This window comes from Coregonus lavaretus (genome assembly GCF_964263955.1).
Source record: "Coregonus lavaretus genome assembly, chromosome: 15".
In the NCBI taxonomy this organism is placed as follows: Eukaryota; Metazoa; Chordata; class Actinopteri; order Salmoniformes; family Salmonidae; genus Coregonus; species Coregonus lavaretus.
In genome coordinates this window covers 33095737-33149865 of record NC_140002.1, presented here as the reverse complement: position 1 = coordinate 33149865, position 54129 = coordinate 33095737, and the positions used below count along the sequence as shown (strand labels likewise).

Genomic DNA, 54129 nt, shown 5'->3' with positions numbered 1-54129 from the left:
GTCTGTCACATCAGCCCTCCCAATGTTCAATGTCTTAGTGTCAGAATACCGGTATGTACCAAAATAACAACGTCAGTCCTAGAACAACAACCAAATCAATAACAAAATACAATTTACTTGTTATTTTGTTTGTGCACTTTAAATACACTAACAGAGGAAAAACGTTATAGCAAGTCTTGGTAATGTGATGAGGTGTGAATGAAGGAGTCAGGCGCAGGAGGTAAAACACCGAAGTCCAGAGTTTATTCCGTTTACATAAATAAAACGCACCAAGCGTCAAAACGAAAACATCACAAGGGAAATATTCCACCTTGGCAATAACAAATGGAAGAGTAGCTCAACCGAGCACCAGGTGTGTGTGATTGACAAGACAAGACATGACAAGTGGAGTGATGAGAATGGGATCGGCAGTAGCTAGTAAGCCGGTGACGACGAATGCCGAAACCTGCCCGAACAAGGAGGGGAGGCAGCCTCGGCGGAAGTCGTGACAGGTAATGCATTTTTCATGTAAATTCTACAAAAACCTTTTGACTTTGAAACATAAAACTGATTACAATAGGCTACTTGTAGGGGAAATTAAATAACTAGGGTTTTTTATTTAGATTAATTTAGTGAAGGAGACATCATGCTTTAATTTAGAATGCCTCTGCCTGATAAAAACAAAAACAAAACAACAACAACTAAAACTGCTCTGTTGGTCTAAGGCCAAATGATTTAGGGCTTAACATGATTGTAAAAAATACATACAGTGCCTTCAGAAAGTATTCACACCACTTGACTTCAACATTTTGTTGTGTTACAGCCTGCATTTAAAATGGATTCAATTGAGATTGTTTGTCACTGGCCTACACACAATACCCCATAATGTCAAAGTGGAATTATATTTTTATAAATTGTACAAATTAATTTAAAATGAAAAGCTGAAATGTCTTGAGTCAATAAGTATTCAACCCCTTTGTTGTGGTAAGCCTAAATAAGTTCAGGAGTAGAAATGTGCTTAACAAGTCACATAATAAGTTGCATGGACTTACTGTGTGCAATAATAGTGTTTAACATGATTTTTGAATGACTACCTAATCTCTGTACCACACACATACAATTACCTGTAAGGTCCCTCAGTCGAGCAGTGAATTTCAAACACAGATTCAACCACAAAGACCAGGGAGTTTTTCCAATGCCTCGCAAAGAAGGGCACCTATTGGTAGATGGGTAAAAAAACAAGCTAACATTAAATATCCCTTTCAGCATGGTGAAGTTATTAATTACATGTTGGATGGTGAATCAAAACATCCAGTCACTACAAAGATACAGGCGTCCTTCCTAACTCAATTGCCAGAGAGGAAGGAAACCGCTCAGGGATTTCACCATGAGGCCAATGGTGACTTTAAAACAGTTACGGAGTTTAATGGCTGTGATAGGAGAATACTGAGGATGGATCAACAACATTATAGTTACTCCACAATACTAACCTAATTTAGGGTGGCAGGTAGCCTAGCGGTTAGAGTGTTGGGCCAATAACAGAAAGGTTGCTAGTTCAAATCCTAGAGCTGAAAATTGGTTGATTTGCCCTTGAGCAAGGCACTTAACCTTAGTTGCTCTGGATAATAGCATCTGCTAAATGACTAAAATGTTAATTGACAGAGTGAAAAGAAGGAAGCCTGTGCAGAATAAAAATATTCCTGTTTGCAATAAGGCACTAAACTTTTAACTTTTTGTCCTGAATACAAAGTGTTATGTTTGGGGCAAATCCAATACAACACATTACTAAGTACCACTCTCCATATTTTCAAGCGTAATGGTGGCTGCATCATGTTATGGGTATGCTTGTAATCGTTAAGGACTGGGGAGTTTTTCAGGATAAAAAATAAACTGAATTGGGCTAAGCACAGGCAAAATCCTAGAGGAAAACCATTCCACCAGACATTGGGAGATCAATTCACCTTTCAGCAGGACAATAACCTAAAACACAAGGCTAAATCTACCCTGGAGTTGCTTACCAAGAAGACAGTGAATGTTACTGAGTGGCCGAATTACAGTTTGACTTAAATCTACTTGAAAATCTATGGCAAGACCTAAAAATGGTTGTCTAGCAATGATCATCAACCAATTTGACAGAGCTTGAAGAATTCTGAAAATAATAATACACAAATGTTGCACAATCAAGGTGTGGAAAGCTCTTAGAAACGTACCCAGAAAGACTCACAGCTGTAATCACTGCCAAAGGTGTTTCTACAAAATATTGACTCAGGGGTGTGAATACTTACATACATGTCTTTATTTCATTTTCAATAAATTTGCAAAAATGTCTAAAAACATGTTTTCACTTTGTCATTATGGGGTATTGTGTGTAGATGTATGATTTTTATTTTATTTTAATATATTTTGAATTCAGGCTGTAACACAACAAAATGTGGAAGTCAAAGGGTATGAATACTTTCTAAAGGTACAGTGCATTCGGAAAGTATTCAGACCCCTTGACTTTTCCCACATTTTGTTACATTACAGCCGTATTCTAAAATTGATTTTTGTTTTTATAATCCTTATTAATCTACACACAATACCCCATAATGACAAAGCGAAAACAGGTTATATTTTTTGTACAAATATATTAAAAATAAAAAACAGAAATACCTTTTTACATAAATATTCAACCTGTTGCTATGACACTCAAAATTGAGCTCAGGTGCATCCTGTTTCCATAGATGTTTTGTATTTTTGATTTATTTATCCTTTATTTAACCAGGTAAGCCAGTTAAGAACAAGTTCTCATTTACAACTGTGACCTGGCCAAGATAAAGCAAAGCAGTGCGATAAAAACAACAACACAGAGTTACATATGGGGTAAACAAAACATAAAGTAAAAAATACAACAGAAAATATATATACAGTGTGTGCGAATGTAGTAAATAATGGAGGTAAGGAAATAAATAGGCCATAGTGCAAAATAGTTACAATTTCGTATTAACACTGGAATGATAGATGTGCAAAAGATGATGTGCAAATAGAGATACTGGGGTGCAAATTAACGAAATAAATAACAATATGGGGATGAGGTAGTTGGATGTGCTAATTTCAGAATGGCTGTGTGCAGGTGCAGTGATCGGTAAGCTGCTCTGACAACTGACGCTTAAAGTTAGTGAGGGAGATAAGAGTCTCCAGCTTCAGAGATTTTCGCAGTTCGTTCCAGTCATTACGGGTGGGTGTTGCTATGGTGACCAGTGAGCTAAGATAAGACGGGGATTTGCCTAGAAGTGATTTATAGATGACCTGGAGCCAGTGGGTTTGGCGACGAATTTGTAGTGAGGGCCAGCCAACAAGAGCGTACAGGTCACAATGGTGGGTACTATATGGGGCTTTGGTGACAAAACGGATGGCACTGTGATAGACTGCATCCAATTTTCTGAGTAGAGTGTTGGAGGCTATTTTGTAGATGACATCGCCGAAGTCAAGGATCGGTAGGATAGTCAGTTTTACGAGGGCATGTTTAGCAGCATGAGTGAAGGAGGCTTTGTTGCGAAATAGGAAGCCGATTCTAGATCTAACTTTTGATTGGAGATGCTTAATGTGAGTCTGGAAGGAGAGTTTACAGTCTAACCAGACACCTAGGTATTTGTAGTTGTCCACATACTCTAGGTCAGACCCGCCAAGAGTGGTGATTCTAGTCGGGTGGGCGGGTACAAACAGCGTTCGGTTGAAGAGCATGCATTTAGTTTTACTAGTGTTTAAGAGCAGTTGGAGGCTACGGAAGGAGTGTTGTATGGCGTTGAAGCTCGTTTGGAGGTTTGTTAACACAGTGTCCAATGAAGGGCCAGATGTATACAAAATGGTGTCGTCCACATAGAGGTGGATCCGAGCGTCACCAGCAGCAAGAGCGACATCATTGATATACACAGAGAATAGAGTCGGCCTGAGAATTGAACCCTGTGGCACCCCCATAGAGACTACCAGAGGTCCAGACAACAGGCCCTCCGATTTGACACATTGAACTCTATCTGAGAAGTAGTTGGTGAACCAGGCGAGGCAGTCATTTGAGAAACCAAGGCTATTTAGTCTGCCAATAAGAATGCGGTGGTTGACAGAGTCAAAAGCCTTGGCCAGGTCGATGAAGACGGCTGCGCAGTACTGTCTTTTATCGATCACGGTTATAATATCGTTTAGGACCTCGAGCGTGGCTGAGGTGCACCCATGACCAGCTCGGAAACCGGATTGCATAGCGGAGAAGGTACGGTGGGATTCGAAATGCTCGGTGATCTGTTTGTTAACTTGGCTTTCAAAAACTTTCGAAAGGCAGGGCAGGATGGATATAGGTCTGTAACAGTTTGTATCTAGAGTGTCACCCCCTTTGAAGAGGGGGATGACCGCGGCAGCTTTCCAATCTCTGGGGATCTCAGACGTTACGAATGAGAGTTTGAACAGGCTAGTAATAGGGGTTGCGACAATTTCGGCAGCTAATTTTAGAAAGAAAGGGTCCAGATTGTCTAGCCCAGCTGATTTGTAGAGGTCCAGATTCTTCAGCTCTTTCAGAACATCAGCTGTCTGAATTTGTGTAAAGGAGAAGAGGGGGGGGGGGGGGGGGGGGGGCATGGGCAAGTTTCAGCGGAGGGTGCAGAGCTGGTGGCCGTGGTAGTGGTAGCCAGGTGGAAAGCATGGCCAGCCGTAGCAAAATGCTTGTTTAAATTTTCGATTATTGTAGATTTATCGGTGGTGACAGTGTTTCCTAGCCTCAGTGCAGTGGGCAGTTGGGAGGAGGTGCTCTTATTCTCCATGGACTTTACAGTGTCCCAAAACTTTTTGGAGTTAGTGCTACAGGATGCACATTTCTGTTTGAAAAAGCTAGCCTTTGCTTTCCTAACTGATTGTGTATATTGGTTCCTGACTTCCCTGAAAGTTGCATATCGCGGGGGCTGTTCGATGCTAATGCAGTGCGCCACAGGATGTTTTTGTGCTGGTCAAGGGCAGTCAAGTCTGAGGAGAACCAGGGGCTATATCAGTTCTTAGTTCTGAATTTTTTGAATGGGGCATGCTTATTTAAGATTGAGAGGAAAGCACTTTTAAAGAACAACCAGGCATCCTCTACTGACGGAATGAGGTCAATATCCATCCAGGATACTCGGGCCAGGTCAATTAGAAAGGCCTGCTCGCTAAAGTGTTTTAGGGAGCTTTTGACAGTGATGAGGGGTGGTCGTTTGACCGCGGACCCATTACGGACGCAGGCAATAAGGCAGTGATCGCTGAGATCCTGGTTGAAGACAGTGGAGGTATATTTAGAGGGTAAATTTGTCAGGATGATATCTGTGAGGGTGCCCATGTTTACAGATTTTGGGTTGTACCTGGTAGGTTCGTTGATAATTTGTGTGAGATTGAGGGCATCTAGTTTTAGATTTTAGGTTGGCCGGGGTGTTAAGCATATCCCAGTTTAGGTCACCAAGCAGTACGAACTCTGAGGATAGATGGGGGGCAATCAGTTCACATATGGTGTCCAGGGCACAGCTCGAGGCTGAGGGGGGTCTGTAGCAAGCGGCAACAGTGAGAGACTTATTTCTGGAAAGGTGGATTTTTAGAAGTAGAAGCTCAAACTGTTTGGGCACAGACCTGGATAGTATGATAGAGCTCTGGAGGCTATCTCTACAGTAGATTGCAACCCCACCCCCTTTGGCAGTTCTATCGAGATGGAAAAGGTTGTAGTTGGGGATGGACATTTCTGAATTTTTGTGGCCTTCCTAAGCCAGGATTCAGACACTGCTAGAACATCAGGGTTGGCGGAGTGTGCTAACGCAGTAAATAACTCAAACTTAGGGAGGAGGCTTCTGATGTTAACGTGCAAGAAACCAAGGCTTTTACGGTCACAGAAGTCAACAAATGATAACGCCTGGGGAGTAGGGACAAAGGAGCTGTCTAAGGCAGGTTGAGCTGGGCTGGGGGCTCTACAGTGAAATAGTACAATAAGAAATAACCGAAACAGCAATAAGCAAGGCTTATTGACATGGGAGAGAGGCATAAAGCAATCACAGGTGTTATTCGAGAGAGCTAAGACAACAGCTGGTAATGGCGACAAAGTTTGGGCTGAGGCTAAACATAAACAGGATGCGGTACTGTATAAAGGAACAGTCCAGCAGGCATCAGCTGTATAGCTGAGTTATCATAAGGTCCGGTGAACAGCAATAGGAGAGTTCGGAGGTAGTTCGGGGGCTGCTACAGCACTGGCGAGCAAGAGGCCCGGCTTGCGTGTGCTAGCGGGCCGGGGCTAGCAGATGGATCTTCATGGTCGACGTCGTAACGGGTAGCCTGTTGAAACCACATCAGACGATTTCGTTGGAAAACCAGTCGTGTTGGATCGGCGGGGCTCCGTGTCAACACTAGGAGGTCCCGTCCGGTTGACAGAGAGGTAGATAGCAGGGAGATGGGCCTGGCTTGAGGCTAGCTCAAGGCTAACTGGTGCTTGCTAAGGGGCAATGGTAATTAGCCAACAACAACAGCCATTTGGTTGCAGCTAGCTGGTTACGATGAACCGGCGCTAGGGTCCAGTGATTCTGGCAGAAAATCCGATATGCTCTGGGTCGATAGCACGCTGTGCAGACTGGCCGACAAATTGTCCAGGCTAGAGCTAGAGCTGGCTGGTGGGTAGTGCAGGCCACGGACAATGGTGAAGACGCTAACAGTGGCTAATAGCAAGTAGCTAGCTAGCTGGCTACCACAGCCATTTGGTTGCAGCTAGACTAGTTTCAGCTTAAGGTTCTTGATAAAAGTTATAAAGAAATAATAGAAACCTTTCCATGTTGGGTAAAGCGGGTTGCAGGAAATTATATTTAGTTAAAGAATGAAAAGTAAAATTGAGAAATATATACAAAATAGACAAAAAACTAAAAAACTGGCTATTTACACAAGGACACTACAGAAAACACGACCGCACTGCTACGCCATCTTGGAAATTCATAATCCTTGAGATGTTTCTACAACTTGATTGGAGTCCACCTGTGGTAAATTCAATTGATTGGACATGATTTGGAAAGGCACACACCTGTCTATATAAGGTCCCACAGTTGACAGTGCATGTCAGAGCAAAAACCAAGCCATGTGGTCGAAGGAATTGTCCGTAGAGCTCCGAGATAGGATTGTGTCCAGGCACAGATCTGGGGAAGGGTACCAAAAATGTCTGCAGCATTGAAGGTCCCCAAGAACACAGTGGCCTCTATCATTCTTAAATGGAAGAAGTTTGGAACCACCAAGACTCTTCCTAGAGCTGGCCTCCCGGCCAAACTGAGCAATCGGGGGAGAAGGGCCTTGGTCAGGGAGGTGACCAAGAACCGGATGGTCACTCTGACAGAGCTCCAGAGCTCCTCTGTGGAGATGGGAGAACCTTCCAGAAGGACAACCATCTCTGCAGCCCTCCACCAATCAGGCCTTTAGGGCAGAGTGGCCAGACGGAAGCCGATCCTCAGTAAAAGGCACATGACAGCCCGCTTGGAGTTTGCCAAAAGGCACCTAAAGATTCTCAGACCATGAGAAACAAGATTCTCTGGTCTGATGAAACCAAGATTGATCTCTTTGGCCTGAATACCAAGCATCACGTCTAGAGGAAACATGGCAGCATCCCTACGGTGAAGCATGGTGGTGGCAGTATCATGCTGTGGAGATGTTTTTCAGCGTCAGGGACTGGGAGACTAGTCAGGATCGAGGAAAAGATGAACAGAGCAAAGTACAGAGAGATCCTTGATGAAAACCTGCTCCAGAGCGCTCAGGACCTCAGACTGGGGCGAAGGTTCACCTTCCAACAGGACAACGACCCTAAGCACACAGCCAAGACAATTCAGGATTGGCTTCGGGACAAGTCTTTGAATGTCCTTGAGTGGCCCAGCCAGAGCCCAGACTTGAACCCTATCGAACATCTCTGGAGAGACCTGAAAAAAGCTGTGCAGCAACGCTCCCCATCCAACCTGACAGAGCTTAAGAGGATCTGCAGAGAAGAATGGGAGAAACTCCCCAAATACAGGTGTGCCAAGCTTCTAGCATCATACTCAAGAAGACTCGAGGCTGTAATCGCTGCCAAAGGTGCTTCAACAAAGTGCTGAGTAAAGGGTCTGAATGCTTATGTAAATGTGATATTTCAATTGTTTTTTCTTTATGAATTTGCAAAAGATTATAAAAACCTGTTTTTCTTTGACATTATGGGGTATTGTGTGTAGATTGATGATGGAAAATGTAATGTAATCCATTTTAGAAAATGTGGAAAAAGTCAAGGGGTCTGAATACTTTCAGGAATGCAATGGTCTAGCTTGCCTTTCTTCACAAGATACATGGCTGGTGAACGAGACAGTAAAGGCTTATCCCTGATTGCCATCTTGTGGTAGATACTGTATCTAGCAGGCCTAATTTCAACGAAATACAGCCTTAATTTAGAAGAATATGGTTTATAAACTGTATTGAGGATTAACTCTCTTATTTTACTTATTTAAAACAAAAACAAAAAAACTAAGACATTTTTCTCCATTTTTGAAACAATTTTATTTCCAAAAGATAGCCTACTTTATAAACAAATGATGTATAGCTCCAAATTATGTTGAAGTTATGTTGTTCTCATGGATTGTTATTCTTTGGGAATTAGAGGTGTTGTAGAAATCACCAAGTGCTGTGCATGTGAGCATTTTATGGGATGCACCATTGTTTTTGTTGATGCCCACTATTTTAAGATTTGCACACATTACAGAAAACAACAAATTGTGTTACTATCTCAATTATATTCATTTCCAGCGTTATGTTCATAATGTATAAATTATATCAATATTATTTAGACAATTCTAGTGGCATAAATTGTGTTATCGCGGTATTTCACTGCTGTAAACCCGCGAGATATTATGAAAGGGGCGTATTCTCTCATGTGCTTTCTATTTAATAGCTACGTAGAATCAGCGACATTAAGCAACATTAAGCGACATTAACGGGTCCCAAATCGCGCAAAAAGCTTCAAAACAAAGTAATGGGTTTACTTTAACACTATCACAAATTGTGGTATAGTTTGTTGTTTCAAGATGCGTTCTGTTTTTATGATCCTACCCTCATCTTTTCGTGCTATTTTAGTAGATATTAAGGCTTATGGTTAAGTTCTAGAGGTTATTTGTAAATACTCTGCCAAGGTTGGTAAAAAAAAAAAAAAGATTCAATCATTCTATTTTAATAAGGGGACATTGACATATTTATTAAACAACAATGTTACATGTAAATGAGTTGAAAACGAATTAATGATTGAAAGTTAAATATTCTAATAAGTGTGTTATTTTCATTCCACTTGATGGCACTGTCCCCCATTCTGCTCCACATCAGGGGTCTGAGGATTAAGGTAGTCAAACACATCTTTGCGTTGGTAGATGTGCTGTGCATTGTTATATTACACTGTTATTGACTGTTATAAACACATATTACATTATAAATTGTTATTACATTGTTAAAACAACAAACATACAATGTGAAGAGTGGGTGAAATCATAAACGGTTTGCATAAACACATGAGCTGAAGGGGGAGTTGTCCATATAAAACAGGAGAACCAAGAAATAAGCCACAGACAGTCAGACAGACAGGTAACCACTTATCTGAAGCTGATGAGGTTGTTGTAGATGAGACAGTGAGGTTCAAGTAACCAATAGGATTTGATATGCTGTATTTATGTAAATTTTTCTCAGTAGCCACTACTAATTCTGCTCTCACCCAGTTTTTCCCGCTACTCACATCCCCTCTCATATCCACCAAAGCTATCCCCTGCTCACTCAGCTCCTGAAACTGGTCACCCACCTTCCTACACCATCCACTGACACCTCCTCCTCCCTCAGGCCTACTGTGCATACTATGGGGTAAAGATCACTCCCTACATCGACGACTCCCAAACATTCCACTCACAGATTCTTGCCATCATACTAAATACCAGAGTGTGGTCCAAGACAGAATCATTCCCTGTGGCTACATTAATCCTGGTCCCTCAGCCATCATTCAGGCACACCAGCTCTTTCACTTCTATGAAGTGGCCCATGTGCCCCCACCAGAGTGTGTTGTGGGCATTAAAATCGCCACACCACATCTATCTTATATCCTCCCCAAATAGCTGTATTGTGCTATCATAGAGAACTTTGAAAATTTTAAAAATTGTCAGAGGTGGAAGTAGATTTCTGCTGAAAAAAATAGCCTAATGACACAAACTTTGATGGTATAACACTGGATCCTATTAGTAGTGTCTGAGGATTCCAAATCACCCCCTTTATTGGAGACAACTTGTATAGTTCCAATAGTACAGTAACAAATAGCTGTATAGTGCTGTAATGAAAATACGGTTTTGGTAACAGTTGACAGTAGGTTTTCCTCAAAGAAACTTTCGAATGACGCAAATCTAGCCGTGAAAATGATCAATACTTTGTAGTTATATACCTTTTGTAATGTTGTTTTATTTTCCCTTCTTTTTTTTCTCCGTCTGAGTGGCAGCCCACAGGTACAATGTATGAAATAATGAATTGAAAATATATGGAATATTAAATGATATTAATTGACATATTGTATGAAATAATGAATTGAAAATATATGGAATATGAAACGATATTAATTGACATATTGTACACCCCCCAACGAAGAAAAGGACGAAATATATATATTTTTTACATGTTTAAGTCACTTTAAACTGTAACCGTTGTGATTTTAAATCAGAAAAACGTACTGCAAGTTTGGTAAAAAAAAATCAGGGGGACTTTTATTATGGAATTTAGCCGTTTGATCATGTGACCTTAATATCGCTAGGTTCACAATGCTCTATCTAATGACGTACAAAGCCTATTTGCTGTATAATAACTTACACAGTCTGGTCTAAAAACTCATGATAAAAACAAAGTCCACAGAATGTCAGATGAAGAGATTCCTTCAACTTCCAGTGAGCCTTTACCCGAGGATGAAGAGGTGAGCATTTGAAAGCTGACATTTTATTTTCTAGAAATATGAGATAGAGTGTTAGTAGCTAGCTAGAAGTTTGCAGTATTGTTGATTTGGGGGGGAACATGGCGGGAAGGAGGCTTGCACATCTGCATAGCTCTCTACAGATGTTAGCTAGCTAGCTAGCTAGCTACCAAGATACCACCAGGTCAAACGCTGGCCAGAAAACATTAGCTACAATGCTGGTCGTCGTGCAGTTCAGAGAAATGTAGCCAATATTCCCGTAGACTTTTAAATGCTGCCAATTTCAGCCTGACAAGCCTTGGAGTCCCAGAGCAACCCAACTGACTGTATCTGTAGCTTGTTGTCTGTTTCACTTATCCCAGGCAGCCCACAACACGGAACAGTCGCATGCAGCCTAGAGCAAATCAGCTGTCTCCTTTCAACACTAGCTGCTGGGGACTGTCAAGTTTGGCTACAGTAGCTAGCAATTTAATGTATACGAAGAACAGGCGTGGTGAGGTGTACCTAACTGCTTGAACTTGAACTTCAGTTCAATTGAAGGCATAACTTTTTGCACATTTTATAATCAATAATATGTGAACGTGCTCAAAATGTATTATAATTGATTGTGCAACAAGCATCACATGAAGCAAACTTTCTCGACCTCCAACCATAAATCTATATTGATTAAACATATATAATAATGTTGCATGAATTCAGAGGAAATTATAAATTAAATACACAACACATTCCCTGTATATGACCACTGAAATAGCCATATAAAATGGTTTTAAATTGCACATTACATTGATTGAATGTTACTGAATCATATGCCAAATAAAAATGTACAATTCATTGAGCATGTCATAAAGTAGTCTACTGTGTTTGTGCTCAGGCAAAAGACCCCCCATTTCAGCTGAAGCCACCTCCGAAGGCTTTGCCCAAGGCGGAGGGTGAGGTGGATCCAGAGTATGAAGAGAAAAGGGTGAGACAAATTGCTTTGTCACAAACTCTCTCTATGGATATCTAAATAGGATTCACTTTTTTTTAATGCAATTGCAAGTTTAAAGATTACAATAGGGAGTATCACATGACACAGAGTAGTCACAGCATTGGTTGAATTCTGTGCCAGATATTTGAGAAAAACATCTCATTTTTTCCCAACTTTTGCAATGAGCTCCCCGCTGTGGTAAATGTGGGGAATTGCAGTGTGTAGTGAGACTAGTGAGACTGCAGAGTTTAGTGAGACTGCAGGGTGTAGTGAGACTGCAGTGTGTAGTGAGACTGTAGTGAGAATGTGAATGGCAAAATTACAGTTAAGCATAACATTGATCTCATATCCTTACTAGTCAATAACAACTTGTTGGTGTATTTTTGTATTTTCCCCCTGTCTTTTTACGATAGAAAACAGATAGAGCAAACCGGTTTGAGTTTCTGCTCAAGCAAACAGAACTCTTTGCCCACTTCATCCAGCCTGCGTCTCAGAAGTCTCCTACTTCACCCCTGAAAGTGAAACTTGGACGACCTCGCGTTAAACAGGACGAGAAACAAAATCTCCTCTCTGTTGGCGAGTATGTGGCTGCTGACTTGTTTTAAGAGTCTTGCCTTTATTTACAATTTTCTAAATGACAGGTCTATGTTATTGTAAATAAACAAGCTATATTGGTGAATAAACCATGAATAATAAACAATACAATCTGTTTACCATTGTAGCAAGACATACTATTTGTCTGCCACCTGTGTTTTACAGTAACCGCCACCGACGCACAGAACAAGAAGAAGATGAGGAGTTGTTATCTGAGAGCAGGAAGGCAGCTAACGTCTTGGTTCGCTTTGAAGAGTCCCCATCCTGTACGATGTTTTCATATAGCGTTTAAATGCTCATTTTAATGCTCAGCCCTCCATGTAAATTAACTGTAGCAGGTGTAACTCAGTGTTGTATTCTAGCAGGTGTATACCTTAAATCCTAATTAGCTCCCATTTGAGAACTGCTGACGATTGATAAGAGTATAATTTTAAAAAATTCTCCATTAATTACAAAACGTTTTTTCTTTTACAGATGTAAAAAATGGAGAGCTGAGAGATTATCAAATCAGAGGTCTCAACTGGATGATCTCCCTTTATGAAAACGGCATTAATGGAATCTTGGCTGATGAAATGGTAATAATGACTGTACCTTAAACATAAAATTAACAATAGTTGCTGTTTACTTGCCTACATTAAGTGCCAGAGCCTTATATTGATATCCAAGTGTAAAGGGCCATCCACACCAAGGACGATAATGATCAACTATACATAACTATAAAACGTTGGCAAGCATCCACACTAGAGGAAGGTTTATCATTCTGCAGCAGGGGATGGCAAACTTTATGGCTTGAGGGCCACATCGGGATTTTGAAATTCAACGGAGGGCCAGAAAAAGCAGTTATTTGAAAATATATAGGTCCACTATAATTTCTACATACTTTCTATCTAGTTTTAGATGTTCAAGTGTGGCCTGGAGTTTATTTTTTACCCAAAATAATAATTTCCCAACTCATCATTTTTACTCAAACCTCCCGCCCGCGGGCCGTAGTTTGCCCACCCCGTTCTACAGTCTAGGCTACACCTGTCAATCAACTGATCAATGCATCCTACTGCACGCCGTAGGCTTATTAATAAGGTGGTAACACAGACCATTCATTGCTTTCAGGGTGTGTTCATTTTCATAGTGACAACTGCAATTAATACTTTAATGTAGATAATAATATAGAAACACATATTTAAATGTAGCAATTCAACAACAAACGCTGTTTAGCTTGTGGACCTTCATGTCATGCTTGCCTCGTTGCTCTAGTGGTTTGCAATTGATTTCCATTTTTCTAATAGTTGCCAATTCATTTGGATCTTCTTTTTCACTGTGCTCATCTGTCTGTCCTGTGCACCATTTGCAATGCATCAATGCAACAATGTTATCATCACCAGCTAAAGTAATCACACCAACACTCTTTCTCCTCAACTTTTTTTACATTCAGCAATTAGCAAGAGCAAGCCTGCTTCTCTCCTCGAATAGGCTGTTAGGCCTACTATAAAAAATGCAAAAAATAAATGTCATATAGGTTTTGTAGCCTATAGCTTTTCCTGGGATTGCGCACGGTAACAGCTGGAAGAGAGAGGCTAGTAGAGATGTGTCAAATCAAATCAAATCAAATTGTATTTGTCACATGCACCGAATACAGCCAGTGTAGACCTTACCGTGAAATGCTTACTTACAAGCCCTTACTTACAATGCAGATTTTTTTGTTGTTGAAGTAAGTAAGAAGATATTTGATATTTTTTTAAATTAAAATAAACTAAAGTAAGAAAAAAAGTAACACAATAAAATAACAATAACAAGGCTTTATAGAACGGGTGGGTCTAATCCTGAATGCTGATTGGTTAAAACCGCAGTCCAGCCGGTGTCTATTCCACAAGTTACCACCGGCTAAATCTATGACGTTAAAATGTCTATTTACTCTGTTCCACCTGACTGCGCAATCCATTGTCTCATCAGCCCAGCCAGGTAATTTATAAACTTGATCTCCACTATAAAAAGCATCTAGACATTATCTCACATTTCTTTTAGACTAAATAAATAAACCTTGCTGTCTGTCTCTCCGACATTTGCAACATTGTTTCAAAATTCAAATTCGATCTCCAGCTGTCCCATAGTAATGAACGTGTTGGGACGAGACAGACAGGCAGCGTTTCTCAGCCAGTCTAAATCATGAATCAGCTGGCATAATTTTTATGGACATATACAAAGCAATGTCAATTGAAAAAAGGTCAAATGAAACGAAGTGCAGCTAGTTTGCAGTCTTTCCAGCTTCAGTTCGAAGTGATTGTGTTAGATCTGTTGTTGGCTAGCTCCTCTGAATAACAGTGTCCTGACGAGAGAGCACATTTTCTATGCCAGGCGAAATCACGCCTCATTGTTATGGATGTATCCAAATAAATGTCACTAGAAAACAGCTTAAACAAATGCACATGCAGCTACTGTTGTTATTCTGGCTGCACGGTTTGACATGACTGTAAATTCGCTGTAGGGATAAGAACGTTGCCAGCCAGTATAGCAATGGAACATTTAGAATGAACGACTGGGTCGCGTCCATCGATACAGAACAAAAAGACTGGGTTGCGTCTCTGGCAACCGAACCGATAGAACAAACGACCAGCCGGCTTGGGTAGCAACCCTAGATTTGTGTCGGGGCTATATCTTGTGGAATGATGAGATAGTATTAATAAATTCATCAAAATAATGTTTTTAATGAAAATATTAAAAATAATTATTTGAAAATGTTGGTAACCCGTTCTATAAAAGTGATAATGTCTCGGGCCTAACAACAGCCGTGCCGATATATCCTCCAAACACCGGCTTCTTGGGCATTATCACTTAAATATACAGGGGGTACCGGTACCGAGTCAGTGTGCGGGGTACAGGTTAATCGAGGTAATTGAGGCTATATGTACATGTAGGTAGGAGTAAAGTGACTATGCATAGAAAATAAACAGCGAGTAGCAGCAGCGTAAAAAAGGGGGTCAATGCAAATACAGTAGGGGTAGCCATTTCATTAACTGTTTAGCAGTCTTATGGCTTGGGGGTAGAAGCTGTTAAGGAGCCTTTTGGACCTAGACTTGGCGTTCCGTTACCGCTTGCCGTGCGGTAGCAGAGAGAACAGTCGATGACTAGGGTGGCTGGAGTCTTTGACCATTTTTTGGGCCTTCCTCTGACATCGCCTGGTATAGAGGTCCTGGATGGCAGGGAGCTAGGCCCCGGTGATGTACTGGGCCGTATGCACTACCCTCTGTAGCTCCTTGCGGTCAGATGTGTAGCCGAAATAAGAGGCTAGATATTAGGCCATTCATTACAGGTGTAGGATCTTAATTTGAGCCAGTTTGCTACAGCAGTAAAATAATCCTGCAGAAACAGGAAATGTGGACTATAATGAATGGACATTTTTGTAGGGGTTGATGCATTATTTATAAGGGAAAATCAAGTCTGACATTTCAGAGTGGAAATTGCAAACTTCTGAAGCCTTTTTAAACTCAAATACACTAGAAGTTTTACATTTCGAAAGTTCTCCTGCAACAGGGTGATCAAATTAAGATCCTAAATCTTTAGAAAAATATTAGGGCTATAAATATGAATGCCTACCTGTCAAAGAGCAAGAAAAAAGTTTATAGATTATGAAATGGCAGATCTGTGCATTTCTCCAGGCTGCGCTCTGCAGTCCCTTGGCACGTAAAGCTCCATAATTGATTAGGCATACGTTTTTAGACAGGAAAGTTATTCTACCTAGGCTACAACAACACAGTACGATGAGGAATTTATTATTCTTATAAAGTGAGTACACTATTGTCTAGGCTGTAAACTGCAGTGATGTAGGCTAATTTGAATAACCGCTCAAACGTCCTATTTTGGGTGCATGTTTTATGCTGAAATAACTGCCCTAGGCCTGATTATGCAACCATTTGGATCAGTTATGGGTCTGTTCTCTACAGTTTACAAGGTCCAGAAAGGTAGCAGGCCATTTACAGTTGATGTCGGAAGCTTACATACACCTTAGCCAAATACATTTAAACTCAGTTTTTCACAATTCCTGACATTCAATCCTAGTAAAAAATTCCCTGTTTTAGGTCAGTTAGGATCACCACTTTATTTGAAATGTCAGAATAATAGTAGAGAGAATTTTTTATTTCAGCTATTATTTCTTTCATCACATTCCCAGTGGGTCAGAAGTTTACATACACTCAATTAGTATATGGTAGCATTGCCTTTAAATTGTTTAACTTGGGTCAAACGTTTCGGGTAGCCTTCCACAAGCTTCCCACAATAAGTTGGGTGAATTTTGGCCCATTCCTCCTGACAGAGCTGGTGTAACTGGGTCAGGTTTGTAGGCCTCCTTGCTCGCACACATTTTTCAGTTCTGCCCACCAATTTTCTATAGGATTGAGGTCAGGGCTTTGTGATGGCCACTCCAATACCTTGACTTTGTTGTCCTTAAGCCATTTTGCCACAACTTTGGAAGTATGCTTGGGGTCATTGTCCATTTGGAAGACCCATTTGCGACCAAGCTTTAACTTCCTGACTGATGTCTTGAGATGTTGCTTCAATATATCCACATAATTTTCCTTCCTCATGATGCCATCTATTTTGTGAAGTGCACCAGTCCCTCCTGCAGCAAAGCACCCCCACAGCATGATGCTGCCACCCCGTGCTTCATGGTTGGGATGGTGTTCTTCGGCTTGCAAGCCCCCCTTTTTCCTCCAAACATAACGATGGTCATTATGGCCAAACAGTTCTATTTTTGTTTCATCAGACCAGAGGACATTTCTCCAAAAAGTACGATCTTTGTCCCCATGTGCAGTTGCAAACCGTAGTCAGGCTTTTTTATGGCGGTTTTGGAGCAGTGGCTTCTTCCTTGCTGAGCGGCCTTTCAGGTTAGGTCGATATAGGACTCGTTTTACTGTGGATATAGATACTTTTGTACCTGTTTCCTACAGCATCTTCACATGGTCCTTTGCTGTTATTCTGTAAATTGATTTGCACTTTTCGCACCAAAGTACGTTCATCTCTAGGAGACAGAACGAGTCTCCTTCCTGAGCGGTATGACGGCTGCGTGGTCCCATGGTGTTTATACTTGTGTACTATTGTTTGTACAGATGAACGTGGTACCTTCAGGCGTTTGGAAATTGCTCCCAATGATGAACCAGACTTCAACTGTATATGGTGTATTTTGTCAGGCTGTAGGCCTATCGGCGTTAACAGATACACTACAGTATGTGAACACCTGCTCGTCTAAACGTCTCATTCCAAAATCATGGGCATTAATATGGATTTGGTCCCCCCTTTGCTGTTATAACAGCCTCCACTCTTCTGGGAAGACTTTCCACTAGATGTTGGAACATTGCTGCAGGGACTTGCTTACATTCAGCCACAAGAGCATTGGTTAAGTCGGGCACTGATGTTGGGCGATTAGGCCAGGCTTGCAGTCGGCGTTCCAATTCATCCCAAAGCTGTTCGATGGGGTTGAGGTCAGGGCTCTGTGCAGGCCAGTTAAGTTATTCTACATCGATCTCGACAAACCATTTCTGTATGGACCTCTCTTTGTGCATGGGGGCATTGTCATGTTGAAACAGGAAAGTGCCTTCCCCAAACTGTTGCCACAAAATTGGAAGCACAGAATCGTTTAAAATGTCATTGTATGCGGTAGCGTTAAGGTTTCCCTTCACTGGAACTAAGGTGCCTAGCCCGAACCATGAAAAACAGCCCCAGACCATTATTCCTCCTCCACCAAACTTTACAGTTGGCACTATGCATTGGGGCAGGTAGCGTTCTCCTGGCATCTGCCAAACCCAGATTCATCCGTCGGACTGCCAGATGGTGAATCGTGATTCAACACTCCAGAGAACACGGATCCACTGCTCCAGAGTCCAATGGCGGCAAGCTTTACACCACTCCAGCCGACACTTGGCATTGCGCATGGTGATCTTAGGCTTGTGTTCGGCTGCTCGGCCATGGAAACCCATTTCATAAAGCTCCCGACGAACAGTTCTTGTGCTGACGTTGCTTCAAGAGGCAGTTTGGAACTTGGTAGTGAGTGTTGCAACTGAGGACAGACGATTTGTACGTGCTTCAGCACTCAGCGGTTCCATTCTTTGCGCTTGTGTGGCCTACCACTTCACGGCTGAGCCGTTGTTGCTCTTAGACATTTCCACTTCACAATAACAGCACTTACAGTTGACCGGGGCAGCTCTAGCAGGACAGAAATTTGACAAACTGACTTGTTGGAAAGGTAGAATCCTATGCTCTTCATTAAGGCCATTCTACTGCCAGTGATTGCCTATGGAAATCTTATGGCTGTGCTCGATTTTATACACCTGTCAGCAACTGCTGTGGCTGAAATAGCCGAATCCACAAATTTGAAGGGGTGTCCACATACTTTTGTATATATAGTGTACATAGGAAAATATGGGCTTCTTCTGACACTGAGTTGCGCTGTCAGTCGTGTATCATCAGTCTTCCAAGTCTTCCTATAATTCATGTGGCCACCAATATGCTCACATGACCAGTTATTCAGGAAAGCTCACCGCACGCTCTGCCTCTTCGATCGGCTATTCCTTGCGCACCTAGAACGCTTCAATAGAACACATTTTGGATTGGTTTTTGACGTTGTACTGTTGGGGAGACAGGGATTAAATCGCTCAGAAAGTGATCCTGTCAGGTTCGAGCGTGGATGTGGTGTGGAATCAAGCGCAGGACAACAGAGGCTTCGTTCAACAGTCTTTAGTGAAGACACGAAAAACAAGACACAAGGCTAAATCCAAGCCGGAAGGCAAGCGAACATTACGCACACTGAGTACAGTTCAAAATACAAAACAAAATGCGCACACTGTGCGAACACTCTCTCCAAACAAATCACGAGAGAGAGAAGTACTAGCAGCCCTTGCTGACATAAGAAACAATTACACACAACACATGACAAAACCCAAGAGAACTAATAGGACACATAATTAACACTAACAATGAACAGGTGTACAAAACAGACCAAACCAAGCAAACATCGAAACATAGAACGGTGGCAGCTAGTACTCCGGAGACGACGACCGCCGAAGCCTGCCCGAACAAGGAGGAGGAGCAGCCTCGGCCGAAACCGTGACAGTACCCCCCCCTTGACGTGCGGCTCCAGCCGTGCGCCGACCCCGGCCTCGAGGACGACCAGGAGGACGCGGAGCAGGGCGCGTGGGATGACCACGATGGAACTCGGTCAGAAGAGACGGGTCTAAGATGTCCCTCCTCGGCACCCAGCACCGCTCCTCCGGGCCGTACCCCTCCCACTCCACGAGATATTGGAGACCCCCCATCCGGCGTCTCAAATCCAGGATGGACCGAACAGTGTACGCCGGAGCCCCCTCGATGTCCAGCGCGGGCGGAGGAGTCTCTTCTATCTCATAGTCCTGGAGTGGACCAGCTACCACCGGCCTGAGGAGAGACACATGGAACGAGGGGTGAATATTCTTGTAATCAATAGGCAGTTGTAACCTGTAACACACCTCGTTCAACCTCCTCAGGACTTTAAAAGGCCCCACAAACCGCCGACCCAGCTTCCGGCAGGGCAGGCGGAGGGGCAGGTTTCTGGTCGAGAGCCAGACTCGATCTCCCGGTGCGTACACCGGCCCCTCACTGCGGTGGAGATCGGCGCTTGTCTTATGTCGACGGATGGCCCGCTGCAGATGGACGTGTGCAGCGTTCCACGTCTCCTCCGAGCGCCGCACCCACTCATCCACCGCAGGGGCCTCGATCTGGCTCTGATGCCAAGGTGCCAGAGCCGGCTGGTACCCTAACACACACTGGAAAGGAGTTAGTTTAGTGGAGGAGTGGCGGAGAGAGTTCTGTGCCATCTCGGCCCAGGGAACATACCTCGCCCACTCCTCCGGCCGGCCCTGGCAATACGACCTCAGAAACCTACCCACATCCTGGTTTACACGTTCGACCTGCCCATTGCTCTCCGGATGGTACCCCGAGGTAAGGCTCACCGAAACCCCCAAGCGCTCCATGAACGCTCTCCAGACTCTGGAGGTAAACTGGGGGCCTCGATCAGACACTATATCCTCGGGTACCCCGTAATGCCGGAAGACGTGGGTGAATAGTGCCTCAGCGGTCTGTAGGGCAGTAGGGAGACCCGGCATGGGAAGGAGACGACAGGCCTTCGAGAACCGATCCACAATGACCAGGATGGTGGTATTCCCCTGTGAGGGGGGAAGGTCTGTAACAAAATCCACCGAGAGGTGAGACCAGGGTCGTTGTGGAACGGGCAGGGGTTGTAACTTTGCCCTGGGCAAGTGTCTGGGCGCCTTACACTGGGCACACACCGAGCAGGAGGAGACATAAACCCTCACATCCCTGGCTAACGTTGGCCACCAGTACTTTGTGCTAAGGCAGTGCACTGTCCGGCCAATACCTGGATGTCCAGAGGAGGGTGACGTGTGAGCCCAATAAATGAGTCGATCCCGAACCTCGAGCGGAACGTACGTCCGACCCACAGGACACTGTGGAGGGCTAGGGTCGGTACGTAACGCCCGCTCGATTTCAGTATCGACCTCCCACACCACCGGTGCCACCAGACAAGACTTCGGTAGTATGGGAGTGGGCTCAACTGACCTCTCCTCTGTGTCATACCGCCGAGACAGGGCGTCTGCCTTTCCGTTCTGGGACCCAGGGATGTACGTGATCTTAAAGACGAACCGGGCTAGAAACATGGTCCACCGAGCCTGGCGAGGATTCAGTCTCCTAGCTGGCCGAATGTATTCCAGGTTACGGTGGTCAGTCAAAATGAGGAAAGGGTGTTGAGCCCCCTCAAGCCAATGCCTCCACACCTTTAGGGCCTGTACCACGGCTAACAGCTCCCTGTCCCCTACGTCATAATTTCGCTCCGCCGGACTGAGCTTCTTCGAGTAAACAGCACAGGGCGGAGTTTAGGTGGCGTGCCGGACCGTTGCGAGAGAACGGCCCCTCACTCCTCTTGAGACAAAGGATACACATGGCTCCGCGGGAGCGCAGCTCCTGCCTGGAGGTCTATCGCACAATCCCCCTGTCTATGAGGTGGCAATCGCGCCGCCCTCGCCTTGCTAAACACGAGTGCTAAATCCTCATACTCGGGGGGAACGTGCAGTGCGGGCACTTGGTTTGGACTCTCCACCGAGGTCGCCCCCACGGAAACACCCAGACATCGCCCCACACACCGGGCAGACCACTCCTTAAGAGCCCTCTCTCGCCACGAAATAGTGGGATCATGAGTAATCAACCAGGGAAGCCCCAGTACCACCGGATACGCAAGGAGAGTCGATCAGATATAGCTGAATCGTCTCCTCATGACCCCCCTGCGTCTCCATCCTAAGTGGCGCTGTGACCTCCCTAATCACCGATCCCAACGGACGGCTATCTAGGGCATGTACAGGGAAGGGATTTTTAACAGGAAGGAGAGGAATCCCTAACTCTATACAAAATTTTCGATCTACAAAATTCCCAGCTGCGCCTGAATCTACTAGCGCCTTATGCTGGGAACGAGGTGCAACCTGTGAAAAACAAACAGGTATGGTTAGGTGCACGACAGAGAGATCTGGGTAAGTGGGGCGCCTACTCACCAGTGGACTCCCCAGTGCGTGGCCTGCCGTCTCGTCCCCCTGGAGACCCTCCCCAGCACCTAGCCGCAGTGTGTCCTCCACGGCCACAGTTGGTGCAGGGGACGGCCCCCCTCGGACTCCTTCTCCTCCGTTCTCTAGCGCCAGCACCCCCGAGCTCCATAGGACTCGGCTCGGAGGTGCTGGAGGATGGAATGGGCGACCCCCACCCAGGACGTCCGCGGGTAGCCAGCAGGGTGTCTAGACGAATGGCCATGTCAACCAATTGGTCAAACGTGAGAGTGGTGTCCCTGCAAGCCAACTCTCTACGGACGTCCTCCCGGAGGCTGCAGCGGAAGTGGTCTATGAGGGCCCGCTCATTCCACCCTGCATCTGCCGCTAGAGTCCGGAACTCCAGTGCAAACTCTTGGGCGCTCCTCATCCCCTGCCGGAGGTAGAATAGACGCTCCCCCGTCTATTCTCCGCATATGTGATCGTTGCGGCGTCTATCCTCCTCCATTAGGCGTTGGCCCACTCCAACGCCTTGCCGGTGAGACAGGAGATGAGGGCGGAAACGCTCTCGTGTCCCGAGGGCACCGGGTGTACGGTGGCTAGGTAGAGTTCGACTTGTAAAAGGAAACCCTGACAGCGGTGCCATCATACGCCCTCGGGAGCGAGAATCCCACTGGGTTCCGGAGAGTGGACAGGTGGACTGACCAGAGGTGGTGTGGTAGGTGGAGGCGTGGGTACCCCGCTGGTCTCCCATCCACGGAGGGTATTCATCACTTCATCGAGAGCGTTCCCGATCCGGTTGATTCTGGCCTCCTGTCCACGAAGGCGCTCCTCGATTACCTCGGCGGGCGAGGCTGCTCCTGCTGATTCCATGGAATGGTGTGTAATTCTGTCAGGTTCGAGCGTGGATGTGGTGTGGAATCAAGCGCAGGACAACAGAGGCTTCGTTCAACAGTCTTTAGTGAAGACACGAAAAACAAGACACACGGCTAAATCCAAGCCGGAAGGCAAGCGAACATTACGCACACTGAGTACAGTTCAAAATACAAAACAAAATGCGCACACTGTGCGAACACTCTCTCCAAACAAATCACGAGAGAGAGAAGTACTAGCAGCCCTTGCTGACATAAGAAACAATTACACACAACACATGACAAAACCCAAGAGAACTTATAGGACACATAATTAACACTAACAATGAACAGGTGTACAAAACAGACCAAACCAAACAAACATCGAAACATAGAACGGTGGCAGCTAGTACTCCGGAGACGACGACCGCCGAAGCCTGCCCGAACAAGGAAGAGGAGCAGCCTCGGCCGAAACCGTGACAGATCCCATGATGGCTATTGTTATCGTTCTCCACTGTTTTTATAGTTATTGTTGTAGACGCTGTTGTTCACTTGAATTAGAACAACTTTTATTTTTGGATTGTTATAGTTATCGTCCTTGGTGTGGATTGCCCTTAAGATTCTGGTAAGTGCTACTAGTTGTGAGTCAAGCTTATGTGCTGTATGTATGACAAGTTGTTTATTTGTTTATTGACCACAGGGCTTGGGGAAGACCCTCCAAACCATTGCATTGCTGGGATACCTGAAGCATTACAGGAACATTCCTGGCCCCCACATGGTTCTGGTTCCCAAATCAACACTACACAACTGGATGAATGAGTTCAAACGCTGGGTACCAACCCTTAAGGCAGTCTGTCTCATCGGGGACAAGGATGCAAGAGTATGTCCTGTTTTTTCTCTTGATTGACACTGATTAAACATGCCCTTTCATAACACATGATCTGGTGGGGAGGTAGCCAAGACCTCTAATGACTCCTTTGACAAATGTTCTCCTTATTCACCAGGCGGCTTTCATCCGTGATGTCATGATGCCAGGGGAATGGGATGTTTGTGTCACATCCTATGAGATGGTCATCAGAGAGAAATCTGTCTTCAAGAAGTTCAACTGGAGATACCTTGTCATTGACGAAGCTCATAGGATCAAAAATGAGAAGTCCAAGGTATGAACTCAAATGAAAATAATTTAGGGCTAAAACAAGTTTTTCTTTCTACTTTTCAATTAAAGAAACTTGGCCTATACACAATTATTTTAAATTATTTTTATGTAATCTTTACATCAATCCTGTGTTGTCAGCTCTCAGAGATTGTCCGTGAGTTTAAAACCACCAACCGTCTCCTCCTGACTGGAACGCCTCTGCAGAACAACCTCCATGAGCTGTGGTCACTCCTCAACTTCCTGCTACCTGATGTCTTCAACTCTGCCAACGTGAGTCCTGCCTCTGTTTGTTCTCTCCATTTATTCCTCTTGTAGTGATATTCCTCTCCTTTAGATGAATGTGACTGGAATACCAAATCGAGGAAGAAAATACATTCATATATCGCTCCAGGCAAAATGAACTGCATTCTTTTGTTGTTTTGTATCAAAAGACCCTCCAGCAGTATCTTTATGTTTTTTGTTGTTCCATTTATATCACCTAGTTTCAATGCGCTTCAGTCAATCACTGAGCTCCTCAGCCCCACCTGACATGCTTCTTGTCTTTCCATGATGTGTCAGAGAGGGAAAGGTAGCCCCGAGCATAGGCTTCCCCCCTCAGGCACTGCTCTGTTCTGTTGTCAGTTCCTCCCAGTTTGTCTGGGATCCCTCTCCCCCACTCACCCCCAGAGGCTGTAACTGATCATATGTGTCCTTTTCTCTAACACAATCCCCTCTACAACTGAAGCCAAAGCAGAATAATCTTTACTGAAAAAAAATGTATTCTCTAAAATAACTTTTGTACTTTCATGGAAAATCTGTGTTAAAAACAAAAGGAACATTTTTCTTTCATTCTCAGGACTTTGATTCTTGGTTTGACACCAACAACTGTCTGGGGGACCAGAAGCTGGTGGAGCGTCTGCATGCGGTAAGCTGTGTTTCACACTTCCATTACGTTCAGAGTTCACTGCAGAATCCTTCTTATCTATATTTATTTTTATTATACATACTACATAATATACATTGAGTTTACAAAACATTAAGAACACCTTCCTAATATTGAGTGGCACCCCCTTTTGCCCTCAGAACAGCCTCAATTCGTCGGGGCATGGACTCTACAAGAAAGCGTTCCACAGGGATGCTGGCCCATGTTGACTCCAATTCTTCCCACAGTTGTGTCAAGTTGGCTGGATGACCTTTGGGTGGTGGACCATTCTTGATACACACGAGAAACTGTTGAGCGTGAAAAACCCAGCAGCGTTGCAGTTCTTGACACACTCAAACCAGTGTGCCTGGCACCTTCTACCATACCCTGTTCAAAGACGCTTAAATCTTTGGTCTTGCCCATTCACCCTCTGAATGGCACACATACATACACAATCCATGTCTCAATTGTCTCAAGGCTTAAAAATCCTTCTTTAACCGGTCTCCTCCCCTTCATCTACACTGATTTGAAGTGGATTTAGAAAGTGACATCAATAAGGGATCATAGCTTTCACCTGGATTCACCTGGTCAATCTATTTAATGTAAAGAGCAGGTGTTCTTAATGTTTTGTTCACTCAGTGTATGTAAAGAAATACATGTAATACATGGTTAAAAAAAATAGATTAATAAAAGCATTTGCCTTGTGTAATGTGCTGTTTGTTCAGGTGCTTAGACCTTTCCTTCTGCGTCGCATTAAAGCTGAAGTGGAGAAAAACCTGCCTCCCAAAAAAGAGGTGAAGATTTACCTTGGACTGAGTAAGATGCAGCGAGAATGGTATGTATTTGGTTCAAATACTTAGTCCTTCCCAGTGTTGGCCATAGCTTTTGTTGGTTTAATGTTTCTATCAATGAAATTCAAATGAAACAATGTTTTGTTGTTCTATTTTTGTTAGGTACACACGGATTCTGATGAAGGACATTGACATACTCAATTCTTCTGGAAAAACAGACAAGATGCGTCTGTTGAACATCCTGATGCAGCTGCGGAAGTGCTGCAACCACCCATACCTGTTTGACGGGGCCGAGCCTGGACCCCCCTACACCACCGACACTCACCTGGTAACCAACAGCGGCAAGATGGTGGCCCTGGACAAGCTGCTGCCCAAAGTCCAGGAGCAAGGTGCTACACTCTCTCTGATCATTCAATGCTTTTACTGTAGTTTATCCCAAAAAATAATAAGGGGGGTTAAACAAATAATATATTATTAATGTACATTTGATGTCTTAATCTCAAAGAGCTTTGATCTGTGGTTGTTACTGTACATTTGCAGTTGTAACAGACTATGCAATAAGTTGTCTATACAAACTCTGATCGATTGAAGTACATAATGGTCCTTTAAAAGTGCAAGGACAACCTCAGAGGATGCAGGCTCAAAGGTTTGCATTTTATTGAAGAATATCAGGATTCACATGTAGAATTTCAAATGTTCTCATGAAGCTTTCATGATGAGAAGTTAATTTGACAATCAAATCAGCCATGCTCATGTAGAATTAATCAAACCTTCCTGCCATGCAAGAAACCACATGAATCATTTTCTGCCATGTTTTTTCCCTTTGTGGAGATTGCATTTGAACTAGAGCAATGTGACTTGATAGTGAATGCTGTTCTGTTCCCTAATGGAATGACTGTGTTTTGTCTCATTGGTTGCCAGGGTCTAGAGTCCTCATCTTCAGCCAGATGACCAGGGTCCTTGACATTCTTGAGGACTACTGCATGTGGAGAGGTTATGAGTACTGCCGTCTAGATGGGAACACTCCACACGAAGCAAGACAGGTACGGGGCATGACTTCAGCTGATGAGGCCTCATTGACCACAATCACAGGCTCCCATGGAAACCATTAGGAACTGTAGTGGAACAGTTCAATCACAGTTCAATCAAACCTACCATGGTCGTGTTTTTGCAGTATCTTTACTTCAAGCCACTTTACTTTGCCTACTGTGCTCGTACTGACTGTGCTTGTAATATTTGTGTAAAGTGTATTTACTTTAACTACATGAAACAGAACTGATATTTTAAACATTGTCTAACTAATGCGTTAGCTTTATGGCCATGTTTCTAGGAAGCCATAGAGGCCTACAATGCTGAAAACAGCATCAAGTTCATTTTCATGTTGAGCACCAGAGCTGGAGGTCTGGGCATTAACCTGGCAACTGCAGACGTCGTTATCCTGTACGACTCCGACTGGAACCCTCAAGTGGACCTGCAAGCAATGGTTAGAAACATTTCAGTTGTGGCTTCCTTGGAAACGTACTTCTATATCTATATATACAGTTGAAGTCGGAAATGTACATACACTTAGGTTGGAGTCATTAAAACTCATTTTTCAACCACTCTACACATTTCTTGTTAACAAACTATACATTTGGCAAGTCGGTTAGGACAGCTACTTTGAGCATGACACAAGTCATTTTTCCAACAATTGTTTGCAGACATATTATTTAATTTATAATTCACTGTATCACAATTCCAGTGGGTCAGAAGTTTACATACACTAAGTTGACTGTGCCTTTAAACAGCTTGGAAAATTCCAGAAAAGTATGTCATGGCTTTAGAAGCTGACATCATTTGAGTCAGTTGGAGGTGTACCTGTGGATGTATTTCAAGGCCTACCTTCAAACTCAGTGCCTCTTTGCTTGACAACATGGGAAAATCAAAAGAAATCAGCCAACACCTCAGAAAAGAAATTGTAGACTTCCACAAGTCTGGTTCTTCCTTGGGAGCAATTTCCAAACGCCTGAAGGTACCACATTCATCTGTACAAACAATAGTACGCAAGTATAAACACCATGGGACCACGCAGCCGTCATACCGCTCAGGAAGGAGACGCGTTCTGTCTCATAGAGATTAACGTACTTTGGTGCGAAAAGTGCAAATCAATCCCAGAACAACAGCAAAGGACCTTGTGAAGATGCTGGAGGAAACAGGTACTAAAGTATCTATATCCACAGTAAAACAAGTCCTATAATCGACATAACCTGAAAGGCCGCTCAGCAAGGAAGAAGCCACTGCTCCAAAACCGCCATAGAAAAAGCCAGACTACGGTTTGCAACTGCACATGGGGACAAAGATCGTACTTTTTGGAGAAATGTCCTCTGGTCTGATGAAACAAAAATAGAACTGTTTGGCCATAATGACCATCGTTATGTTTGGAGGAAAAAGGGGGTCGCTTGCAAGCCGAAGAACACCATCCCAACCGTGAAGCACGGGGGTGGCAGCACCATGCTGTGAGGTGCTTTGCTGCAGGAGGGACTGGTGCACTTCACAAAATAGATGGCATCATGAGGAAGGAAAATGATGTGGATATATTGAAGCAACATCTCAAGACATCAGTCAGGAAGTTAAAGCTTGGTCGCAAATGGGTCTTCCAAAGTACGTTCATCTCTAGGAGACAGAACGTGTCTCCTTCCTGAGCGGTATGACGGCTGCGTGGTCCCATGGTGTTTATACTTGCGTACTATTGTTTGTACAGATGAACGTGGTACCTTCAGGCGTTTGGAAATTGCTCCCAAGGATGAACCAGACTTGTAGAGGTCTACAATCTTTTTTCTGAGGTCGGCTGATTTTCTTTTCATTTTCCCATGATGTCAAGCAGAGGCACTGAGTTTGAAGGTAGGCCTTGAAATACATCCACAGGTACACCTCCAATTGACTCAAATTATGTCAATTAGCCTATCAGAAGCTTCTAAAGCCATGACATAATTTTCTGGAATTTTCCAAGCTGTTTAAAGGTACAGTCAACTTAGTGTATGTAAACTTCTGACCCACTGGAATTGTGATACAGTGAATTATAAATTAAAAAATATGTCTGTAAACAATTGTTGGAAAAATGACTTGTGTCATGCTCAAAGTAGCTGTCCTAACCGACTTGCCAAATGTATAGTTTGTTAACAAGAAATTTGTGGAGTGAAAGAAAAACGAGTTTTAATGACTCCAACCTAAGTGTATGTAAACTTCCGACTTCAACTGTATATATATATATATATACAGTGAGGGAAAAAAGTATTTGATCCCCTGCTGATTTTGTACGTTTGCCCACTGACAAATAAATAATCAGTCTATAAATTTAATGGTAGGTTTATTTGAAAAGTGAGAGACAGAATAACAACAAAAAAATCCTAAAAAACGCATGTCAGAAATGTTATGAATTGATTTCCATTTTAATGAGGGAAATAAGTATTTGACCCCTCTGCAAAACATGACTTAGTACTTGGTGGCAAAACCCTTGTTGGCAATCACAGAGGTCAGACGTTTCTTGTAGTTGGCCACCAGGTTTGCACACATCTCAGGAGGGATTTTGTCCCACTCCTCTTTGCAGATCTTCTCCAAGTCATTAAGGTTTCGAGGCTGACGTTTGGCAACTCGAACTTTCAGCTCCCTCCACAGATTTAATGTGCTTCTTCTTGAGCCACTCCTTTGTTGCTTTGGCCATGTGTTTTGGGTCATTGTCATGCTGGAATACCCATCCACGACCCATTTTCAATGCCCTGGCTGAGGGAAGGAGGTTCTCACCCAAGATTTGACGGTACATGGCCCTGTCCATCGTCTCTTTGATGCGGTGAAGTTGTCCTGTCCCCTTAGCAGAAAAACACCCCCAAAGCATAATGTTACCACCTCCATGTTTGACGGTGGGGATGGTGTTCTTGGGGTCATAGGCAGCATTCCTCCTCCTCAAACATGGCGAGTTGAGTTGATGCCAAAGAGCTCCATTTTGGTCTCATCTGACCACAACACTTTCACCCAGTTCTCCTCTGAATCATTCAGATGTTCATTGGCAAACTTCAGACGGGCATGTATATGTGCTTTCTTGAGCAGGGGGACCTTGCGGGCGCTGCAGGATTTCAGTCCTTCACAGCGTAGTGTGTTACCAATTGTTTTCTTGGTGACTATGGTCCAAGCTGCCTTGAGATCATTGACAAGATCCTCCCGTGTAGTTCTGGGCTGATTCCTCACCGTTTTCATGATCATTGCAACTCCACGAGGTGAGATCTTGCATGGAGCCCCAGGCCGAGGGAGATTGACAGTTATTTTATGTTTCTTCCATTTGCGAATAATCGCACCAACTGTTGTCACCTTCTTACCAAGCTGCTTGGCGATGGTCTTGTAGCCCATTCCAGCCTTGTGTAGGTCTACAATCTTGTCCCTGGCATTCTTGGAAAGCTCTTTGGTCTTGGCCCTGATGGAGATTTTGGAATCTGATTGATTGATTGCTTCTGTGGACAGGTGTATTTTTATACAGGTAACAAGCTGAGATTAGGAGCACTCCCTTTAAGAGTGTGCTCCTAATCTCAGCTCGTTACCTGTATAAAAGACACCTGGGAGCCAGAAATCTTTCTGATTGAGAGGGGGTCAAATACTTATTTCCCTCATTAAAATGCAAATCAATTTATAACATTTTTGACATGCGTTTTTCTGGATATTTTTGTTGTTATTCTGTCTCTCACTGTTAAAATAAACCTACCATTAAAATTATAGACTGATCATTTCTTTGTCAGTGGACAAACGTAGAAAATCAGCAGGGGATCAAATACTTTTGTCCCTCACTATATATATATATATATATATATACACACACTGCTCAAAAAAATAAAGGGAACACTTAAACAACACAATGTAACTCCAAGTCAATCACACTTCTGTGAAATCAAGCTGTCCACTTAGGAAGCAACACTGATTGGCAATACATTTCACATGCTGTTGTGCAAATGGAATAGACAACAGGTGGAAATAATAGGCAATTAGCAAGACACCCCCAATAAAGAAGTGGTTCTGCAGGTGGTGACCACAGACCACTTCTCAGTTCCTATGCTTCCTGGCTGATGTTTTGGTCACTTTTGAATGCTGGCGGTGCTTTCACTCTAGTGGTAGCATGAGACGGAGTCTACAACCCACACAAGTGGCTCAGGTAGTGCAGCTCATCCAGGATGGCACATCAATGCGAGCTGTGGCAAGAAGGTTTGCTGTGTCTGTCAGCATAGTGTCCAGAGCATGGAGGCGCTACCAGGAGACAGGCCAGTACATCAGGAGACGTGGAGGAGGCCGTAGGAGGGCAACAACCCAGCAGCAGGACCGCTACCTCCGCCTTTGTGCAAGGAGGAGCAGGAGGAGCACTGCCAGAGCCCTGCAAAATGACCTCCAGCAGGCCACAAATGTGCATGTGTCTGCTCAAACGGTCAGAAACAGACTCCATGAGGGTGGTATGAGGGCCCGACGTCCACAGGTGGGGGTTGTGCTTACAGCCCAACACCGTGCAGGACGTTTGGCATTTGCCAGAGAACACCAAGATTGGCAAATTCGCCACTGGCGCCCTGTGCTCTTCACAGATGAAAGCAGGTTCACACTGAGCACATGTGACACACGTGACAGAGTCTGGAGACGCCGTGGAGAACGTTCTGCTGCCTGCAACATCCTCCAGCATGACCGGTTTGGCGGCGGGTCAGTCATGGTGTGGGGTGGCATTTCTTTGGGGGGCCGCACAGCCCTCTATGTGCTTGCCAGAGGTAGCCTGACTGCCATTAGGTACCGAGATGAGATCCTCAGACCCCTTGTGAGACCATATGCTGGTGCGGTTGGCCCTGGGTTCCTCCTAATGCAAGACAATGCTAGACCTCATGTGACTGGAGTGTGTCAGCAGTTCCTGCAAGAGGAAGGCATTGATGCTATGGACTGGCCTGCCCGTTCCCCAGACCTGAATCCAATTGAGCACATCTGGGACATCATGTCTCGCTCCATCCACCAACGCCACGTTGCACCACAGACTGTCCAGGAGTTGGCGGATGCTTTAGTCCAGGTCTGGGAGGAGATCCCTCAGGAGACCATCCGCCACCTCAGCAGAAGCATGCCCAGGCGTTGTAGGGAGGCCATACAGGCACGTGGAGGCCACACACACTACTGAGCCTCATTTTGACTTGTTTTAAGGACATTACATCAAAGTTGGATCAGCCTGTAGTGTGGTTTTCCACTTTAATTTTGAGGGTGACTCCAAATCCAGACCTCCATGGGTTGATACATTTGATTTCCATTGATAATTTTTGTGTGATTTTGTTGTCAGCACATTCAACTATGTAAAGAAAAAAGTATTTAATAAGATTATTTCATTCATTCAGATCTAGGATGTGTTGTTTAAGTGTTCCCTTAATTTTTTTGAGCAGTGTATATATATGTATATATATATATATATATATATACACAGTGCATTCGGAAAGTATTCACACCCCTTCACGTTATGTTACAGCCTTATTATAAAATTTATTAAAGACTTTTTTTTTGCTTGTCAATCTACACACAACACCCCATAAGAAATATTTGCAAATGTATTACAAATAAAAGTTTAAAATGATATTTACATTAGTATTCAGACCCTTTACTCAGTACTTTGTTGAAGCACCTTTGGCAGCGATTACAGCCTCAAGTCTTCTTGGGTATGACGCTACAAGCATGGCACACCTGTATTTGGGGAGTTTCTCCCATTCTTCTCTGCAGATCTTCTCAAGCTCTGTCAGGTTGAATGGGGAGCGTCGCTGCACAGCTATTTTCAGGTCTCTCCAGAGATGTTCGATCGGGTTCAAGTCCGGGCTCTGGCTGGGCCACTCAAGTACATTCAGAGAATTGTCCCGAAGCCATTCCTGCGTTGTCTTGGCTGTGTGCTTAGGGTTGTTGTCCTGTTGGAAGGTGAACCTTCGCCCCAGTCTGAGGTCCTGAGCGCTCTGGAGCAGGTTTTCATCAAAGATCTATCGGTAGTTTTATCTGGTGATCTTTCCCTCGATCCTGACTAGTCAGTCCCTGCCACTTAAAAACATCCCCACAGCATGATGCTGCCACCACCATGCTTCACTGTAAGGATGGTGCCAAGTTTCCTCCAGATGTGACGCTCGGCATTCAGGCCAAAGAGTTCAATCTTGGTTTCATCAGACCAGAGAATCTTGTTTCTCATTGTCTGAGAGTCCTTTGGGTGCCTTTTGGCAAACTCCAAGCGGGCTGTCATGTGCCTTTTACTGAGGAGTGGCTTCCGTCTGGCCACTCTACCATAACAGTCTGATTGGTGAAGTGCTGCAAAGATGGTTGTCCTTCTGGAAGGTTCTCCCATCTCCACAGAGGAACTCTGGAGCTCTGTCAGAGTGACCATCGGGTTCTTCGTCACCTCTTTGACCAAGGACCTTCTGCCCCGATTGCTCAGTTTGGCCGGCCGGCCAGCTCTAGGAAGTGTGTTGGTGGTTCCAAACTTCTTCCATTTAAGAATGATAGAGGCCAATGTGTTCTTGGGGACCTTCAATGCTGCAGAAATTTTTTGGTACCCTTCCCCAGATCTGTGCTTCGACACAATCCTGTCTCGGAGCTCTACGGACAATTCCTTCGACATCATGGCTTGGTTTTTGCTCTGACATGCACTGTCAACTGTGAGACCTTATATAGACAGGTGTGTGCCTTTCCAAATCATGTCCAATCAATTGAATTTACCACAGGTGAACTCCAATTAAGTTATAGAAACAGCTCAAGGATGATCAATGGAAACAGGATGCACCTCAGCTCAATTTCGAGTCTCATAGGAACGGGTCTGAATACTTATGTAAATAAGGTATTTCTGTTTTTTAGTTTTTATACATGGGGGATACAATCTTCCCAGCTCTGCAGATTTTGCTGCGAAGAGACAAAATCATTAGATCATTTGTTTTGGTACAGTTGAAAAATATATGGCAAATAGAAATCCAATATGGATGGTGTTACGAGATAGATGGGAGGTGTTGAATGGAGCTGAAGGATGGGACTAATAACAACAACTAATAACAACAAGATAACTAATGTAAAGCATACTGTGTCCATAATAAGTATATAGGTTATAGGTTTAGAGCTTTTGTGAAAGAGCACAGTTAGAAAAATATGGCATATAGAAGCAAACCAGATGGACATCATGAAAATGATTGGGGGAAGTTCAGGAGTAAAAACAAACAAATATAATTATTGTAGAATTTGACTGTGTCCATAAAATGTAAATAGTATGTATGGGCTGGAAGTAGAGGCCTAAGCGTTGTTGTTCACTAGTTTACTCCAATTGGGGAAGGGGTGGTGGGGTTGGAAAGTAATGAAGGGAAATATAATTTAAAAAAGGATATGTGTGTGTGTATGGATGTATGTATATATGTATGTATGTAAATAGATATGTGTGTGTGTGTGTGTGTGTGTGTGTGTGTGTGTGTGTGTGTATATATGTATGTATGTAAATAGATATGTGTGTGTGTGTGTGTGTGTGTGTGTGTGTGTGTGTGTATGTATATGTATATACAGTGGGGAGAACAAGTATTTGATACACTGCCGATTTTGCAGGTTTTCCTACTTACAAAGCATGTAGAGGTCTGTAATTTTTGTCATAGGTACACTTCAACTGTGAGAGACGGAATCTAAAACAAAAATCCAGAAAATCACATTGTATGATTTTTAAGTAATTAATTTGCATTTTATTGCATGACATAAGTATTTGATACATCAGAAAAGCAGAACTTAATATTTGGTACAGAAACCTTTGTTTGCAATTACAGAGATCATACGTTTCCTGTAGGTCTTGACCAGGTTTGCACACACTGCAGCAGGGATTTTGGCCCACTCCTCCATACAGACCTTATCCAGACCCTTCAGGTTTCGGGGCTGTCGCTGTGCAATACAGACTTTCAGCTCCATCCAAAGATGTTCTATTGGGTTCAGGTCTGGAGACTGGCTAGGCCACTCCAGGACCTTGAGATGCTTCTTACGGAGCCACTCCTTAGTTGCCCTGGCTGTGTGTTTCGGGTCGTTGTCATGCTGGAAGACCCAGCCACGACCCATCTTCAATGCTCTTACTGAGGGAAGGAGGTTGTTGGCCAAGATCTCGCGATACATGGCCCCATCCATCCTCCCCTCAATACGGTGCAGTCGTCCTGTCCCCTTTGCAGAAAAGCATCCCCAAAGAATGATGTTTCCACCTCCATGCTTCACGGTTGGGATGGTGTTCTTGGGGTTGTACTCATCCTTCTTCTTCCTCCAAACACGGCGAGTAGAGTTTAGACCAAAAAGCTCAATTTTTGTCTCATCAGACCACATGACCTTCTCCCATTCCTCCTCTGGATCATCCAGATGGTCATTGGCAAACTTCAGACGGGCCTGGACATGCGCTGGCTTAAGCAGGGGGACCATGCGTGCGCTGCAGGATTTTAATCCATGACGGCGTAGTGTGTTAGTAATGGTTTTCTTTGAGACTGTGGTCCCAGCTCTCTTCAGGTCATTGACCAGGTCCTGCCGTGCAGTTCTGGGCTGATCCCTCACCTTCCTCATGATCATTGATGCCCCACGAGGTGAGATCTTGCATGGAGCCCCAGACCGAGGGTGATTGACCGTCATCTTGAACTTCTTCCATTTTCTAATAATTGCGCCAACAGTTGTTGCCTTCTCACCAAGCTGCTTGCCTATTGTCCTGTAGCCCATCCCAGCCTTGTGCAGGTCTACAATTTTATCCCTGATGTTCTTACACAGCTCTCTGGTCTTGGCCATTGTGGAGAGGTTGGAGTCTGTTTGATTGAGTGTGTGGACAGGTGTCTTTTATACAGGTAACGAGTTCAAACAGGTGCAGTTAATACAGGCAATGAGTGGAGAACAGGAGGGCTTCTTAAAGAAAAACTAACAGGTCTGTGAGAGCCGGAATTCTTACTGGTTGGTAGGTGATCAAATACTTATGTCATGCAATAAAATGCAAATTAATTACTTAAAAATCATACAATGTGATTTTCTGGATTTTTGTTTTAGATTCCGTCTCTCACAGTTGAAGTGTACCTATGATAAAAATTACAGACCTCTACATGCTTTGTAAGTAGGAAAACCTGCAAAATCGGCAGTGTATCAAATACTTGTTCTCCCCACTGTATGTATGTGTGTGTATATATATATATATATATATATATATATATATATATATATATATATATATATATATATATATATATTTGCGAGAAGAAAAACATATGGGGGATTGGAATTGATGCAGACAATTACATTGATGGAAGTTACAATCTATCTGAAATATTAAAGCTGATCTACCCCCTAAAAAATAAAAAGGGTCTGAATACTTATGTAAATAAGGTATTTCTGTTTTTTTGTTTTTATACATTTTCAAAAATGTCCAAACTTATTTTTTCTTTGTCATTATGGGGTATTGTATGTAGATTGAGGATATATATATATATATTTTTATTCATTTTAGAATAAGGCTGTAACATAACAAAATGTGGAAAAAGGGAAGGGGTCTGAATACTTTTCAAAGGCACTTAGATGTCATGCATACAAAAATACTAGTAATGTTAGTTTACAACACTGGCTTGTATCTTGTCTTGTACTTATAAAAAGTGTCTTGTTTCAAAGAAATAGACACCTCAAACACTGAGGCAATCAGTGTGTTTTGTTTTTGCCTCTCTAGGACAGGGCTCATAGAATTGGTCAGAAGAAACCTGTGCGAGTGTTCCGCCTCATCACTGATAATACAGTCGAAGAGAGGATTGTAGAGAGAGCTGAGATGAAGTTGAGGCTAGACTCCATTGTTATACAACAAGGTATTCAGCATGGTTTTAATTTGCGACTTCGTGGTTTGTCATTACATGGCTTTCAAATCCATATAGATCATATTACATTACTAGAGGGGTTATGTCATAAACCCTCAAAGTTCCATAATGGTGCGAAAATGGCAGCCATCTTGGTCAGGGAGAAATTCAAAACCAGTCTAATTGGAATTAATGGCAGTAGAGGCATAGGTGATGCATTTCCTGCTTTTACTTACACAGGAAAATAAAAGTAAGGCATGTGATGTATCAGAAATTATGTAATGGAATTATAGTCAACCTAAAATATTGTCATATAATAAATACAGTATGGCTTTTATACACATTTTCTGAACAAACAGCATCTAAAATATATGTAAACAGACCATAAATGTCTCAGATTTTGTTTTCTTGGAAAGCTGGGTGCTATTATATGATACAATAGCAGTACTTGTTGCATTTATAACTTGTCCAAGTCCTATTCAGTGCCTTGGGTGTGAGAAAAGAGCTTTACAAATTAAATTAATTATTAATTATTATTATTATTATTATTATTATTATCATTAACTGATCTGAGCCAGTGTATGGCTGTGGATTGACTGCATTGTTTGAATGGAATGTTGGCATAGTGGCAGTTAATTCCTCTTAAACTGCCTGGCTAGCTAGCTAACACACATACAGTGCAGATTCATTCTTCACATTCATTGTTTTTACACAATATCTTATCACAGCACTGGCAAACTGTGGTTGACCAACTCCCTGACCAACATGACTGACCTTTGGACCATCATAAGAAGGTTCATGTCCATTCTAGCATTCTAATTCCTAATTCTATGTTCAAATCCCTTAAATGTGGCCTTACCTTTGTTTAAAAAAAAATTGGTCTGACTCATAGCAGACAGTAAATCAGACTTGAATTTGTAATGTGGCCCATATCATTAAAGTGTTGTTTAGCAATGGTCCTTGGGACAGGCAAGACAGACCTTGGTTAGGCTTGAGACAAAATTAGACCACACATATATGCTGTACATGCATGCATGTATACAGATACTTTAGTAGTTTATAGAATGATCTAGACCCTGAGACATGGCTGTAAGTGCCTGCTGCAGGGTCTTGTACATTCAGTCCCACACCCCAACTACTTCTCACATCTTTTCAACTTTCCAGGGAGGCTGATGGAGCAGTCCAACAAGCTGGGGAAAGATGAGATGCTGCAGATGATCAGGCATGGGGCCACTCACGTCTTCGCCTCCAAAGACAATGAGCTCACGGACGAAGACATCAACACCATCTTAGAGAGGGGGGCAAAGAAGGTGAGTGAGCACCATGTGAAGGATCAGTACACAGTGTTTGGTTGACAGACTGGCTGCTTGGTTCTCTGTGCTCACCTGTCCTTTTGACAGTGGTGGAAAAAGTACCCAATTGTCATACTTGAGTAAAAGTAAAGATACCTTAATAGAAAATGACTCAAGTGAAAGTCACCCAGTAAAATACAAAACATTTTTGGTTTAAAAATACTTAAGTATCAAAAGTAAATGTAATTGCGAAAATATACTTAAGTATCAAAAGCAAAAGTATAAATCATTTCACATTCCTTATTTTAAGCAAACCAGACGGCACGATTTTCTTGTTTTTTTAATTTACAGATAGCCAGGGGTACACTCCAACACTCAGACATAATTTACAAACTAAGCATTTGTGTTTAGGGAGTCCACCAGATCAGAGGTAGTAGGGATGACCAGGGATGTTCTCTTGATAAGTGCATGAATTGGACCATTTTCCTGTCTTGCTAAGCATTCGAAATGTAACGAGTACTTTTGGGTGTCAGGGAAAATGTATGGAAAAATAAGTACATTATTTCCTTTAGGAATGTAGTGGAGTAAAAGTAGTCAAATATATGTATGTATGTATGTATATATGCACATACATATATACAGTGGGGAGAACAAGTATTTGATACACTGCCGATTTTGCAGGTTTTCCTACTTACAAAGCATGTAGAGGTCTGTAATTTTTATCATAGGTACACTTCAACTGTGAGAGACAAAATCACATTGTATGATTTTTAAGTAATTAATTTGCATTTTATTGCATGACATAAGTATTTGATATATCAGAAAAGCAGAACTTAATATTTGGTACAGAAACCTTTATTATGTTTCCTGTAGGTCTTGACCAGGTTTGCACACACTGCAGCAGGGATTTTGACCCACTCCTCCATACAGACCTTCTCCAGATCCTTCAGGTTTCGGGGCTGTTGCTGGGCAATACGGACTTTCAGCTCCCTCCAAAGATTTTCTATTGGGTTCAGGTCTGGAGACTGGCTAGGCCACTCCAGGACCTTGAGATGCTTCTTACGGAGCCACTTCTTAGTTGCTCTGGCTGTGTGTTTCGGGTCGTTGTCATGCTGGAAGACCCAGCCACGACCCATCTTCAATGCTCTTACTGAGGGAAGGAGGTTGTTGGCCAAGATCTCGCAATACATGGCCCCATCCATCCTCCCCTCAATACAGTGCAGTCGTCCTGTCCCCTTTGCAGAAAAGCATCCCCAAAGAATGATGTTTCCACCTCCATGCTTCACGGTTGGGATGGTGTTCTTGGGGTTGTACTCATCCTTCTTCTTCCTCAAAAAAGCTATATTTTTGTCTCATCAGACCACATGACCTTCTCCCATTCCTCCTCTGGATCATCCAGATGGTCATTGGCAAACTTCAGACGGGCCTGGACATGCGCTGGCTTGAGCAGGGGGACCTTGCGTGCGCTGCAGGATTTTAATCCATGACGGCGTAGTGTGTTACTAATGGTTTTCTTTGAGACTGTGGTCCCAGCTCTCTTCAGGTCATTGACCAGGTCCTGCCGTGTAGTTCTGGGCTGATCCCTCACCTTCCTCATGATCATTGATGCCCCACGAGGTGAGATCTTGCATGGAGCCCCAGACCGAGGGTGATTGACCGTCATCTTGAACTTCTTCCATTTTCTAATAATTGCGCCAACAGTTGTTGCCTTCTCACCAAGCTGCTTGCCTATTGTCCTGTAGCCCATCCCTACAATTTTATCCCTGATGTCCTTACACAGCTCTCTGGTCTTGGCCATTGTGGAGAGGTTGGAGTCTGTTTGATTGAGTGTGTGGATAGGTGTCTTTTATACAGGTAACGAGTTCAAACAGGTGCAGTTAATACAGGTAATGAGTGGAGAACAGGAGGGCTTCTTAAAGAAAAACTAACAGGTCTGGTGAGAGCCGGAATTCTTACTGGTTGGTAGGTGATCAAATACTTATGTCATGCTATAAAATGCAAATTAATTACTTAAAAATCATACAATGTGATTTTCTGGATTTTTGTTTTAGATTCTGTCTCTCACAGTTGAAGTGTACCTATGATAAAAATTACAGACCTCTACATGCTTTGTATGTAGGAAAATCTGCAAAATCGGCAGTGTATCAAATACTTGCTCTCCCCACTGTGTGTGTGTGTGTGTATGTGTATATATATATATATATATATATATATATATATATATATATATATATATATATATATATATATATATATATATATATATATATATATATATAGTAAAGTACAGATACCCAAAAAAACTACTTAAGTAGTACTTTTACTTAAGTACTTTACACCACTGCCTTTTGACTTATCCTAGACGGCTGAGATGAACGAGCGCATGGAGGGTCTGGGAGAGAGCTCCCTCAGGAACTTCACTGTGGATACCGGAGGAGCAGAGACCAGCCTCTACAATTTTGAAGGGGAGGACTACAGAGAGAAGCAAAAGGTATCAAATTACTACATGCTTTGTCATAGCATCAAAGAGCATTTTGCATTGACATTTTATTCATTTAGCAGACTATCTTATCTAGAGCGACTTACAGTAGTGAGTGCATACTTTTTCGTTCTGGTCCACCGTGGGAATCGAACCCACAACCCTGGCATTGCAAGCGCCATGCTCAACCAACTGAGCAGCTTGATATGGTACTGTACTTTGATTAGCTAGTTCCCTTGTTGAATTTCATCTTAGTTATTGAACTTTGTGAATACTGTGTGATAGAGGTAGAGATGACATACAGAGTATACTATTCATAGATGCTTATGAAATAAACTTAATGAAACCACAGTAACCATGAAATGAGGTGTACATCATATACCGTATACTGAGTTGATTCACCTTGTGAGGGATGGACTGGTCTTTTTTTGTAGCTGAGTATGATGGAATGGATCGAGCCTCCTAAAAGAGAAAGGAAAGCCAACTATGCGGTGGATGCCTACTTCAGAGAGGCCCTGCGTGTCAGTGAACCTCGAGCCCCCAAGGTAACGCCCACTCACAGATCAATCACACAGAAACTTCAGGGGCTGCCACCTTGCTTTGCATCCCTGCTTATAAATTACATGCTTATTCAAGTGCTGTCCCCATCAAGGTTATTATACTAAACGAAAACTGAAACTAAAATAAAAACAAAATTGGAAAAACAATTTAGTAAACTGAAATAAAAATGTAACGAAAAACATTTGAAAAACTAAAACTATACTGAAGCTATTATATTTGACTACAAAACCAAAAATTGTTTATAATAATAACATCAAATTATGTTTAGTTTTTTTCTTCTAAACTTTGGACAAAAATGGGTCTTTCAAGCTTTATCTTCTAATGGGGTTTTCAAGCTTCTGAATCTAGCGGGTATATGCTGCTAGTCGATGCCGATGTTTCAAATAGGCCTAGCTTGTGCATCACTATCATGAACTATCACTAGCTAACAGGGAAGAAATCCAAAGGCGAGCACGGAGTATGACTGGGTCAAGCTAGAACTTCTTGTGAAGTTGCTGGAGCCGTTTACAACCTTCACCGACCAACTTCAAACTGACAGCCACTTGCTGTCTGATGTGGTGCCGTGCCTTCTCAACCTTAAGGCACACTTGCAGTTAACTACTGTTACAAAACAGTTGGCACAGGTCCTCCTGAAGTCACTGTGTGAGCGCTTCGCATGCATACTGAATCCTCTGGCAACCAACTTCGATCCAACCCCTGCAGCAGCTTGCCTGATGGACCGAAGTGTCTCTCTGGCACTTCGCTCCACAGAGATGGAGCCACTGATGAGTGAAGCAGAGTCTTTTGTACTTCAGCAAATCAGAGAGTACAGCCGTGGGGCAGGAGTACCCCATGAAGGTGCAAGCAAGTTAAATCCAGCAAGCATCTCAACCACAGTGCTTTCAGAAATATAGCTTCCTCGCATCAAGGATTGTGTCAGAGGTCACTGTCCAGCCGGAGAGTCAACCTGGCTGGGCATTAAGTGCCCCGTGTGAGCAAATACCTGGAAGAAGTGAAGGGGGGCATGTTTACAGAGTCACCTCTCCAGTTCTGGCAGGCAAAGATGGCTGTTTATCCAAAGCTGTACCCTGTGGCACTGGATCTGGTTTCTGCCCTGCATCCCAAGTGTTCGTGGAGAGAATATTCTCTGTCTGTGGAAGAGTTGCTAGTCAGTAGTCAACCATTTGTAGGGTTGCAAAGTAACTACCATAAATTTGGTAACGTTCAAACTTTGGTAACTTCCAAACTGGTGGCAGTTGTGAAAAAAAGTCAATACTTGGAAGAGTTGCGGAGTTAATTTAAAATAATTCCTTTGTTGATTAGATACTTTCAACATTAATTAGGCTATTTTCTCTTTAACCATATGGTCTATCCACTAGAAACTCATGGGCAATATGGACACAGATATAATAAATTAATATGAATACATTTTTTAATAAGTATTTAAAGTATAAATTATCTAAATTACATTAGATTGCCATAGATTACCTGTTCATTACCAAAATTATAGAAGATACTGGTAACTTTGGTATATTACCGGTAGCTTTGCAACCCTAATCATTCCTCTTGTTTCCCACATCTTCCAAATAATGATGGTCAAGAAGTCAGAATGATGTCCATGTAAGGGGTGTACATGTTAATCTTGCTCACAAGAACATGATTAATAATGATGAATGTATTTCAGGCCCCACGTCCCCCCAAACAGCCTAACATCCAGGACTTCCAGTTCTTTCCCCCTCGCCTGTTTGAGCTGCTAGAGATGGAGATCCTTTTCTACAGGAAGACAATAGGCTACAAGGTAAGACAGCTGTAGTTAAGTTCATTGTCTGATGGATAAATAAAGTGTGCCCATGTTGACATAGGTAGCTTTAAGCTTAGCCATTTATAGTCATGTATTCTTGTTTCCTGCACATGGTAGTGTGACTTGAATGTCCCTTCTGACTGGTTCTACTTTACTGAAACAATTTACAAAGTTGAATATTTAAAAACAATATTTTGGAATCTGTTAGCTTGGGCTTTCACAGAGCCAACATATTACTTGTGGGATGGGGAATAGAGCCCATAGAAGTGTGTCTCAACTCTGACATTTGTTAGCAGCATCCCAAGTGCTTAACTGTGCCAAGGCACTCGCTGCCAAGGCAGACTGCTGAAGTGAGACAGATTGGAGCTTTTACTCCTCCATGGTGCCAGAACCACAGAACACACACACACACACACACACACACACACACACATTCCCCCTATGCCACCTGATCCCAGGGTACATCTGCTCAGTTCTGCCCAGTTAGCCTGGTTCCCCAACAGGCCTGTCTATCGCTTCACCCAGCCTTAGGGGTCTCTCGCCCAGCCTCATAGCGAGAGACAGAGCCGTTCGGTGTTATGTCTCATCAGAGCTGTCTCTAATATGAGCTATGTCTGTCCTCTCCTTTGTGCTGCTGCAGGTGCCCAGGAGCCCTGACATTCCCAACTCTGCTCAGGTGCAGAAGGAGGAGCAGAGGAAGATCGACGAGGCGGGGCCCCTCAGTCCTGAGGAGACTGAGGAGAAGGAGAAGCTTCTTACACAGGTACTGGAGGGCGCTAGGCTAGACACAACTGTCTAGATTCCTAAATTATTTGAGTAAGATCCCTGTAGTGTTTGTCACAAAAGTGCCACATTATTAGACATTCTAAAGCTTGTAGTGCTGTGTTTATAGTGAATGTTGTTACTCAGGGGTTCACAAGTTGGAACAAGCGAGATTTCAATCAGTTCATTAAAGCCAATGAGAAATATGGCCGTGATGACATCGACAACATCGCTCGGGAAGTCGAGGGGAAAAACCCTGAAGAAGTCATTGAATATTCTGGTAAGATACCGGAGGTCCTCATCATCGTCATAATCATCCTCATCTATTATTCCATTACAGTTGTTTACTAGAGACCCTTTCTAGTATCTGTTTCAAATAACCATGGTTATTACAGTTTATTATTACTTTTTATATGCTCCACACTAGTCTTTTCATACTCTTTTTTTATTTTCAAGCCATTTTCTGGGAGCGGTGCAATGAACTCCAGGATATTGAGAAAATCATGGCCCAGATCGAGCGTGGTGAGGCCCGCATCCAGAGGAGGATCAGCATTAAGAAGGCACTGGATGCTAAGGTGAACTACTTTACAGAAGTTGTTTTGATTTTCTAAATAAGTGCTCAAGTGTGTTGGATAGTGGCTGATAAGTATTTTTGTATTGATCTTTAAAATGCAATGATTGCCTCTCTAAAACATATTTTCCCTTTTAAGCACTGTGGAAATTACATATTTGAATTTGCTAGTAGCAACCTTTATTTTGAGTATGCTCCAAGATAAATTATTATTTTCAAATTGACTAAATGGAAAATGTTGTTTTTGATTCATTTCAGATTGCGAGATACAAGGCCCCATTCCACCAGTTGAGGATTCAGTATGGCACCAATAAAGGGAAGAACTACACGGAGGAGGAGGACAGGTTCCTGATCTGTATGCTCCACAAGATGGGCTTTGACAAGGAGAATGTTTATGAGGAACTCCGACAGTGTGTCCGGAACGCCCCCCAGTTCAGATTTGACTGGTTCATCAAGTCCCGAACTGCCATGGTATAGTATGCCCTGAACAGTTTGACTATGTTATAGCTGTTAGAAGGTTTAGGTGAGCAAACATGGGGACACTTATTTGATATGACACCTGGACTGCCTCTGGGATAGTCAATAAACCCAGTTACAGTGTCTTAGTGTCCCTACTTCTTTACTTTCTCTGGATCCATCATAAAAACGTGTTTTATTACTTTTATTATAGACTATAGTACATTTCTAGTGAATTCAGAGACCATCTTGTTAGCTTTCCTCTCACATTTATAGTAGGTATGGCGGAATATAGAATTGAATTTGTTTCAATGTGTTCCTCCTTTACAAGTTGAGATGGATGAGAATTCATGGGACGAAAGGCTATCCTATAGATTCAGTTTCATGCATCACCAGTATACAGACACACTTACCTCTCTGGGGTTATATTCCATCACTTTGTGCATTTGACAAAGTGGTATGTAACATGAACGGTTTTGGTTATTGAAATGTCAATATTATGAACAAAAACTGTAATAACCACAAGAGGAGCATATTGAATGAATATAAAAAAAATTTTTTGCTTCAAACAGACTGGCTAACATAGATAGAACAGCAGACATCCATTGTACTATTGTTTTCTTGTTCTCTGCTAACAGCTGTCTCTTGTTCCCCCAGGAACTCCAGCGACGCTGTAACACTCTCATCTCTCTCATTGAAAAAGAAAATATGGAGATTGAGGAAAAGGAGCGTGCTGAAAAAAAGAAAAGGACCCCAAAAAGCCAGACGGTAATTGATCTTACGAATTATATATTTTGTGGGAAGAAATAGGCATATTGGTTGACCATCTTGAGAATTCTGAACCATGTTACCATGACAAATGGATCAATACTCATGTGTTAGAATATTCATATTTCATACGTACATTGTAACATTTACACATAGACATGCAATTGATTTGATTCTAATGTCATTTTTATTCTAAGACTCACAAAAGGAAGGCAGATGCATCATCAGAAGCCACAGGACGCAAAGAGAAGAAAGCGAGAGCCTGAAGATGTCATGTAATTAATGTAGCTCCCACCAGGCCCAATCCTAACTTGAAAGATAAGTAATTTGATCATTTGATTTACACACACAGTTCTCAAGTTAGGATTTGGCCCATCAACAACAAACAGCATTAATCACCCACACAAAAAATACAAACACAACCTTCAATAGCTGTAGTAGTTTCTGTGGAAGTGAGTTGCTTCTCATTTTTAAGACATTTTGTATTACTATTTTTTGCAATTATTTGATGCCCTTTGAAACTCAACATGCTATATGTATCTACGGATGTGTTTTGATTGTTGTTTCATGTCTTGTGTAGTTGGCATGGTGGTGAAATAACAACCTTTGTATGTTTGTTTTTCCTCCATTTTGTGCATGGCTGTTTTTGAAGCTATGTGTTTGACACATTGTTATTATGTTACATCAAGAGGTTCCCTGTATGCACCTTATATAACCCATTGCTTTGCACATATCCTAAGCTCTTTTTATATTGAGTTTAATTTCATTGATCCTTTTAAGCTATTTTAAGTGTTGGTATTTGAACAAAAAGTTACTGTTGTATTTAGCTTTTCCTGTTAATTTTTTTAAATGTATGAGTTCATTAAACAAAATCCAACCTTAGTTATACAGTACTTGACCTTTGTTGCGAGTAACTTTTATGTCACACAAAATCCTCATATACATTATATTAAACTCATCAAACTAAAGTAAAGAAAGCTGTGAACCCAACAGTAGCAGATAGTATTACATAAGATAAGGACCATGAGTATTAGGCACTAACTACTATATACAAAAGTATGTGGACACCCCTTCAAATGACTGGATTCGGCTATTTCAGCTGCAGCAGTTGCTGACAGGTGTATAAAATTGAGCACACAGTCATGCAATCTCCATAGACAAACATTGGCAGTAGAATGGCCTTACCAAAGAGCTCAGTGACTTTTTCAACGTGGCAACGTCATAGGATGCCACCTTTCCAACAAGACAGTTCGTCAAATTTCTGCACTGCTAGAGCTGCCCCAGTCAACTGTAAGTGCTGTTATTGTGAAGTGGAAACAGCTAGGCACAACAACGGCTCAGCCGCAAAGTTGTAGGCCTCACAAGCTCACAGAACGGGACCGCCGAGTGCTGAAGCATAAAAATCGTCAGTCCTCGGTTGCAACACAACACTCACTACCAAGTTCCAAACTGCCTCTGGATGCAACATCAGCACAAGAACTGTTCATCGGGAGCTTCATGAAATGGGTTTCCATGGCCGAGCAGCCACACACAAGCCAAGTGTCGGCTGGAGTGGTGTAAAGCTCGCCGCCATTGGACGCGTTCTTTGGAGGGATGAATCCCGCTTCACCATCTGGCGAATCTGGGTTTGGCGGATACCAGGAGAACGCTACCTGTCCCAATGCATAGTGCCAACTGTAAAGTTTGGTGGAGGAGGAATAATGGTCTGGGGTTGTTTTTCATGGTTCGGGCTAGGCCCCTTAGTTCCAGTGAAGGGAAATCTCAATGCTACAGCATAAAATGAAATTCTAGACCATTCTGTGCTTCCAACTTTGTGGCAACAGTTTGGGGAAGGCCCTTTCCTGTTTCAGCATGACAATGCCCCTGTGCACAAAGCGAGGTCCATACAGAAATGGTTTGTCGAGATCGGTGTGGAAGACCTTGACTGGCCTGCACAGAGCCCTGACCTTAACTCCATCGAACACCTTTGGGATTAATTGGAATGCAGACTGCGAGCCAGGCCTAATCGCCCAACATCAGTGCCCGACCTCACTAATGCTCTTGTGGCTGAATGGAAGCAAGACCCCGCAGCAATGTTCCAACATCTAGTGGAAAGCCTTCCCAGAAGAGTGGAGCCTGTTATAGCAGCAAAGGGGGGACCAACTCCATATTAATGCCCATGATTATGGAATGAGATATTCGACGAGCAGGTGTCCACATACTTTTGGTCATGCGGTATATATTGTATTGATACTGACTGCTACAACATGTTGGACCCCCAATGTGTGTGGTTCCCCTTTTACAAATTATAGAGCAGTAATAAGCTTCACTTAGCAATGATGAATCTAAGCTGCTCACATATTATTGGGAGGGAACTCTTCGTGCCTTCATGGGGGATGAAGTTACACTATATGTCCACATGGGGGCATTTTAACGCTGTCCTAGAATAAGAGGCAGCGTCACCAGTGTTGAAGCAGGTGACAAGTCTGAGAATATACTATAGTATATTCATCATGCCATTTATAACCTGTTAAGAAACCAAAGATATTGCAAACCACCCTTCAGTATGTGGATATTTGCCTTGAAACCAACTCAACTTGTTTTTTATTATGTTTTCAAAAAGCTGTAATTCAAATCACACATACTTTACCTTTAATCCAACTGAAATAGAATTGCTGCTTCAGAGAGTGTGTAAACTGTGAGACTGTGTTAGCATGATCTGATGGAGACTGTGATATTAGGCCCTGCAATTTATACTGTAACTAACACTTACAAACAACTGTAGCTCTGTAGCTCAGCTGGTAGAGCATGGCGCTTGTAACGCCAAGGTAGTGGGTTCGATCCCCGGGACCACCCATACACAAAGAATGTATGCACGCATGACTGTAAGTCGCTTTGGATAAAAGCGTCTGCTAAATGGCATATTTAATTTATTTTATATTTAGAAAAACTAAGTGAATCTCGGGAGCATGCAGATCTTTAAGGTGTTTTCTGCCTTAGCTTTAAAAGTCTGTGGAGCTACATGCAGCCTAGTTCTAATTAACACATACAGTATCTCAATCAAATTCAATCAATCAAATTGTATTTATAAAGCCCTTTTTACATCAGCAGATGTCACAAAGTGCTATACAGAAACCCAGCCCAAAAACCCAAACAGCAAGCAATGCAGATGTAGATGCATGGTGGCTAGGAAAAACTCCCTAGAAAGGCAGAAACCTAGGAAGAAACCTCTTCTGGCTGTGCCGGGTGGAGATTATAACAGTACATGGCCATTAAGGCCAGATTTTTCTCCAAGATGTTCAAACGTTCATAGATGACCAGCAGGGTCAAATAATAATCACAGTGGTTGTAGATGTTGCAACAGGTCAGTACATCAGGAGTAAATGTCACTTGGCTTTTCATAGCCGGGCATTTAGAGGTTGAAATAGCAGGTGCAGTGGAGAGAGAGAGTTGAAAACAGCAGGTCTGGGACAATGTAGCACGTCCGGTAAACAGGTCAGGGTTCCATAGCCGCAGGCAGAAGAGTGGAAACTGGAGCAGCAGCACGACCAGGTGGAGTGGACAGCAAGGAGTCATCAGGCCAGGTAGTCCTGAGGCATGGTCCTAGGGCTCAGGTCCTCAGGGATGGGAGGGAGAGAGAGAATTAGAGGGGGCATACTTAAATTCACACAGGACACCGGATAAGACAGGAGAATAACACCAGATATAACAGACTGACCCTAGACCCCTGGCACATAGACTATTGCAGCACAGATACTGGAGGCTGAGACGGGGGGGGGGGGGGGGTCGGGAGACACTGTGGCCCCGTCCGACGATAACCCTTGACAGTGCCAACCAGGCAGGATATAACCACCCACTTTGCCAAAGCACAGCCCCCACACCACCAGAGGGATATCAACAGACCACCAACCTACTACCCTGAGACAAGGCTGAGTATAGCCCACGAAGATCTCCTCCACTGCACGAGCCAGAGGGAGCGACAAACCGGATCTGTGATGATCACTCAGGTGTGATAAATGTTAACAACATTACTTCCTTCCTAATGCATGGATTATCTAATTATGAGTTAATGGGGATGTTCTCATTTGTCGCTTTTCAAATAGTCCTTTTTTTTTTAATGATGCATCTTGCACTAATTGGTGTGAATCACTAGGAGCTTTAGTTTGTGTCACTTAGTTGATATACAATTTAAATTGTGACTGGGGACAACAGTAACCCTATTTATCAGACTAAACTACATACGATGCATAATGCATAATTAAAATATTGTTAGATGTATTATGTTTGTGTACATTGTCAATCAGGAATATCTTATACTGTGGGCTACTGCATCATCTGAAAGACAACATTGTGTGATACACTGACACTGTCAAATAGTTTTTTCTTTGTGCTGATGAATATGATTCCCTTACTTTAAGAGTGAGAGTCATTCCATTGTCCTCCTAGAGAATATCCCAAGGTGAACTGTTGTCTTATAAATGCTCAGTGAGAAGAAGGGAGCCATGATGCATGACAACCCTCATAAAACTCTGGTCCCAAGTCGTAGAGCCAACCTATCTATAATTAAGAAATAATGAGGCCCTCAGAGATTGCCATCAATTGATTAGAGGAAAGAAAGGAGGAAAAACTAAAAGAAATGAAAGCAAAAACAGCCTCTCACAGGTTTCCCTCCATTCAATGTGTTTGCCTTTGATTTTCAAGTGATCTCAGTCCCAGGTGAGACAGGGCCGATGAAACACGACTTAAGACAAGTTAGAAAGGTGATGTTTTCAAGTTTACTTGTTTCTTGTCCCTGTAGATGGTACACAGAGATAATTCTCAGTCGCAAAGATAATTTGTCTGTTGACATTAACACAAAATTGACTCTGTAATAGAGTTTGTAATCGATTTCTCCAAAGATAGTCTTAGTTTATTTCATTTAATTTCTATCTTCTCCTTGTGATATTGCTGGAAACTATGGTGTATCAGTGTGAACTTTCATCTGAAATTACTCAATAGAAAGTAAATTGTGTGAAATGGCCAAATTTGAATTGGAGTTGCCTTTTGGTGGTTTTAGAACAATTTAAATTATGGGTGAAGAGATTACATCTCTCATTGTACCTGTACCAACTGTTTAGATACATTTCTTGATTCACAACACTGATGTGAAAAATCCATATGTCCTTGTAATTGTATTTTTAAATCATCACTGTATGTCAAATAAATCAATGTGTGTTATTTAATTAAAATAACTCCGAAATTTCCCTGAGAATCCTTTGGCCCTTGAAATGCTCAGTCTGATCGTGTTGGCGTTAGGAAACAAATTTGAAGATATCTACATACACAGCCCTGATTGGCTGATAGGATGGTCTAGAGCCCACCCCCTTACCCAGATTAAAAGGCATTGGTCTATTATAATCATTTACATTTTAGTCATTTAGCAGACGCTCTTATCCAGAGCGACTTACAGTTAGTGAGTGCATACATTTTTCACACTGTCCCCCCATGGGAATCAAACCCACAACCCTGGCATTGCAAAGCGCCATGCTCTACCAACTGAGCTACAGGAGGCCTACAAAGATCACCTTGTGACTTCATGATGTGGGCTAAAAGTTCCATCTCACCTGAATAGGCTGAATTACTTTTTTTTTTTAAACAGCTCTTACACAAAAAGGGCATTATCATCATTGTCACAATTTCATTGTGTTATTTCAACTTCATAGTGTGGAAAAATCATACAAAAAAATGAAGAAAAAAACATGTTTTTAACTGCACTGCCCCTCTAACACTATTTTCTCAGTTTATATATGTGAAGTCAAAATGGCATCAGCTCTGTCTGTGAGGAAGACACAATGTTGCCCCTGAGACTCTATTTGGCCAACTAAACACCCTGTGAACAGTACATGATAATAGCTGCTATTCTCGCTGTCAGGCCCAGCAATAGAGGGGTGAGGAAACCTTGGCCTGTCTCCAAGTAATTTTCCATCGCTTGACGGCTGCCAGTCAGGTTATGAGAGATGACACCCTGCACATTTACAGCACTAACTGCTGTCTGGTGAGAGAGCAATGTTCTACATATGGCAAGATGACTATTCTGTCTTACAAATTAATTAACAATGCTAATGATGGGGTGTTTCATGATGATTTTCATGATCTTCCAGTAAGTACCAGTGTTTTCTGCAGAACCTGTTCAGGACTAAAGTGACCTACTTGTTGGACCAAATCACCTCACCAATCACTCTAAATGAACAACAATCACAATTTTTTTATGAGTATTGTTTATATTTGTAATTATGCACCTCATTAGGTTGCTGTAAGAAGAGCTATATGCAGTCCACAATATCGGTATGACCTCCCAGTCTAATATCACTTCTGGTTGACAGATTTACAGATTTACATTCACACATGACCCAAGCACAATGCCCCAAGGCGACAGGCTGTTTATTCCTTGTGGGAAAAAGAAAACCATTGTGCACAGCTCTGTGTAGGCCTACTCTAACCAAGGTGCTGGTTGTGGCAAGAACGGTATGGCATGTGCAGTGCTAACATAATCACTTGATTTCCAAGTTGTTTATTCTTTTTTTTTTTTTTTTTACTGTGTATTGTTTCTATGTATATCACTATCACTAGCCTATCATACGTATAATTCATATAATTTCCACAGGTGACATCAACATGACAGCAAGCCAGCTGAACTACATATAGTGTTCAATGACAGTCAACATACATCATAAAGAAGGAGAGTCTCACTTTTAAAGCCTGTAATTAATTCAGCTTACCATTCCTCCTACTCTTGACACCCAGTCCTAATATCCTGTGGCCTCCTCTGCTGCTGGCTTGTCTCCCAGTGCCTTGCCACTATGCCTTAGTGTAACTGTTAGTTCTGCTGTCAGAACTGCCTGCTGCTGCCTTTCTATTGTATTGTTCAGCCAATGCCAAGTACTTTTTCATAATCTCCATCTGCTTTCCCACCCACCCATGTGCCATTCTTCCATACCCTCCTGCATCTTGTGATTCATCTGTTCCCTGAATAGAAATAGCACGTACAGCCCGTACTGTCTTTTATCAAGCACAGCAGGTCATTCTAACAGTACACCTGTTGACCAGCTCCCAAAGCCCAGACCTTCAATAAGCCCCCCGCTGTCCTCCTGCGTCCACGCACATCTGGCCACTGCTGCTGATTTTAAATCAATATGGCTTCATGAGACCTGTGGATGTTTCACCTCTCGTACGCTGTTAAAAAGTCAGACAAGCGCTCCTGGACCTCTTACAAAAGGCACACTTACAAAAAAAAGTGGAAAGAACACCTGTGAAAAACATGATATTTTCACAAGTCACACACATGGTTTTCGGACACGTGTGACACTTCACATGGATTTTTCACATGTACGTTTTTCACATGACTCAGACACGTGGTTTCCCAACATTTCACATGTGATATTATATGTTTGCTTATAACTGCCGGGATTAGAACCGGGGTCTCAGCCAACATCTTCACCATTAGACCAAGAGGTTCAACACTAATTTTGAAGTCATGAGCAACCATGACTGACTCATGTCCACTACACTTTCACATGTGCATTTTCATATTTTAAAGTCAACTTGGGCTGTCAAACAATTCAACAATGTAATCGAGTATATCGCAGGATTGAGCTGTAATTTCAGATTTTTTTTAGACAAAAAGCATTACAAGAATATTGACATCTTGACTTTGTCCAAAGTAACGATTAGCAAAATCAGGTAAATTGATAAACATACTTTCTTTAACCTCAAAGTCTATTTGTTTTGACATTGCATTGTTGTTTTAGACTGTATAGATTATGCATTTTGGACGTTTTCAGTGTATTTTGAACGCTTTCAGACAGTGCAATAAAAAAGACAAATTGCAATAAAATTGCAAAAAGTTAACTGATTAATAACTCTGACAGTGCTAATTTTAACATGTTAAACAGGATAAATAAGGAGACACGTAGCGCTAGCGTCTCTGTTATTTTCGCCAGGCTTCTTCCAACGGTCACTAACCAAGGTATGAAGAGAGGCGTGTGCCTGCAACAGTAACATTCCGAATGGATGGCTCAGAAATAAGAGATCATCATTTTTTATGGAGTTGAATTATTATACTCAGGTAGGCTTTTACAGAATGGCGTTACAGAATTTGCAATTCCATATGTGGAAACATTGCTACTGCGACATGTTAACACCACCTTTTCAGATGTGAGGAGAATAACATTATTTCCACCCTGGAAATGTTTCTGCAAATTAGATTTTCACATATGATTGTTTTTGACATGGGGAACTTGCAATTCCACATATGAAAGTGAGATTTGCATATCCGATTTTCACGTGAAAGTTTTTAAAATTCACATGTGAGGTGAAAGCATGTATTTTTTCTCAGATGTGAAAATATGGTTTCACGTGAAATTTAAGCTCAACATGTGCAAACAGGTATTTCACATGTGGAAATGCTATTTCACATTTGAAAATGTGATTTTCACGTGTGGAAATACAAATTTGACGTGTTTTTTTTGTAAGGGCAAACTGTGTCACCTGTCACTTTATTTAAAAGAGAGAGCCCTGCATCCAATCTCACAGCAGATGTGTTCTGATCTGAGGAAAGGGACTTCTGTATTACAGAGGCAGCGGAGCTCGGATTTTCCCCAACACCTGTAGAGGTGCTTGAATAAACCTCTGTATTCAGTCACACAGTGATTCCACTACCCGGGACAGGACATGGCCCAGATTACTCATTACAATCTGAATTACTCCCAGTCCAAGAGCCAGAATGCCATTCACACTTTTTCTGCCTGTTAAATGAGCTGGAAATCCAATCTCACAATGTCTTTTTGAGGTGGGAGGAAGAATGTAGCATAACTCAATGTTCAATTTATTCTACAAAGAAAATATGACAGAAAATCAAAGT

The 54129-nt window shown here is 42.7% G+C and overlaps 1 protein-coding gene across 1 annotated transcript; it reads left to right on the top strand.

The window, feature by feature from the left end:
• The first annotated feature begins 10806 nt into the window (after nucleotides 1–10806).
• Nucleotides 10807–46143, top strand: LOC311142782 (SWI/SNF-related matrix-associated actin-dependent regulator of chromatin subfamily A member 5-like). Its single transcript, XM_084178456.1, has 24 exons — nucleotides 10807–10930; nucleotides 11802–11891; nucleotides 12311–12477; nucleotides 12657–12757; nucleotides 12966–13066; nucleotides 23609–23788; nucleotides 23913–24068; nucleotides 24203–24334; nucleotides 24900–24968; nucleotides 25691–25800; nucleotides 25919–26145; nucleotides 26678–26799; nucleotides 27087–27239; nucleotides 36462–36594; nucleotides 37747–37892; nucleotides 40237–40365; nucleotides 40788–40898; nucleotides 42578–42691; nucleotides 43335–43457; nucleotides 43604–43736; nucleotides 43913–44031; nucleotides 44286–44498; nucleotides 45141–45251; nucleotides 45449–46143. The coding sequence occupies exons 1-24, from the start codon at nucleotides 10874–10876 to the stop codon at nucleotides 45515–45517; spliced, it is 3066 nt and encodes a 1021-aa protein (XP_084034582.1). The 5' UTR covers nucleotides 10807–10873; the 3' UTR covers nucleotides 45518–46143.
• Nucleotides 46144–54129: the final 7986 nt, after the last annotated feature.

Excerpts from the sequence above, each read along its gene's own strand:
- LOC311142782 (XM_084178456.1), top strand. The coding sequence starts at position 10,874 with ATGTCAGATGAAGAGATTCCTTCAACTTCCAGTGAGCCTTTACCCGAG. Across the intron at positions 24,335-24,899 it reads ATGTCTTCAACTCTGCCAAC|GACTTTGATTCTTGGTTTGA; the intron begins GTGAGTCCTGCC and ends TTTCATTCTCAG. Across the intron at positions 40,366-40,787 it reads ACTACAGAGAGAAGCAAAAG|CTGAGTATGATGGAATGGAT; the intron begins GTATCAAATTAC and ends CTTTTTTTGTAG.